Raw genomic sequence first — 71,953 nt, 5'->3', positions numbered from 1 at the left:
GATGATCAATGTGGAGATGTTCAAAATACAAATAATGTTAACTAGTGAACAGCTAGTCACTGTGTTATTTACTCCATGATTTGGAGGCCATTTTATATTTTTGTTTATCAAAGATAAATGAAAAGCTTGCTGAACTAAATACTTCAAGAATCTTCTCCTGTGCATCTTCAGGAGGTCACTGTCTTGGTTTTGATTGAAAGAGTTAAATTTCTTACTAGCATCTGGTATAGTGCTTACTCTTCTCTCCTGGTGAGGTGGGGGTGTGGAGGTTGAGGGGAAAAGGGGGCAAAAGAAGGCAGGGAATGCGGTAAATGCCACTTAGGATTTAGTTGTCATCTGGGGTTAAAGCACAACAGTTCTTTTTTGACTTCTCTTGTTTTTTATTACAAATCCCTTCCTTATTCAACTTTGTCATGCTCTGCCAGGCTCTGTTTTGAGAGTTGAGGAAAGAACACATTAGTAATTGAAACAAAATAATAATCATAGTAACAGTAATAATTGTAATTGAAAGAATAGAGAGGAATAAAGCCCAAGAGAAACAAATGGTGCGCTGCACAGTTGCTCATCCCTCACTGGCTTGGCCTGTTGAGTCAGCCATCCTGGCCATTCTCCCTCCTAGTGTCTTGTATATCTACTTGCTGGCAGAGCTTGGGAAACAAAAGTCCTTGATTTAAGGGTAAGTAACAACTAAAACATCATTCTCATACTGAACCCAAAACACAGCACCGTTTTGGTTACTAGAAGGAAAATTATTCTGGCCAAAATCAGGACAGTCACGAGTATCGATCTATATAGTGATACTGGCTATAATTTTTTGTTTCCTTTTGCTATTTATCTAGTAACTGTTGATTTCTTGTCTTTTCTGAACGTTGAAAATTTAAATATTCACAAATTGCAGAAGCTGTTATCCGTAAATGCACCTTTTAAACTTTTCTCTTTTTCTTCAGTGGTTCTTCCAATCTGCTTTTCCTGCTTTACAAAGAGTTGCTACAAAAAGAAAATCTTATTTTGACAGATGGGTTCTGCAGTTTTGTTAAATGGCTCAGTTTTTGCCTTACTATAACACATACGTCAGTATAAACAACAAGTTATTTCTTGTTTTGTTGTATTCAAGATCGTACTCCGTAATGGCAGCTTCTGGAAATTCTGTTGAACTACATAAAACAGCAGTTTTGTAAAACACTTCAAGGTCTTCTGTGTGTTACAGAATGATGATAGTCTGTTTGCTAAGCAAGGACCACTAGAAAAACAGTCTTATTTATTCAGACTTCGACAACAATTTGGGCTTCATTTTGCACTGTTTTCTTCCAAACCAACTAATTCTAGCTCATATATTTAGGAATTAAATTTCAGTCAGGTTAAACTGAAGTGGCAGTGATCTTCAGGTTGTAATGTTACATTTTGAAATTCATATTGCTCAAAAGTTATACCTTTTGTCTTAATATTGCTCTTCATTCAATTGAGTTATTTTCCTGACTGAAAAAAGTAAACTGATATAGTTTTACCAAATGCAGTGTGTTTTCATTGTTATCAAGCATATAAAAATTAAAAAGAAATTGAAAGGGCACTTTTTTTTCCTACTTTAGCCTTGCCTTTCCCACTAAACTGAAGCATAAATTTTTTTTTTTTGTTTGTACAGTTCATATTTGGTTGGTAATATAGACTGTCACATACAGTGAATCTGTTAGATCATTTTAAGACCGTTTTTTTTAATCTCCTTTGAGTTTATAATTTTTGAGTTTTAATGATACTGAATTTCTTGGTCCTGTAGAGAAAGGCGTAAAAGGAAGAGCAGAAGTCCCTCCAAATCTCCTAAAACATCAAAAACAGCAAAAAGAAAGTCTTCACGAACTCCTTCTCCAAGAAGGTCAGTTTGATGTAAACACAGAAGTTAATGATCAGTAGAGAAGGAAGAATTCATAGTAATTTCACTGTTTTACTGCCTTTGTGCTAATGATTTGTCGGTCGGTTTGATTCAGTTTTAATTTAAAACTAACTCAAGACTTCAATCCATTTGAGCTCTGGTATTCTCTGGTATTCTTTCAATGACATGTTTCAAATCAGTCAGCATTGCAAATTGCTTCAAATCAATAAAAGCCCTTCATCTGACAGGAATTTGCTGCTTTTTTTTTTTTTTTTTTTTTTTTTTTTTTTTTTTTTTTTTTTTTTTTTTTTTTTTTGCAAATACAGTGTCTGGTGGTCATATTGCACTGTTAAGCTCTCTTCAGCCAAAAAAATCCCATTGTCTTTGTGAAGGGTTTTTTTGTTTGGGAGGTTTTTTGTAAGTCCATGCTGGAGGTTTAGTTTGCAGTCAAATGGTTTGAAGTTTGTTGTAGTTGGATGAAATCCTAATTTGAATAAAAAATTTCTGAAACAGAAACAAGAAAGAAAAGAAAAGAGAAAGAGATACAAATAATGAAAGAAGAGAAAGAGAACGCTCCACTTCCAAGAAAAAAAGTAGTAAAGAAAAAGAGGGAAAGGAGAAATCTGACAAAAGCACCACTACTTTAAAGGTAAGTTTGTGTGACCAAGTGATCAGCCAAATTAAGCAATAGTGATGCCATTATTGAAATTCTCTCCTTTCTTTTACTGCTCCCTTCTTTTTTTCCTGTTCTTTACCAAATACTATTTCGCAGTTGGGGTTAGCAGGCCGGTTTAAGTCTACATATTTGAGTTTCAGTAGACCTGTAGGAATTTTTGGGCTTAGGTTACAGATACACCTTGTTTCTCTTTTGTGCTCTGTGCCCTGTATTAGGACTTGTCTGGCTTCCTACTTTTAGGAGATGGCTGGTCATTGACTAACAAGCAATAATGTTCAGAGATGGCTTGACTGTCAAACTGAGATTACTTTCTAAATAAAATCTGACCATGCAGTTCAAACTCTACCTCATTGAATTGGTCCTTGTCTGTACATTGGATTCTATAGGAATAAAGTTGTATAAGAGTGGTATAGGATTTTTACCCTGCAAAATAGAAGAAATGAAACATCTTCAAATTATTTAATCTTAGAATTTGAATAGCATCACATCATTTGAAGAGTAGTTTGTTGTGCTCAGAATTATTCAGCTGTTCTAAAAGTGCTAGTTTAGGTGACTGTTCAAATGTTTAAGTATCTTACCCAGAACTCTATTACAATGCATCGTATACGTGACAAAAAATAAGAAAGAAAAAATTTAGTCCTGTTCTATTTAAAAAATATTGGTGAAATCTTAGTTTCTGGAGCTGTTTCTCATATGTTACATGGTGCTGCTTGTTCTACAACTTATATATTACTTCATTATAGTTAATAGAACACTTTATGGCATGGTTTCTTGGGTGGCAGATTGTTATGACTGCTGAACTTCAGCTAACTAAAAAGAAAGTTTATTTTTAAAAAGGGCGAGGGGCAAAGAAGCTCATACCTCTATTCTAAAATTTATAAGATTTACATGTAAAAATTGAAACAATAAAATTATTGAGAGCTGGTTGGAAGTCACAGCCTATAATGCTAAGAATATTATTTTGTTGTCAAATATTTTTATCTTTGGTAGGACAAAGATAACAATAAAGAAGATCAGAGTTCAGAAACTGACAAGGAAGTAGACAATAGAGATACACAAAGGACAGATGAAGTCAAGCTACAACAGAACGGGAACTGTCAACCAAATGAAGAAAATCTCTCAATTAAAATGGAAGAGGTTTAAAGCAAAGAATGGACTTGTAATTCAACTAAGAAATTAAATCCAAAGTATTTTATTTCCCAAAATGAGGAAGAAAATGTCAAAGCAATCAACCTGAATGTGTTGATAGTACTAGTAGCTCCTCAAATTCTTGTGATAGCTTTGTTGTCTTCTTGCTGTAAAGCAAGAGAGCACAGACCAGTAGTTAATACCATGAAAAGGCAGATGCCATCAGAACTATTCATCTCTGAAAATCCATGCATTTCCATGATGGCTGTACTTGTAAAATGATTTGTGTTAAGTTTTGCTATAAGCTGTTACAAATAACTAGAAACTGAAAGATGTAAACCTGTACTTCCCAAAAAAAGCTGAAGATATGCATTGAAGGTTGTTTATCATAATGCTTGTTGATGACTTTTGTATTGTTTTGCCCTGTAGGTTAAAAGATCCGCAAAAACTTCAATGTGTGCTGTTTGATGTGCTTGAAAATGGTGCATAAATATACACACTTTCTTTCCTTGTAAATGACAACTGTAGGGAAAGGGGATTTAAACATAAACACGGTTGTACTGTTCTTATGTTAAATACTCACAGATTAGTATGTTTTTCATTTGCTCACTGCTTGAGATTCTTAGGGTTTATTATTTAAAATAATTTCCTACTAATATCCCTCAAATTAATATTTCTTTTAAAGTATTTGAATAATGCATGCGCTTTTTCTGTTCCTGAAAGGAACATTGCCATATTATAGATGTTAGGTTAGCTTACAGGGTTATTTTGGAGTTGTTTTGTTTTGTTTTCTTTGTCCTTAGAAAAGTGAGCACGTCTATATAATGATACCAGAACTTACAGCTTTGTTTTGCAATGTACTGCAGTGTGTCTGTTCAGCTGAAAATAGTACAGGTGCCATTAAGAAAATAAATTTTTCCTTTTTGTTAAAAAAAATGGGAGCACAAGCAGAAGCTTTAGTGCCTTCTTAAAATGCGGTATTTTCTAGAAGTGTATGTGTGCTGTTAACACATTTTCAGCTAAATCTTATATGATCTCTCTTGCTACTTTGCCACCACCATACTGTAGACAAAAATGCAAGTGACTTGCCAGAATGGTTGTTTGATTCACTTTTAAAATAGTGAAGCTCCATTTTGCTTTTATTTTTTATTCTTAGAAGAGATTTATAAATAAGAGAAAAGATGTAATTTGGGGACCACCACTGTACGAAGTAGTAGCTGAATACAGAGTGTGCTCTGATCACCTGCATCAAAGAAAGCCCTTAAGACATTTAATATACATTTGGATGGCCTTAATTGTTACCTCTCTGTTATTTTCTCTGATACCTGTTGGGCAATATAATAGGTATGGCATGCAAAGAAATGGGGGATAAATAATTTGAGGAAGAAGGTTCTAATTTACGTAGGGCTTACATAGTAGATATTCTTTTTTGATTTTTTTGAGGGGAAAGCATTCAAGAAGAGAACGACAGAAGTGTTTTTGTCATAGTAAAACATGGTTTTTATTCTCTGAAGTAGTTTAATTGGTTACATGAGATTTCTGATAAGTTACACTTTTAAGATATATCTCAAATCGCGTAGATTATTTTTACTACAGTTTAATGCAATCAAATTACTTTATTGCCTTACCTCACAGGAAGTGTTATTTCTTTCAGTTAAAATAAAAAACTAAGTGTATTGGCTATTTGCTTTCTACTTGTTTTACTTTTCCTCTGCATAGTTAATTTTTTCAGTGGAAGGGAAACATTACAGGGAATGAAAACTTTGCCCAACTCCTAAGGTAATGAAATTCAATTTGATTGTGAAGCTGCTTAATCACTCATTTTCTATAAGGTTTAATCTTCTTGCCACTGTGTACATTTAAGACAACAGAAAATGCTTTACCGTGTAAAGTATAGAACAGCCATTTTTGTGATGTTTAAGCCACATGCTGTTGGCTGGTAAACGGCTAATTCTGATAAAATAAAAAATCTATATGCTTACAGGAAGACTGTGAAAGATTGTGTCTTGCAACAACAGCTGTCTTATTTATGATGTGTAAGTAGCATAGAGCAAAGAGATTGTTTGTATACTTGTTATCTTTGGTACCATTTCACTAATAAAATAAGTATTTTAGAGGGATGTTTCTGCTGGTATATGCTTATTAAAGGAATATTTTTAGACCATCTGGTCTTATTTATAGAGCTTTCATTTGAAGTGTGGATGTTAGTGAAAACATACATGTATTATTTATGTTTTCATTGAAAAGCTAAATTTCTCTGTTGGGAAGAGCTAAAGTTCTTTCAGTGTATCATGTTTTAGCTGGTATTAGTTTGGTTTCTTGAGTTTTGTTATCCTGAAATAGCATAGCTCTATGATGTTATAAAGTATGTAAAGGATTGTGTACACTTAGAGACCCATGCCTTTGGAAGGTAATAATAGTTGTGGATGGCAGCCTTAAATTACTAGCTAGCGCATCACGTGTGAGCCTATATGCAGCACATTGTTATATTGTATGTTAATTACAGTTCCCTTACAAAAAGTCTTGGGGTTTTTAGGGGTTTTGTTTGGTTGATTTTGTTGATTGGTTTTTGTTAAGGAAAAAAAACAACCAAAGCAACCAGCCACCAAATACACACGTTTCTTCCCCTCCTCAAGTCATATTCTCTTGCAAATACTGTATTTCTGATTTTGTTTTGAAAATACTGTGCAGATCTGTGAGTAGTTAAGATCTATCTCTTCTTATCAGGTGTTCCTAAAAAGCTGCTCTGGGAGAGCTATTACTCTATAATATGCTTATTTCTGCACTTAGCATAGTACAGTAATGAAGTTCCAGCCTGCTCCTGCAGAATTGAGTGCATTGTCCACTGAATGTGTCCATCTTCCATGGGAAGTCCATTGCCTTCATCATTTACAAGCTTGTGTGCTGAGCTGATATGCCAGATCAGGTTTTGCAGTTTGCGAATGCGGTTAACTTGGGTAGAGATTTTGAGGATGGTGTTGTTCATGATAGCTGTATTCTACGTGTGATTTCATCTGAATCGGCATGTACTTGAAAATGTGAATTGCTCTGAAGAGTGATTATACATTGCCATTTTGCTAAGATAACATAAAGCATATAAGCATAAGCTTGCATTAGTGCTCATAGCTACTTTCCCAAGACAGTTCTGGACAGCAGACAGGATTTCTCTTTGCATTCTGAAAGAAGAAGGTAGCAGAATGGCTTGGTGGATCAAGCAGGATGTCAAACTCAAAATAGAGGTGACTGTGGCTTAGATGATTTCATCAAAATCAATGAATTTACACATTGTAAGGCATGGAATTTTGTTTGCAAATACCAATAATAGTAGGATATGTAAGGAATTCTTAGTTTTCCTATGTTGGAATTGGAATTAGGGGCTGTAAAAGCACTTGATTAGAAACTAGAAATACCTGGAGAATATGTGGTAAATGGGTCAGATGTGTGTTTTGCCTATTTACTAATCACCTGCTATTTTTTTTATGACTGTTTTGGATAGATACTAGGCTTTTATTAGTGGACTGATAGCAACCTATGCACAGCTTGGATTCTGAAATGGGTTGTGGATGCTCCAGTGCCATTTATGCTGCTGGTATTCCAAATGCTTGTCTCTTTCTGGCAAGTAACAGCAAAGTAGCATTCCTTTCATTTAGGATGTATCACTCACACAGTAATAATACTGTGCAGTATTACAGAATCATAGAATGTTCTGGGGTTAGTTGGGCCCTTAAAGATCTTCTGCTTCTACCCATCCCTGCCATGGGCAGGGACACCTCACACTAGACCAGGTCCCCATCCAACCTGGCTTTGAGCACTGCCAGGGTTGTGGCATCCACAAATTCAACAAAGTTTACGAAGTTAAATTTGTAATCTGTAGCATGCTTTGCATTGCTTGCTAGGACTGTCAGGCCCAGTTACATCCAGCGGCGATACCTGAAATTAAGTTGAAACTCATCATATCTGTTACATAGTACCTTCTCTCTTTTGTCCTTAGCTGGTACAATTACCTTGTAGTCGTTACTAGATTAGGGAAATACCTGTTTTGTTTTGTTTGTGCTTTTGTTTGTGCTTTATGTTTGTTTAGTCTAAGAAACAGATAAGTAAAGCCTCCTCTGTATGTTATAAATTATTGTATGCATATTGTGTTGCCAGTCCTTACTTAGTTATTTTTAGTAGATGAGTATGATCCTTGCAAACAGTAGTGCTGTAATGGTATAAATGTTGTCTACTTCTAGGTCTGAAGCATCTCTGCATCATTTTTATAGTGAAACAAGATCAGAGCTCATGTATTGTTAGAGAAAAAACATACAGACGAAATAATCTTGAATTTTGTAAATATTAGTGTGATAATAGCATTATAGTGGTAAAGCAATCTTAAAGATGTAAGCTCTGAATTATCTGGGGTGTATGCCACTTGGTACTTTCCATTTTATAGCAACCAGACACTACCTTTGAGGTTATCATAATTCTGAAAGTGACAAATTTGACTTAGCAGAATAAATGCTGAAATCTGTAAATGGCTAAAATCATGTCAATTAGTAAGATGCTCAGTTCAGAGAGATGTAGTTTTCTCACCAGTGTCTGGAGTGTGAAGAATTGAATATATGTAGATATCATTAAGTGTTAGTGCCTAAAGAGAATCTGAAATTTAATTTGTTTGCTAATACATAGACAGAAGTTTTCAGCTTGTAGTTTAGCTTTATTTTTGTATGCTGAAAAGTATAATTAAAATTTTATTGAAAACTAAAAGCACTGTACAAAAGGATTTTTTTTTTAATGTAAGAGAACCACACTTTAATCTGTTTCATTTCAGACTTAAAAAATGTCATGGCATGCTATGTTTATTTTGAGTTCAAGACTTCATCATTTGTAGACAAAGTTGTATTGCAAGATGTGAGCACGTTAGCACAAGGTTTCTTTTGTATTCTCATCAATGTAATACAGCTTAATAGACTTCTCAATAAGTGGAGGCAGCTACTTTCCCTCTAGTTTGAGGAAATGCAGCTGTTAACACTTCAGTTGTGTATTGTTTGAGTACGTACTTTAGTTGAGAAACTATCTACCAACTTCAGCTTTTGTATTTTCTGAACATGTGAACTCTTACTAGCCAAAAAAGCAAAATTTTTTTTATTGTCGTGACAAATCAGTTTTAAAGATTGTTGAACTTAATACAGGAGAACATGGACAGCAAAAATTAGTTTTTAGCTCTTTGTGCTATTATGGAAAGTTTTAGCTTACACTTTTAAAAAAATTTGTTACATTGGTTACATTCATCTATTTCCACATTTGATGTGAGATCAGAAATTTTTGGTGTACTAAGTGTATTCTGTATTAGTTTTTAATGAAATTATTCTTTTTCCATTGAAAAGGCTATATGTGTCTTTTTGGGATTGAAAGGCTTATCAGCAATGGTAAAAATCTCATCTCCCTTTCATGTGGTTCTTGATATCCTTAATGAGGCTGCCCGTTGACTGGCTTTCTTAGAAGTTGTTGCTCTGTTCTTTCCTTAGTGCAGATTTAGAACTTCAGCTGCACTGATGAGTGATGGGCCACTTAGAACTTGCTACTCTGAAAAGCAGTCATTTATATGATAAGGATCAAAGGAATGACTGATTTGGCCCAGAAAGATCGGGAGAGAAATTTAACATTCACAGATTATGTAGCCTATCAGTGGGTCCTTTCTGGTATTTTCCCACCTGATAGCTGTGTCTAATTTGTTACATACAAATTGCACACAGTCTGGTTTCGGGTATCTCTGAGGAACCTAAGCACCACAGCAGCAAAAATGCTAGTTTCCTAAGTATTCTAAGTTTAATTAGCAGGTAGCCAAACTTGTGCTATGTTGGTAGAGGATAGTTTTGCATTAATGAAGCAACTATGGAAATACACATGAAGAAATGCTAAATACTATTACATTATTGTTCTTTTCATAAATAAACCACGTTCCAAAGTTCTGATGGTGTCATAAACTCACTTCCACTAAATTTAGATGAGGTATAACACATGACTATACAATTCTCTCTTCTCTGTTTTTTTCTTTTTTCTTTTATTTTGTAGGCTTTATCTGCCCCAGATTCAAGTGCTTTGAAGCTAAGTCTCTTGTAGTGAGTGTTACAGGAAAGTTGATAAGGGGTTAGGTAACTGAATATATCACCACTGTTCAGTTACAGAAGGGTCTTCTGAATCTTGTCTCTGAGGAGGGGATTTTCTTCTGCACAGGAAACTACTACAGTTTCAGCAGAGATAGTGGCTCACTTTCAAACAGTAAATTAGTAAATGTGACTGTGTAGAAGACTGTCAAAATAGGAATCAGGAGTTCAAGCAGAGCTTCTGACACTTAACAGTACCTATCAGTTTATTGCCATGGATGTTCTCATACTAAAATTTACTTCTCAAAGCCTAAGCTTTCTCAATTGCTTTGTATACTTCGTGAGGGTCTGAATAGCAATAATTAGGGAGCAAAAGTTTGAGATGTACTGCTTCTCAACAGACTAACTTGCTCACTAATGATCTGATCCTGTGATTTTTGAGGTCGGTCATGTCTGTAATGAGACTCATGGCTGGCTTAGCTCCCACTGATTTAGTCACCACAGGTGGTTTAGTCCCCACATCTGTAGTCTCAAGAAGTGCGTTTCACCATGCTGTTCCTCTCTGTGAAAGCAGGGAAAAACAGATCTGGAAAACACATCGCAGTGGTTCAAAATCACATATTACAGAGGAGAGGGGCCAGTCTCTACATAAAATGGTGATGGGTATTCATAGTAATTGTAAATGCAAATATTTTAATTGATCTGTCCGAAATTCATTTGTATCAGTGAGATCATTTCATTCACTAAGATCCTCAGATTTGTGATATATTTGTTTTGTTATCTTTGGTTCCAAAGAGAATGGTTAGGTGACAGCTATATATTATGGTATGAGCCTGGGGGAACTGGAGGACACTTTTTAGGGGTATTTCTCAGCTAATGTGGGACACACGGTAAGGCACTGTAATACTCTGTTCTTCACTTTCCTAATTTTACATCAGAATTTGGTGTGCTCTGTTCAACCAAAGTGTGTCATTGCTGAATTAATTAACTGGAAGTATACTTCAGAATCTTGTGATGGAAGAAGCAGTTAGACCTGAGTCCTTGCATTGCACTGAATGCATTACAAATTGGTATTTGTGGTGCTTTTAGAGCTAGATGAAAAATGGTAGCCAAGTATTGCGTAAGTTAATTCATTCTAGTAAATCAGATTCCATTTGATCATTTTCACCTTGGGAAATCTCTAGTAGTAAGAACTGCAATATTTCATTAGGTGATAATAAAACACAAATCCTTCTACTTTTTAAAATAACTTTCTTCTGTCAGATCTGTAACTATTCCAACAGCAGCTTATAACTGCAGGTGGAGAGAGTAGTATATCCCTTTTGAAGTCGTGATGTTTCAAGGCTTTTGTCATCTTCTGCCTATAAGATTAGCAAGGTTTGCCTTTATGCTCTTTATCAAGAGAGACAACTAGAGACCATAAAGGTAAGAATTACTATTTTAGAAGCTGTGTAAGCTTTCCAGATCGTAGTTTTCAAGAGCTACATAAAAGCAGTCAAGCCTCATTTCCCATTTGTCTCCTGTTACAGAGGCAAGACGTAACTATCCAAGCCTGCTGGTACACTGTTGATTCATCTTCTGTCATGTGGACAGACCTTTGAGATACAAAATGCCTAATATTAGTGATCAAATATCTCTGGATATGATAATTATTTATACCATGTGAACTTGCTGCTGCTTGGTGCTTATCTACTTGGAAGCTGTGACAATGTTTGGGTGGAGGAGGAGTTTTGGGTTTGGGGGCAGGATGGGTACTGTTTATTGTTCAATTTCCACATTCCCTTTTGTATTATGAAGATGTGATCTTGTATACCATGCACTACGAATTGAGGCATCTGAGAGACAGATTGGAAGACCAGATCCGTAAATCACAAAGAAATAATGACTTTAGTGGCTGCAGTGTTAGAGGAATGAAAGTAATGTGCAATGAGGCCCTGCTGTTAGATAAGTGCTTAGGCAGGGTTCTGATTTAGTGCTTATACAGAAACTTAGCTTTACTACTTTGAATTTATAACCTTTAACACAAGCTTTTCCAGAAAGCTCATGGTATTTTCGCTTTTGGATCACTGTGCTGCTGTTAAAAAGACACCTTTTCCAGCACAATCAAGCTGGAAATCTTCCTTTTTAGATATGATTCTGTGTATCACTAAGAATTTCCAGATCACAGTCTTGGGTTCGTTGTAGTGGTACATTAGTTTGAAAGTGTTACCCTTATTGTTGAGAACACAGGCTAGTTGTGTGACCCAAGAGAGAAACCTCCAAGAAAGCTTCAAGCCCCTGAAGGATTGTTGGGGGCATTACAGTAGAGAAGCAAAAATATTTAAGCCAGAATCATTCCTGGAATTTCATTATGTATAAGTATGACATCTGATGAAGGAAAAGCATCTTCTGGAAGTTGGGCTCTGCTGCACTGCAGTATAAAACTCAGTGCTGGAGCACCCCCTCCTGAGCTATCACAGAAAGATTTCAGGTAGTGTTTGAAATACTACACATTTAGACACTAAGTGTGCTACAGGCTTTGTTACAAGCCTACTGCAAAGCATCACTATTTTTAGTACGCTGCTGCTGCTAATTTTGTACTCTAATGCAGTAGTAATCTGCCAAAATGCACTGGAACGTGATGTGATTACTTACACATCAACTTACAGATTAATAGTGCCATGTTCAGGTGGTTGTTGTAATAGGTTGTTTTTGGTTTTGATGTTCTGCCCAGTCCATTACCTGGTGCCTTAGACCAACACTCGGGGACTAAGGCTGATGTGTGTTGGAAGTTTGCCTTTAACATTTAAGTAATAGATTAAATGTATTTGTTCAAACTATTTCTTTTGGAGGGGGAAGGTAAATTGGAATGCCTAACATTAGGAAAGTGCTTTTATTTAACTAAGGAGAAAACGAAGTAAATTAGAGCTCTGTAGTCCTTGCTGCAGTGCAGTTTGTGACTGCGATGAGAGTTTTGCCAGCAAGGAAAAGGAATGGGAACTGTAAGTTTGAATTCTGTAACATGGCATTAGGCAGAGTATCATGATACCAGTGTGCAAAACTGGGCCACCTGGACAGCACAGCTGGTTGCATTTCCAAGGTATATTGAGCTGCTGGAAGGACAGAACGCACGTATAGGGGTGTAAGGAGAAATAACCAGTGTGTCTTTCACCACTTACTCTCTGCATCCATCCTTTCTGCTCCTTGAAGCTTTCAAATAATCAACCAGTTTTATAAAAAAATTACCAAACTAAAGAAGCCACTCAAAAGCCAAACAACAAACAAACAAACCTAAAACATAACTGTCCTTAGCAGTTGAAAAAATACATTCTTTTATGCTTGTGACTGGATCTCCATTGTTACTTCTCTGTGTCCTTGGATCAGCATACCTTTTCATCAGGTCTGGAGAGTAGAAAATTTGTCACATACACTATTAAAACAAAACAGACTGACTTTTTTCGGTGAAATATTTGGTGGATTGAGGAGATTAAAAAGTTCACTGCAACCCTGCAGCTGCAAATAGACAAATATGGAAACAGAGGAGAAAACCTGATGCTTAAAATATGTCAGAGTAGGAAACATTCTTAGAGAAAATGGCTTCAGAGCAATTGTATAATGGATTTATGACTACACAGACAACCCTTTTTGGAACTGCAGACTCCTCAAGCATTCCAATGAAGATACAGCCTATATACGGTGAATTCAAGTATACCACCTCTACCAAGTATATTACCTTTGCTTTTCGTACTTGTTTTTGTGAAATCCAGAGGATCTTCTGACAGTTGCATGAACATTGAAACAAAGTGAATAGAATCACATGCTATGGGACTGTTTTAACTGGTTTTGGAGCTAGGGATTTTCTCAACATCCACAAGATCTCTTAGCTACTAGTGGAAATATTTTTATTTCTAATTTCATTATTAGTGGAAATATTTCTTTTTCGTAGTGGGGGCTGTAATAGAAATGTTAATTTTCATTGAGCCCCAGTGCATTTAATGAAAATTTTATTTTAACTTTTTCATAAATGCTTTACAGCACTGGAAGATTATTCATGACCCAGCATAACTAGTTAGAATTTCAATGTGACTAAATACTATTTCTTTTTAAACTATGAGGTTCTGACCCATGTTGTGTTGAAAAAATACAATATAGTCTTTGCCTAGATACGTAGCTCATCTGTGTATGTTATGTGGATATGGGCAATTGCAGCTTCTTTATCACAGCTGTGATAATTAAAAGTTGCAGAAATACACGTAGGTTCCTTTCCAAAAGTGAGTAAGTAGCACTTAAAAGTAACACACAGAAGTCACAGTGGCCAAGTTCATTTCAAGACTGTGTAACCCCTTAAACCACCAGATAACTGAACATGCAACCACAGCTGTAGCAGAAGGGCATTATTGTGTCTTGTGGATCCTAATTCTGGTGATGCCCAGTAGCCACACACATTAAATGAATTCCAAAATGGTTGTTTAATTACAACTCAGAAGAAGCCAATGGTTGCTGATTGCTGAGTACATTAGCTTGAACCACTACCAGCAAAGTTTAACGACAGCAATTGCAGAATCACAGAATCAAGTTGGTTGAAAAAGACCTTGGAGATCAAATCCATCCTATGACCTCACACAACCTTATGCAATATACCATGGCACTGAATGCCACATCTAACCTTTCTTGAACACCTTGAGGGACAGTGGCTCCACCACCTCAGCAGCCCATTCCAGTGCCCAGACACTCATTCTGTGAAGAATTTTTTTCTAGTGTCTAGCCTAAACTTAAACAGCTTAAGGCTGTGTCCTCTTATTCTGTCAGTGGTTGTCTGGGAGAAGAGACCAACCCCCACCTGGCCACAGCCTCCTTCCAGGCAGGTGTAGGGAGTGATAAGGGTTCCCCTCAGCCTCCTTTTCTCCAGATAAACAATCCCAGCTCCCTCAGCTGCTCCTCACAGCACTGGTGCTCCAGACCCTTCAGCAGCCTTGCTGCCCTCCTCTGGATGCATTCCAGCACCTCAGCATTCTCCCTAAACTGAGGGGTGCAGCACTGGACACGGGATTCAAGGTGTGGCCTCAGCAGTGCCCAGGACAGGGGGACAATCCCTGCCCTGCTCCTGCTGCCCACACCATTGCTGATCCAGGCCAGGATGCCATTGGCCTTCTTGGCCCCCTGGGCACACCCTGGCTCATGTTCAGCCACTGTCACCAGCACCCCCAGGTCCCTTTCTGCCTGGCTGCTGCCCAGCCACTCTGCCCAGCCTGTAGCACTGCAGGGGATTGCTGTGGCCAAAGTGCAGGGCCTGGCACTTGGTCTTGTTAAACCTCACACTGTTGGACTTGGCCCATCTATCCAGCCTGTCCAGGCACCTCTGCAGGGTCCTCCTGCCCCAAACTACTGTTTGGGAAAGCCAGAGAATATCTGTAAGGGCTTTATTGTTCTGTTGCCCACTTCTGTGATAGCAACCTATGAAAAGCTGGCTACAGCCTGTAATTGTTCAGGTGAAATTGCTTGTCTACTACCCTCCAGCTTGCCTAGGCTCCAGTGTCTCCAGTAAGGACCTGATCCCATCTAATCTGTTTCCCTGTCAGTGCTGGCTGTAGCTTTGCCTGTCATTCTTCAGGACTTTTCTTTGTCCTTCCTGTGTCTACCACTTCAACAAATCCAGGTTACTTCCTTTGTGTGTTCATTCCTGTAAAGTAATAAGCCCATCAGTTTGCCTGGGGAAGCCTTTGTGGATAGAAGTTAGAGCGCAGGTCTTACAAGAGATGGCTGAGGGATCTGGGGATATTTAGCCTGGAGGGAAGGAGGCTCAGGGAAGGGATCTTACCACTCTAGACCTGGCTGAGAGAGTGTTGCAGTGAGATGAGGGTTGGTATAGTCTCACAGGTAACAAGTGTCAGGATGGGAGGATATGGCCCCGAGTTGCACCAGGGGAGGTTGAGATTGAATATTTGGCAACATTTCTACACAGGAAGAGTTGCCAAGCCTTGGAACACACTACCCAGGGAACTGGTTAAATGACCATCCCAGGAGGTGTTTAAGGACATGGTTTAGTGATGGGCTTGGCAGTATTAGCTTTGCAATTGGGCTCAATCCAAAAGGTCTTTCCCAACCTCAGTGATCCTGCGATTTTATGAGGCATTGAAGGGGTCTAATAGGAATGACCATTTCTAGCACAGCAGATTGTTTTCACTTTTATCATCAAACTGGTGCTTCTGCTGTAGATTGAACTAGTTATGAGGATAAGATTATTCCCATCCCAGCTCCACTGGCATGGAATGATTTGTCTTAGCAGTCTTCTATAAACAGTGCTCAAAAGTGAGTGATGTAAGCTGTCAAAAGTTTTATTATATAGGTCACAGCCTATTACCCAGGTTCATATAAATTCCATTGACATTGTACCAGAGCATATTTAACATCATCCAGGTAGCAGACATCCAGTGCCATTGAGAGAGAGAAACATGCAAACCAAGAGCCTGTGACACAGAATCAAGAGCATCTTCTGTAACTAGAGGTCTTTTATGAAGTGCTTCATTATCTGACAATTTTTGTGGCAATAATTGTGGTTCACTTGGGTTTACAGGATTCCTCTATGTTCTCTGCTTTCCAGACACCTCTGCACCTCTGGTCGAGTGCAGATACTGTGCTATAAAAGTGGCTTTTAAGGATTGTCACCTCAAAAGCTTAGATTCTGGGGGAATTTATAGATATTTCATAGATACTATTATTCATTTGTTAACTAATACAGAATAAACCTCTACAATATTGTGGTTGCTGCAATCTCCTGTTCCTGGGTGAGTACTTGTTTGTTTTGTCTCTGACACTGTGTTGAGAGCTAACAACTGCATTGTAATCTGACTTGAAGCACTAAACAAAAAATATAACAAAAATAATAAAAAAATTTAAAATCTTAATGTCTATGCAAGAAAAAACATATACTCTGGATACCAAAAAATACATGTGTACTAACCTAGCTTTGTGCTATATTAGAGACTGAGCATTAGTTTTTTTTCTCTGTAAATATAGAATGCTGAAGTACTGTAACCTTGCAGTGTAATATTCCATGCCATAAATCACTATGTTGATGTGCCTCCAGGTCTACAGTTGTCTAAGCTTTTACCATGTCTAAATTTTCACTAATGCTGACAGTGATCATCCAGAGCTATGCTGATTGTGAAAAAAGTGCAAAAATTTAATTATAAACTACTTTGTCTTTTGTGGTTCCAAGCCTTCACATCTGCAATTGCATTCAGCATAACATATATTGAAGCTAAGGACACTACACAAACCACTTGAACAGTACTATAGCAGATGGAATGAAATATTTTACATGTTTATTTGTATAGGAAGGCTTCTGCCTTCTGTCACTATACACCAGTATATGCTCACCTTTTTTTTAATTGTCTGAAGAGGTCAGGGAGTACAGCTAGATGATTGCTGTAGGATCCTTCTAACTGAACTAAAAATTTCCACTTAAAAGCCAACCAAATAAACAAACCACAGAAATCTATTTTTCCCTAACCTGAAGACCTGAGCATGGCATGTCTACTAATCCTGTGTCTACAAGTCAGTACATTATTCCAATTAAACCTCCTTTTTGGCTGGATGAAACTATTTAGCAAATGTACTCTTCTATTTCTTCCCACATAAAGGGTTCTTTACTTGCTCTCAAAGGATACATCATGATGGGATGAGTTCTTAATTTATATCTAATCTCCACACAGGATTTACTGTTTTCAGCCATTGTGCAAATATGGCTAAAATGAGATCAATTAAGAATTACATATATTGTGAGCTTTATAACTGAAAGCAGAATACATCTATACCTTCTATTTAGTATCCATAGATGCTTCTAGTACAATTCTCATGTTCTGCTATATGAATTTTCTTTAGCAAGATGTCAGAAAATGGCTAGTACAGCAGAGTTGATAATCACTAGGTTAAAAGCCCAAGCAGTCTGTTGAGTTTCATGTATCAAGGTTGTTTCATACACTGAAAATGCTTGCAAGACTTTGTTTTCATTATACTTACTTTATACATACTTTATCCATAACAGAGTAATACGTATTGGTTTGGTAGATGCAGAGTAAGAAAGGAAGAATTCAGTGTTTACAGGGATGAGAAAAGCTATTGAAGGTACAAACTGCAACAGGAAAATAAGTTTCTTTGACCAGAAAAGAAAGAAATACCGTAAGTAAGGAGCATGGATAATTCTTATATATTTTGCAAATGGACAAATTATGATTACTTGATAAAGATTATATATCAGGACTTCATTATCTGTAACAGCAATTCAACATCACTGCTAGATATTACAAGTAAAAATAGCTCCACTAATAGCAAGATCATTTGAATTATCTTAAATTCAAATCAGGTGAAGTCACCAGATTAAAGTTAAAAAAAAAAAAAAAAGATACTTAAAAGACTGTCCAAACTTGTGTGATCTCTAGGGATGTCTTACCCCTTGTTTCAATTACAAGACATAACAACTATGAGTGCACATTGCTTTGTGGAAGAACAATGAATTTCAGGAGCTAAGGTAAAAAAGCAGTGCATAACCCACAGTGAAATACAGGTTTGTTGTGGCAGTGTTAACAGATTTAGAGAGATATAGTTAAAGAGAGAGTGAATATAAATAAGCAAATAAATAAACTAGGTTTTATTATGGATTCTCATTAAATCAGTAAAGTGAGGATATGGAATTCCTCTGTGCTTTTGCAAGCATGGCTATTCTACAATTCATACTGCCTTGTATGAGTGGAAATATTTGTGTGGATGCCAATCATCCTCCACTTTTAATGAGGTAATTTTTTAAAGTGTCTCTCTATGGATTCTCTGGTGCTTATGATACAATTGATCAATTTATTTCTCTACAAAGCAATTTTAATAAAATGTTTCTTAAACTTGAGACAGCAGCAATAAACTGGGTCTTCTACAATAAGTGCAGACCATTAATGCCTGCAGAGTTCATGACTGAGAAACTCTTGTTAGGCAGAAAGTGGTTCAGACTCCTTGCATTGTGGAGATAGCTAGAGTCCCATAGAAAGCATATTGAGGAAGACCCTTTTATCCCCTGTGTTCCAGTGGCTCCTCTTCCATGCAATTATTGTCATTGCAGTGTGAAAACATATCTGCAGTTACACCTCACCACAAACTATGGATGGGTTTTTCTGAATGTGTAGGTAATTGTAGGAGGAAATAGCCTTAAATTAATATAAGTAACAACTCCAATACTGTTAATGAAACATAAACCACAATTACACAGCACTATTTATCTACAATGACTATTTGTAAAACACTAATGGTGTTTTACAAATTTCAATAAGCAAACTTTTGATTCCTAATTTGGAAGATTTGCACTAATTTCTTTGACCAGCTTTGACTGGAGAGTTTCTTAAGAGTGGTAGATACTTTTGCTGGATTTTTTTTTTTATGAAGAACTTATGAGATCTGAAAATGAGATCTGAAGCTGTTCATAGTGAGTAGAGAATTTTTCTGATATCTACAATGACATTGTGCTTAGAGTGGAAGCTTTGAATGGCTCCTGAGTGCCCGGGAACAAAATACCAAGCAAGAGGTACTTTACACAAAGATTTTTCTTATAAGTCCCTGAAAGTTTTTCCTGTGTGAAGATGGTGGGACTTTCCACTGAACGATGGTGATGAAATAGCTAATCTAATCATATAATCAATCTATTTCACCAAGGAAACTTAGTGTAGTGGAGATAACTATTGTCAACAACTTGCTGTTCTGTATGGTCCTAGAGGCCCCACTGATGTATAAAAATATTTGGAGCTTGATTTTATGATAAGGAAAATAATGAAGATGCTTCAGGTTTAATTGGCTTGTCCCATGAAATTTGGTCCAGATGGCAAAAGTACCACCTGGCTTTGTTTGAGGTAGTCCTGGGAAGCAAACAAAACCTTGTGCACAGTTTGTTCTGGCTTACTGCTTAGCTCCATTTCCAGATGAGAATGAGCAGTTCTTTCAGGCGTGCTCACTGCCAGGCTCATCAGGGCTTTCTGACTAAACTCCAAGCTGGCATAGTCACTTGAGAGTGGTACTTCAGTGGAAATGCTGTCTTCTTCACTTGTAACTGCTTCTACAGGGATTTCTTCATGCCTTGGGCTCATGTCTGTGTTATTACTAGGTTTTTCTGTCTGGCAAGTGTCATGCTTGCTGTCTTCTCCACCATCTGTGAAGAGGTCTAGCGTCAGAGGAGCTTTTGACTCACACTCTATGACGAAAAGGCTGGTGGTGTCATTGTCTGACAGGGTCTGAAGCAGTGACCTTGAAACAGGCTTCCAATTATTCTGTAACACAAAGCAAAGAAAAAGAATAATATGCTAATTAATCAATTTAATCTCATCTTTGATTTTAGAAATATGAATGAAAATATTTCCCTAATCTGAAGGACCATCTTCTCCAGTCCCATAGCATTTAATCAAAGTTTTTCTTGCTTTTATGTTTACTTGGGATCAAAAGTAGTGATGATAAAATGTAAGCCTCAAGATGTGCTGTTCTGAGAACACAGCTTTCAAAAAGTTTAGCAAATATATTACTATAAAAAGACAGCAACTTGAACAGCAGCCAGACAAGATTAAGCTGTCAGCTGCTACGAACAGTTTGTTATTAAACTTCATGCCATGTTGTGATCTGAGTATACTTGGGGTAAAATTTTTTGCAAATTCTGGATGGTTGAATGGAGAACAGCTGGTAACACCAAACTTCCTTATTTTCCACCTATTCTATGTTTGCTATTATGTTTTTTAAATTATGGGCAGGCTGGTATAGCTTCCTTCCTTCCTTCCTTCCTTCCTTCCTTCCTTCCTTCCTTCCTTCCTTCCTTCCTTCCTTCCTTCCTTCCTTCCTTCCTTCCTTCCTTCCTTCCTTCCTTCCTTCCTTCCTTCCTTCCTTCCTTCCTTCCTTCCTTCCTTCCTTCCTTCCTTCCTTCCTTCCTTCCTTCCTTCCTTCCTTCCTTCCTTCCTTCCTTCCTTCCTTCCTTCCTTCCTTCCTTCCTTCCTTCCTTCCTTCCTCCCTCCCTCCCTCCCTCCCTCCCTCCCTCCCTCCCTCCCTCCCCCCCTGCCCCCTCATCCCCACTTGCTCTAAATTTGTTTGCACTGGGTTTTTTGCAAGAAATAAATGTGTGCATTGTTTTTTATTTTCTTTCTTCTTACAATTTGTGATCTGACTGGAAATGTTGTTCTTTGAAGTCTCAGCAATACCAAATAAAATATCTCTATTTTTCTCTTGTAATGGGATAAGTAGACATCACTGCATGGTTAACTTCTGCTTTGATTTGAATAAAGATTTGTATGATATTCACCTTCATTATCATATTTTTTTATGAAGAGCCCAAATTCCAAAGCTACCAAATCTAAAATAGGTTTTATGTCTACTTGGGCTTTAGTTAAGCCTGTGTCACCATTTCCTACAGAATTCTCCTGGATACACCAGCTTCTCCTGGCTTGGACAGGTGCACTGTTCACTGGGCAAAATCTGCCAGGATGGCTGGGCCCCAGAGAGTGGTGGTGAGTGGAGCTACATCCAGCTGAGGCCACAGGTGCTGTTCCCCAGGGCTCAGAACTGGGGCCAGGTCTGTTTAGTATCTCATGGAGTGCAGCGTCAGTCAGTTCACAGGTGACACCAGGCTGTGTGGGTTATTGATGTGCTGGAGGGCAGGAAGGCTCTGCAGAGGGATCTGCACAGGCTGGATCATGGCTGAGGCCAGTGGTGTGAGGTTCAACATGGCCCAGTGCTGGGTCCTGCCCTTGGGTCACAACAACCCCAGGCAGTGCCACAGGCTGGGACAGAGTGGCTGAAAGGACCTGGGGGTGCTGGTGCCAGCAGCTGAACATGAGCCAGGGTGTGCCCAGGGGGCCAAGAAGGCCAATGGCATCCTGGCCTGGATCAGCAATGGTGTGGGCAGCAGGAGCAGGGCAGGGATTGTCCCCCTGTCCTGGGCACTGCTGAGGCCACACCTCGAGTGCTGTGTCCAGCTCTGGGCCCTGAGTGCAAGAAAGGCACTGAGGGGCTGGAGTGAGTGCAGAGAAGGGCAGTGGAGCTGGGGCAGGGTCTGGAGCACCAGGGCTGTGAGGAGCAGCTGAGGGGCTGGGGGTGTTTATCCTGCAGAAAAGGAGGCTCAGGGGTGACCTTATAGCTCTCTACACCTGCCTGAAGGAAGGGTGTGGCCAGGTGGGAGTTTGTCTCTTTGCCCAGGTAACAAGTGACAGGATGAGAGGAAGTGGCCTCAAGTTGTATCAGGAAAGGTTTAGATTGGATATTAGAAAAGATTTCTTCTGTAAAAGGGTGGTCAGGCTGTACAGGGATGTGGTGGATTCACCACTCCTGGAAGTGTTGGGAAAAAGTCTACACATCACCTGGACATATGGATTAGTGGTGAATACAGTGATGCTGGTTAATTGTTAGAATTGATCATAGAGGTCTTTTCTAAACATAGCAGTGCTATGATTCTGTCTGAAAGATGCAATAGGTGAAGAAGAAGCATTTTCGAAGAATCTTGCCTATATGTGAGGAACAGGAGACTGATTTGGGTGACTGACTGACATTTTAGTTCTCCATAGTTAATTTTCCAGGTCTCTGTAATGAGAGTGTCTCCAGTTCCTCCTGCTGCTCTGTACCATGTGTTATTGACTTCTAGTTTGTTAAGTAATTCCCTGTCTGCACAATAAGTCATCTTGCCACCTTTTTGGATTATTTCTGTGTTTTTATCAAGAGTTGCTAAGTTGGTCAACTAAACCAGTGCAATTCAGGCTCGGAACAACTAGAAATTGAATGAATGTACTGAATATAGCAATAGAGCAAGATTTGCTCCCTGCCCTGTTTTGCTGTGCCTATTTGGGGAATACCTTTCTCCACAGTTCATTAATTGTTCAGAATACCAAATTGCTTCTAGGCAATATGTCTGGTAAACTGTTATTGTACTGTGTCCTGACATAGTGCATTTTCTGCTTTCTCCCAAGCCATTATCTGGTATCTGGTATTTCTATGTCTGACATGTTACCAGCATTACAGTATTCTCTACTAGGCATGGTTAATACAGACTTCATTCTCTTTGACAGTTGTTTTGCTTCTTCAGGAAAAGTTAAAGGCATTTTAAATTCATATATTTTGCTTTTAAGCATTTTATGTCAAAACCTACTTGTCTTTTCTCTAGCATGCAGTCTCAGTGGATTTCACTTGCAATTCTTCATTGCAAATGAAGAACCTGATGACTAGCTCTGAATTCATCACTTCTTTATCTACATTTAGTTGGAAGAAATTAAGAAAACAAGTGAGGAAGTCCTGGAATTTGAAAATCCATACTTCCTCTGTTGCAGGAAGCAATGCTGATGGTCTTCTGAAATGTTGTTTCTGATTACTTCACTCTGTATCCTAGTTCTGGACAGTGTCTGGCTTGTAGATACCTATTAACCTATGCCCAAAATTTGATGAGATAGAAGCCTGCTTGTTAAAGCTCATGAGATAAACTACTGTATTGTCAAGTGCCAAATTAAGTCCAAGTCTTCCAGAAAAAAGGGATTTATAAAGGAAAGCAGTACTAATTCCTGGTACAAAAACACAATCACAATCATAGGTGATCTGAAACTTAAGAGAAAAACTTAGATGTTCTAAAAGAAGGACTTTTAGTATCAGATGTCACCAAAATTGCAGCACTGAAAGGGGGAAGGCAAGAAGGCAAAGATACAATTAAGTCCACTAATAGACAAAAGTGGATAATGTGGTCTCCAACAGCTGCTTCTAAAAGCTGTATTTTTTCCTACCAGCTAATTTCCCTCCTTCTTTAGTGCTGAAATTCAGGTATTCTTACCAAACATCTGGGAAAGCTGTGGGTAAGAAGTGAGCACGCTGCTGAACCGTGGTGCCTTTTGAGTAGTAGGGGATCCTCAGACAGCTACCAGCTGCCAGTCAGAGCCCCTGGATTGCTTTGGAGGCAAGCAGGGACCAAGGAGTGAGGGGCAGGCTTCAGAAAATACCATGTTACATGGCCTAAGTCATAATACTTCTCTGGAGGCCACAACTCACTGCTTTGTATTTTTAACAACTTGTACTTTATAATCAGTTTGAATTGGTGAAAACTGACTGGACGTAAAACCTGAATTTCCGTATTTAGACTCCATCTACCCCCATTCAGCTTTGATTTGTTCTTTTAAGAGCCTGCCTTTAAAAATGCTCTACAATGTACTCAAAAAAAGTCCGAGACTTATTACATTTAAAAGAGTAAACAACCTATGGCTAAATAACAAACACCCCACCCCCCATCCTATATTTTGAATATTACTCTGGCTTCCAAGCAGTTGATATTAGACATTTTCTAGAGTGAAGTGTGAAAGGACAGATAACTAGTATTATAGATTAATCAAAGATCTCCCAGATCTGTATTTTTCATGCTGTCAGAAGAGTACTTGCCATATCTTGGAGTGCGCTGCTGTTTTTTGGGCTTGGTACACTGGACCAGTAGGATATTTTCAGCCTGTAAAGAAGTATTTTATATTTAATGTCAGGTTAAATGACTCATATTTCCTATGCATTTAAATTAATTACTGTTCATATATAGTATATTAACATTTTTGTAACCATCAAAAAAAGTGTTCTACAGAGCCATTTAAGCATAATATTAATTAAAAGCTGAAGACCAAACTTGGTAGTCTACACTAAAATGCTGAGTTAATGATGATTAGCATCTTTGTTTAGTGACAAAGGAGCTGTGAAAATGCTGGCAATATTGTCTCTTTCCATAAATTTAATCTATATATCTAATTTGCTATCATTTGAACAAAACCTCCATCTTCCTTGAGGGCTTTGGGACATATAGGGTGAAGTTGGTTTCAGTTCATATTTGGTCCTGGGCTTGTGTTTAAAAGTTTCCTTTTCCCTGAAAACTAAGAGCAATATTGTGTTGCATTCAGCCCATGTGGAATGGCTTTGGTACTCTGGAAGGAGCTCTAAGGAGACAACACAACTCCTACTCTTTCCTGATTGAGTTTGGCTCATTCTGGGAGCTATTACATACAGTGTCTCACCTTCATTAAAAAAAAGCCTCAACAAAGCTGTAAGAGAGGCTGAGAGTTTAAGTAGGCCATACCTCTGCCTTAGTGTTGGCTTCAGTATTTTTCAGTGTTGAAACTAAATCTAGACTTCATTAGCTTTAGGGTACTTGGCCTCTGCTTAGGCTGTGGTTGGAGGTAGACTGTGGTTGTAAAGTTAGCAGATCTCTTGCTGATTCTCTGAAGATGGGTGTTTGGCTGGCTGCTGAGTCCTTTCTTAAAAATCAAGAAGATGATTGAGATGAGGGCATCACTGGGACTCTCTATCTCAGTTCAAAGTGCTCAATATTACTACAAATGTACAAATTTAAGCACTGTTTTGTAGTACTACAATGGGTTCTTGTGTACTGCCTGGCTGTTTTGTGTTTTGGTTTTTTGGGTGTTTTTTCCTGTTCTTTCCTATTGGGCCCAGACAATGAAGTGTGGCCCTATGTTGAACAAAATGAAGTTTGCTCTAGATCAAAACTTCTGTAGGTCTCAGAAGTTCCCAGCAAAACTGCTGTGTCAAACACAGTGCAACCTAAAATACAATCTGAAAAGGTAAGAGCACGGGAGGCTTCATGTGGAGTCTGTTTCCCAGTGGCAGGGGCAGGAGTTCAGGCTAAAGCAGGCTATGCCATGCTGTGTGGCTTTCAAGCCACAGGTTGTGCCATCTGTCCTTTAGCAGCTGTGCTTCCAGCTTCTGAGGCTGGTACTTTGTATAAAGGAGAAAAGGGGAGGATAGCATTCTAGGGCACCAAACTGTAACATGAGTGGTCCAATGCAATTAAGTTTTTCAGAAAATTAATATTAGAACCCATTGCTATGCAAACCTTTTAGTTATAGTGTATGCCCCTAGTACTGGACCTCATTTTATTATGTGGGGGTGAATACTTTATTAGTGCAGAAAACAATTTCTCTTAAAATAAGAGGACCTCTGCCAGATCTTATAGGCACCCTTGTTATTCTCTCTTGTTCCTGCTCATTCATATATTTCTCTTTCTCATTATCTGCATTATGTGCATATATGCAAAGTATGATTATATGCATACTTTATACATTTAATATCCAAATGTGTTTGCAAGAAATATCTTGGATAAACATAATCAAATGCATGCTTTAGCTATATATGTATAGCATATTTCCACATGAGGTAAATGGTCCCAGCTCTTTCTAAGCGTGTTTGTGACAGGAGGTAGTCAGATAAAGGAATAAAAAGCTAAAGAGTATAGATTTTTTACAAATTTGTTTTACCATTTTAATCAGCTTATAGTGGCTCGAAATTGCTCTCACTATGAGATTAGTGTGGTAGCTTCTGTCTCGTGTGTTTTTTGAGCTGTATTGCCTTTAATGACAAAAAAGGCTCAGTGCTATGAAACTCAGAGCTAAGCAAAACAAGAGTGCTGCTAACAACTCCAGCCAATATTCTGTTCTTACCTTTTAATCACCAAAGAACAAATGAGGGGTGCAAAAATCAGAATGAATATTGTGCTGAAACAAAGACCAGTCACAAATCCTTCAAGTTCTCCTTTATCTGATGGAAAACAGAAAGCTTGAATCAGATTTATAGTGTTAAGTACAGAAAGACCTTACTAACTTCATGAGAGAAATATTTCAAACAAAAGTCAAAGCCAACTTTACACACATTCTGGAATTTAAATAAAATCTAGTTAAAACGAAACCTGGTATTCTCAGGAGAGTATGAGCTTTTCAGACATATTTTTAAGATATCTAAGTATCATAGAGTCACAGAATGGTTGGGATTGGAAGATATCTCTGGAGATCATCTATTCTAATCCCCTGCTAAAGCAGATTCATCTAAAGTGGGTGACACAGGATTGCATCCTGACAGGTTTTGAGTACCTCTAGGGAAGAAGAATCCCCAGCCTCTCTGGGCAATCAGTTCCTGTACTCTGTCACCCTCACAGTAAATAAGTTCTTCATCATGTTCAGGTGGAAATTCCTGTGTTTCAGTTTATGCTCATTGAGCTGTATCACTGGGCACCACAGAAGAGTCTGGCCCCATCCTCCTGACCTTTGCCTTTAGGGTATTTGTATACATTGACAAGATCTCCTTTCTGTTGCCTCTTCTCCATAATAAAAGGGCCCAGCTCTCTCAGCCTTCCCTCATCAGTAAGATGCTCCAGTTCCCTAAACACCTTTGCCATCCTCCACTGGACCCACCCCAGGAGCTCCATGTCCCTCCTGTCCTGAGGAGCCCAGAACTGGACACAGCACTCCAGGTGAGGCCTCACAGAGCTGAGTGCAGGGGCAGGATCACCTCCCTTCACCTGCTGGCAATGCTCCTCCCAATGTCTCCCAGGATCCCATTGGATTTCTTGGCCACCAGGACACGCTGCTGGCTCATGGGCAGCTTGTTGTCCAGCAGGACCCCCAGGTCCTTCTCTGCAGAGCTGCTCCCCAGCAGGTCAGCCCCAGGCTGTGCAGGTGCCTGGGCTTGTTCCTCCCCAGGTGCAGGACCCTGCTCTTGCCTTTGCTGAATATCACAGGGTTCTTCTCTGCCCATCTCTCCAACCTGTCCAGTGGTTTTTTCAACCTATGCTGTTACTTGAACTCCAGCTTGTTTAACAGTTCAGGACCCTAATGCACGTCTGACTTACTAGAAACTATCTAAGTGAAAGTGGATTTTAATCTATTTCAGGATTTACTAGTAGTGTTTGGGGGTTCTTTTTGGTTGGTTGGTTGGTTTTGGTTTTTATTATCTGGGGCTTTTGGGCATTTGGGGTGGTTTTTTGTTTTTTGTTTGTTTGATTGCTTTTTTGGTTTTCGAGGGATTTTGTTTGTTTTGCGTTTTTGTTTGGTTGGATTTTGTTTAGTTTTAGGGATTTTTTGGGAGGTCATGCCTGGTCCTGATAGAAATAACACTATTTGTATATTTAATTGGTGTCCATGGTTTACCTTTTATGATCATTAAGACCATTACATCTGAAATCAGCCATTTTTCAATCCTTGATGCAAACCTCTATGTCCTATTGCCTCTTAATACTTGTTCAAGATAATTTCTATCAATATCCCACCTACCTAAAGAGCAGGAAGTTTTTGAGAGGTTAATGAAGATTGATAAAATGCTCAGGCTCATGCCTTAAGTTTCAGCTTTCATATTTTTTAGATTCTGTACTGTCTTAGTGTGTGACTCTGAACATAAGGTGTTAGCAAGTTCTCTTCACAGGTTACTTAGACAAAACAATCCTTTTCCAGCCTGAGAACCAAGGATGCCATTGCAGCTTCTGACCCAAAAAAGTGTAAACAACAGCCAATTGAGGAGAGCAAACTGAGAGGATGGGACTTCATAACCTGAAGCTGTAATTGGACAATTGACCCAATATGAAAATGGACCAAAACTTATAAAAGTGTGAAAACTTGTGACTTGGAGTCCATCTTGTGTCCATCTTGTGTCCATCTTTGCTGTAGCCACAGCCAGGTTCTTGTACTGCCCAAAGTGTGTCCTTTGAAGGCCTTTTAGGAAATACTTGCTTTATTCCTTTAACATTGTCTAGCCTCTGTTCCAGGCAGCCTTTTTAGGCATCAAGCTTAACACAGGAACCAAAACTGACTGTGATGTTGAGTGAGTCAGTGTAGAGGTCTTCTTTATAGATGGAGACATCAGAAGCTCAAAAATAGTGCCAGTAGAATGTGGTCAGTTCTTGATTGTGTCACTGATATTGACCAACCATATTTGCTAAAAAAGCCACTTGCTTTTTCTTCTCCTACTCATCCCTCAACATTTTTTTCCTCTTTTTTTTTTTCCTCTTTTTAACTAAACAGCTACCTAATATTAAAAACTAATTTGGAAAGCTGCAAGTTGCTTTCTTGTTGAAATTTATTTTTTATAGCAAAGAAACCTCAGATTCTTCAAATGGATTAAATAACCTGTGAAATATTTGGGGAGAGCAAAACCAGTGAATGTAATGTTTAAATTCAATGAAATTACTTGAATTTTTTTAAATGTTGTATTAATCTCACTCTGCATTTTTGTTACTTTACTGAAAAATTGAATGCTGTCCAAATATGTATTTGGTAGGATGAATGAAATAGAGCTTTTGAAGAAAAGCTCCAGGGAAACACTTTAATATTTTGTGTTGACAGGAGAAAGTTTTCAGTGGGGGGAGGAGGGGTGCAAATGCTGTTGATTACAGAAAGATTTTGTGTTTCTTTTTTTTTTAACTCTGCTTTACACTTTGAATATTTAGTGTATGATTTTATACCGCCCTCACTTAATACAAAAAAGCTGGGAGAAACCATTTGCACACTTCTGTCTCTGAACATAACAGGTTACTGATACCATCTTAGCAGGTTCTGTTCTTTTTCTATTTAGAAATCTTCATTAAGGGAAGCTGTGGTCAAACAAAAAAAAGTCTGTTGCAGTGTTAGTTTTAGTTTGACTGAAGGAGTGTTAAAAGTGTTTGAAAGACTAAGTTTAGCCAACCCTATATGATTTTAACATTTTTAGACTTTTTAAAATGTAACTGTATTGGTCATAGCCTAACCAGGAACTTCTGAGAAAACCAAACTTTTGCCAGTGACCTAAAGGACCTGGTACTTAAAAAATGCTTAAATTATCAGAAGGCCAAAGATACTTTGATTAGTACTCCCCTACAATAGGAGCAATTGAAAATTTTTAATCTTTATTTTTGCAGTTAGTGGCTCAGGAAGGCAATTTTACATGATTGCTCAGGATTTTGCCAACAGCAGATGATTGAACATTACTAGTCACAGTCAGAAATTCCAGCTGCTGAAATCTAGACAGTAATTGTCAATAAATAAAGATATGTGTACATAGTTAGTACAAAAAGGTCAGAAAAGGTTTCAGAGATGAAGAATCCTAGCTAAGTCTTCCCTATATCCTAGGTAATGAAGTACAAGCAGAGTTGTTCTGTGACACAAAGTTTACCTCTTGCAGAGGAACAATTTTTTGTGTTTGCTCTCAATAACTGAGGATTGAATAATAAATCTTGTGAGTGAGCATAGAGAGAGTGTAAAGCAAGGGTTCATGCTGGGTAATGCAGATGTATAGAGGTTCCACAGTACCATATTTTGGAGTTCTGAAAGGTTGTGAAGGAGTCAGAGGTCCTTCCCCAGCATTAGTGAATCCTGAAATCTGCACACGATAGGTGGTCTTCTCCTTCAGTCCGGTGAGATGGTAACTTGTGGTAGAAGAGTTGAGAGTAACAGCTGAAACACAAGAGGTTTTAGCAGGAGATGATTAGATGAACTCTAATGGCTGAGCATGTATCAGCATAACTGACTGGGGAAAAGACAAAATTTCAGTGCCCCGATCCTCATCTGGAGGAAACCAAACTGTGCAGATGTTCTTTGGATGGGTACAAGATTTCTCCAAAATATTTCTGCACATTTTAAACCCAGAGGTTAAAAGCATGACTTTTAACACAGCAAGGCTGTACTGGGTTTGTATGGCTAAGTTTTGGTAGCAGGGGTGCTACAGGGGTGACTTCTATGAGAAGCTGCTGGAAGCTTCCAGTGCCCAACAGATCCAATCCCAGCTGACCCCAGTATGGATGTTCTGCTGGCCAAGGTTGAGCCAATTAGAAATTGTGCTAATGCCTCTGTGATAACAGATTTAAGAAGGAAAAAAACATGTAATTGCAGCCAGAGGAGAGCAGAGTGAGAATATGTGAGAAGAGCAGCTGTGCAGACACAAAGGTCAACGCGAAGGAGGGACAGGAGGTGCTCCAGACATCAGAGCTGAGGTTCCCATGGTGAGGCAGCTGTGCCTCTGCAGCCCCTGGAGGAACGTGGGGATGCAGAGATCCACCTGCAGCTCCTGGAGGAGACCCAGGCCAGAGCAGGGGGATGGGTGAGGGGAGGCTGTGAATTCATGGGAGGCCCATGCTGGAGCAGGGTCCTGGTAGGACTTATGATCATGTGGGGGATCTCAGCTGGAACAGGCTGTGCCTGAAGGACTTAATCCTGTAGGATGTGAACACTGTGGATGCTGGAGCATTTAGTGAAGAGCTGTAGCCCATGGGATGGACTCATGCTGGAGAAGCTCATGGATAACTGTCTCCCATGGGAGGCAACCCACACTGGAGTGGGAGAGGGATTCCTCTAGCTGAGCAATGGCAGAAACAATCAGTGAGGAGCTGCTGCAGCTCCCAGTCTGTGTCTCCCTGTGCTGCTGCTGGGGAAGAGCTGGAGCCCGGGAAGGAGGGAGTGCTGGAGAAAGATGTTTTAAAGGTTTATTTTACTTATCATAATCCTACTCTGAATTTCATCAGCAATTAATTCCATTAATTTCCCCAAATCGAGTCTTTTTTGCCCATATGGTAATCTGTGATCTCTGCTAGTCCTTATCTCAACCCCTGAATGTTTTGTTATATTTTCCCTCCCCTCTCCACTTGCAGAGGAGGGAATAGGGTAGCTCTGGCATCCAGCCGGGGTCAGACCATCACAAGTGGTGAATACAGAAGGCTGTGTATACTTCATGAGATGAAAATATGTCCAACATGCTGAACAGTTGTTTCTATATTGACTGTTACCCCCAGTTAACATTAGGACTAGCCCTTATCACATACTTGACTCTTACTCCAGTTGTCAGTAGTTTTTAGCTTTACTTATGCCAGTGCTATTACTCATCATTCAGTACAGAAACAGGGCTGTGCTTTCTGCTTCACCTGCTTTGTGGGGCTTTCAGCACAGCCTTTCTTTTCTGATGGTGCAGTGACTTTTCCCTTGGCCAGAATAATGTACAAACAGTGATATTGTAAGGATGCCTTTAATGGGGCAGAAATTACTTTTTAAGTTTGTCATGGTGGATTTAAGATCTTCACAGAGGTGGATGTGATGCTGTAGCCTTCCTTCCCCCAAATTCTCCAATAAAATTATACCTCCTGCCTGGAGAAAACTGGCAATTGGCTGCCATGCCACCGCTGTATTGACTGGTTAAGGCAGTACAAAAAATAAAGAAATTAGTTTCAGCCCTGTTGTTCCCATTCTGCCTCCTTTTGTGATGTCAGATGGTATTTGAAGTGGAATAGAATCTCCAGGAGACTTTTTATGGTTCTCTAAAGGCATAGGTCAACCTATATTATAGAACTCATGGCTTTGTCAGCTCTTAGGTGATATTTTCTTCCCAAGCATGTGTTCAATTTTATTTGAAAGTCAGTACATACAAAGTTATTGTATTATAACTTATGGCAAAGAGACTTTCCACTCTAGACCAGAAATAAAACGTTTATCCAAAGAATATGGGGATTTTTTAAAATAGAAAATTCAAGTGGTTTGAATTCAAAACCATTAATTTATTCCAATGTGTAGAAGTTTCATCATTTATAGTTTGCTAAGGCTGGAAAAAACCTTTAAGGTTATCCAAGCTTAGACATAAAAACTACCGATTTAAGAAAATGCTTCCAAACTTTTAATTTATAATGTCTTTGGAAACAGGTAAGAAATACAAACTGCTAATTTTGTATTGAGTTGAAAAATGAAATATAGAATGTCTTACATCTTATAGAAAGGCTCAGACTCAAGCTTGGATGAGATGCAATGAAACATAAAATTTGTTGTTGTGACTGAAATTGTAATATTGAAAATGTATGTCTTCCTTTAAGTGTTCCTAGAGAATTCTGATGTAGTTTTAGAAATGTAATTTTTAAGGAAATAGCAATATTTAATTTGAGATAATATCTAGAAAATTCTAAGTGCTCGTGGGAGCATCTAGAGCATTAAAAGTCTAACCAGAAGCTGACCTTTGAGAGGAAGCACTCAATTTGCACAGAAATCATACATAACTCAGTAGCCTTGATGGTCTGAATACAGCTTTTCTTTTGTGACTCAGAGCTGCTTTATTCTGGCAATGGTGACTTACCTGGAGACTTTTTCATTGATGAATCTGTGTAACTGATCCTGTATCCCTGGAGAAAGCCCAAACGGTCTTCTGCAGCTATTTCAGTCCACATCACAAGTGCAGAATGCTTTGTGATATTCAGAACTGTCACATTAGCAGGACCAGTCCTAGGAACTTAAAAAACCAGATATTTGAGCTCTGCATCAGTATCTGTACAATATACATACAAGACTGAAACCCAGCTCATGTGAGAGTTCATGTGAGATTCTAAATGCTATAAATACAAGGTAAAAGGTGCAAGAGAAAGGAAAAATCCCATAAAGATCCTTCACCTTAAAAAATAAAACGTTACCAAAGGAGGCATAAATTGTGATTGTCTCATTATGAATATTTTACTCCAATGACAACAGCCATACTCACTTCAACTTGCAATATAAGACTCTATGCAATGGGGATTGGAAAACCTGATTTAATTTAAATTTGAGCCACATGAGCCTGAGAACATCTTTCTGTTATTTTTGGTAATGTCACAGCTAATAAAAATATTTTTGTGGACTTGTCAGTAAGGAATAGCACTCAGGTCATTCACTGCTGGGACATAGCTGCTAAGAATAAAGGCAATGCTAACTGGAGAAAGCTGTTCAGTCACCTGGAAAATAAATTTTGTGTAGTCTTCCTTTTATTGCTGCAAATAGGAAACAAGAAGAAATGTAGAGGGTGAGGTTATACAAAGGGAAGGAATACCTCCTTCAACGGAGTAAAAGTGGGTCACTCCAAAAGTCTTTTCATGTCTTACAAAACTTTCACATTGACACACATCAGATGCATGTACCATTATTTTATACAACTTATATGGCTGAAAATTGCCTGGAAAACAAATAAAGGTATGTCAAGGTTTACTGAAAAGTTATAAATTATAAAGAAGAGGAAAGACAACAGCTTTATAGATATTCTGTATAGTTCTTGCTTTCTGAGACTCATAACACAACGTAAGTGTATAGTGTTTTACACTGAGTACAAAATATGTACCTCCTTCTTCAATGTCTCTAGATGTTTGATGCAAACTATTTCAAAGCCAGAATGAGACATAACATGGATTTTCTTGTAAAAGATAAAATATATGGTTATAATCTCCCAATGGGAGGCTTTAGCTGCTGAAGAAGAAATTGGGAACTAACATGGCTGTGGTTATCTTATTTCAGGGATAGGTTTTTCCCGCTCAGCTAAAATATATAAACCCAAGAAAAAACCTAGATATAATGTGGTCCTAGAGATGTTGCAGAAGGACCAAGGTAAACAGTGCACTCTCCAGAAGACTTTGTTGAACTCTGAAGCTAAGTGGTCTCTATTGTAAAAACCAGTGATGAATGGCCTTTGCAAGAGTCAGCTGCATGATTTTAATCAACATTTTCAATGTCTGTTCAATTAAGAAATCCCTGACTGAAGCCCATCATGTCTAGCATGGTAGGCAGAATACTGGAGTTAAGAACTTAGGCTTTGACAAGTATAGACATTGGTATAAAATATAAATTAATCTAATGGGGGTTGTAACAGAGCAGTTTATATTGAAAGATAAGCTTACCTAGGTAGGAGATGAAAGGTTTTTTAAAGCCAGTAATGTGTAGGTCTCCCTGGAATGTGGGCAAGGGGAAACATTGTACCAATAATTTAGCTGCGTTTCTTGCCCAACAGTATCCAGAAGAACCCTAATGAAAACTCTACTTTTTATTTGCCTTTTGTGTTGCTAAGAATTAGATGATGACTCAGTATTGAACAAATATTAAGAGCTGTACTTATCTGGATGGATCTTCAGTTCGCCCTTAAAAATAGAACAAAAATCCTACTCTGCCCAACCAAAAATAACCAAGGCTGCCTCCATAGGAGGTGTGGTGGTCTCTGTTACCTAATGTGAAATTTCCAGTAGTCGTAGTTATGATTTTCATGTGCATATCCTCTTTACCAGTTCCCCAGTCAACCACAAAACATTTTGGATTGTATTCTGGAGTCCATGTGACAACTGCATTCGTTCCCTGGCTTTTGACATGGATTTGACCAGGCAAGTCTGTGAACAAATATACAATCAGAGGTCAATAAACAGGAAAGCAGTTTTCTCCCCTGTTGTTCTTTCTTTCACTCTTTTCCTCTGTTTTTTTAAAGATTACTCATTATAATAGCAAATAGCTTACTCATCATAGTAAGGTTTACACTAGTATTTCAATAGAGAAAACTTAGCATTTACTACTTTGCAGTGGAGCCTGGGGGCTACAGTGTTGAAGACTGTAGAGACTGTTCAAGACTTCTCCTGATTTCTGATTGTTTGAAATTAAGTGGCTGTTCCAAGCCTCAGGAAGAAGAAGTCTGGTGTTGCTAAATAACCTCCTGTGAGGTTATAGTAGCTGCTATACACACAGTAACTCTGAGATAGTTCTTGCCAGAGAAGGGGCTAATGATAGATCATATCTAGATGATTTCATATTTCATGTATTTTGAATTTTCTGAAAGGATCTTGAAGATTTTGACATTTTGAAAGACAGACTATCAAACTAGGAAAGACCTTCTGGCTGACACTACAGAGGGAAAAGGGCAACCTGCCATTTTGAGGTAAGAAGTGGACCTTGTGAGAGACATCAACACTCTTCATTTTATCCCTGTCTTGAATACAACAAGAAAGGCACATTAATTCTGAAGGAGCTCTGGTTTTCTGAGGGGGCTGGGGCTGTCTGTTTAGCCTGGAGAAGAGGAGGCTCAAGGGAGACCTCATCACTCTCCACAGCTACCAGAAAGGAGGATGTAACTGGGTGGGAGTCAGTCTCTTCTCCCAAGCAATGAGCCATAGGACAAGAGACACAGTCTTAAGCTGAGCCAGGGAACGTTTAGGCTCAACATTAGAAGGAATTTCTTCACAGAAAGAGAGATTGGGCCTTGGAATGGGCTGTACAGGGAGGTGGTGGAGTCACTGTCCCTGGAGATGTTTAAGAAATAGTGGATGTGTCACTTTAGTGCCATGGCCTCGTTGACAGAGGACTCTTAGGTCATAAGTTGGACTCGATGATTTCAGAGATCTTTTCCAAACTAGTTGATTCTGTGATTCTGTAAAGAAAATTACTGTACTAGCTGAGAAAAAGCTGTGTATGCTGAGAAAGGATTTAACTTAAGAATGCACCTAATGCAAGTATCTTCTCAGTCGTTCATGATAGATGCAGAGAAGCAGAAGTACAATCAAATGGAAACAGGAATCTGGAGGGAGCCAGGAAATACAGGCTCAGAGGCTCAGGAGACAACTAATTGTCAGTCAAAAGATGGTTTGAAGTGGTAGGATATACTACATCAGAAGAGAGTTAAGGGACTGAAATGTAAGGGCAAAATCAAGTTGTTACCTCTTTGCAAGGAAAAGGACAACACCATGAGGGAAGTGTTAGAAAATTCTTGATAAGCAATCATTTGCAGCTATCTGTAGATCAACCAGAGTACTCGCACACTTCTTTATTGTAAATGCTATGGCTTAATTTAAAAAATATTACTTTGTAAGAGAGGTTCTTATTATATTGCAATAAATACACCTCAAGACTATAAGACTTGAAAGTATCTTATAAGGAAGACATTATACAATAAGCTTTAATCTTTAAATTAAAAGACTGCCTATTTGGGTCTCAGAAAAGCTTACATCTTTATTAGAATGTGACATGTACATCCTATCTATTCCTTTTCTAGTGCCAGTTAGAGCAATATGCAATAAAGGACAGTAGCAGATCTCTTAATAGTTGTTTAGCTCAAGAACTTAGACTTGCACATAGTTCTGTGAACTTTTTTTAAACCACTGGTGTCAATTGATATTGAGGACAGTCCTTAAAGCATTCTCCTAAGTAGGTCCGGCATGTGGTACTTTCTCTAGCTTGGCAAAGAAAGAAATGCTAAAACGAATACTAAATTGCTAGCCTGTTAACTTCTACTGAAGTATCTTCTTAAGAAACAATTCTGACTCCTAGTATGAAAAGAAATTAGCCTAATGAAAATTCAAAAGAATGCTTTCACCTATCACAAAGTCTGTCAAAAAGTAGCCTTAGAGATTAGTCATAAAACTTCCCCTCCATTATGGTAAATAGATGATAAGGCAAGTACCTGTTGCAGAGAATTCTGGGACAAGGTAGATGGCTCGTGGAGATTCTCCTGCTTCGTTATAGGCAGAAATATTAAGTCTGTAGTAAGCCATGGAGAGATTAACAAGAATTTTTCTGTCCTTGAGAGAGATGTGATTTGGTGGGTGGCTGCAGCTATTGGGTATTCGTTCCACATTAACAAAATATCCAAGAATGTTCTCACTTTGTGCTACCTAGCAGGAGGAAAATCATTATTATTCTATAAAAGCTGCTATGTCCCATGCAGAAAATCAAGAGGAATTTAACTGTATAAACAAAATGTAGCCCCTAATGATGGGGATAAAATCATACTGTTTTGACTAGGTCATTAGAAATCAATGAAGCAAAGCACTTCCTTAAGATTAAGAGCATGATGAATTGAGAGGCTTTAAGTACAGGATTAAGAATTTTGCTTAATTGAGATCTTAGTTATGTGTATGCAATTAGTAATAGCAATGAAGCAGCTGTCACGTTCTGTACATTTCAGTAGAACATATCCCTCATTATCAGGAACTTGAAAGTTAATGAGAGGCATTTAATTGAAATTTATGCCTCTGGGTATCCTCATCTACTAGGGCTTGGTTAGGTATGTAGTCTCTTTAAAGAGAAATGCTAGTAATTACGCTACAAATTTGAAACATATTAAATATCCATTGGTAGAAATTTTTCATGGGGGTTCACTCATTATTTTACTGTACTAATCTTAATAAGAGATTGGAAAATTAGTGCACAGAAATGGAAATTACTGCAATATAGACAGAAACTTAATACATGGAGGCCTGTGAATTCTTCAAGGATTATTTCTGATATTAAGATTTTCTGTTATTTCTGGCACAAAATTAATACTCTGTAGATACCATGGAGCTGTGATGCTGGGTTATCTTAATTAAATAATTGGATACATTTGGAGTAAAGGAAGGCATTTCATATAGACAGGAAGACATTTAATAATTTAAAAGGCAGAGACATATATCTTGAGAGGAATTTCAGGTGAAGCTAGAAGCTCTTAAAATGAAAACATGCTTTTCCCTGGAAAAGAAAGGAAGTTTTAGTAATTTTTCAAGATTATAAATTGACGTAATTTTTCCTTGTTAGTTTCTAGCACCTAGATCATTAGCATATACTTACAATTAATTCTGCAGCAAGTATACAATATCCAATGCCTTTCACAAATCAGGTATAGACTCAATAAAATGAGAAAGTCTGTTTTTCCCTGCAATGCAGTAAATAAATAGCATATATATGACAGACTCAAGGTGAACCTTACCTCCCACTTCAGAAGAACACTTCTTCTTCCTGGAGAGACTTGTGTAGTTACATTATATGATATTCTTGGCTTGTTCATGAGTTCTGGAAAACATGGAAAAAGGTGGAGACATGCACACGAATAATTCTGATGTTCATATTTTCAAGGGTATCTGAAAATGCTATTCCATATGACACAGAATTTGGAAAAGCCTTTACCTTCATACTTACCACCAGCAGGATAAAACTACATTTCACTTACTGTGAGGCACCAAAATCTCCTTGCTCCAAATGCAAACACAGTTGAGACCATCCTTGGTTATGCATCTGAGCTGAACAATGTATGAAGATGTAGCATTTAAATTTGAAATGGTGACATTGGCAGCATTGCTTCCTACAGGCACCTAAAAAAATTCATTGATGTAACAGCAATAAACCATTATCTTATATTAATTATTTCCTCAGCCTAAGACCAGTCTTTTGGCTCAGCTGAAAATAGACGTTCCTCATCAGATAGGAATTATTGCACACTTTAGTCAAGGTATTTTCATTCTTTCAAAGCAACACCATCTTTTTCCTGACCTTGTTCTGCTTACTCAGGACAGTAAGTAACCTGGTCTAAATAAAATTTTGAAAATTTGAAAATCAATTAAACATTACATATACTGAAAAATAAAAATGTACTTAATTCTGAGCCTTGATAACATTCTCAAGAACAAGAAGTCAAGGGAAAATGAAATATTTAAAAATCCCTTATTTTTAAAAGTGTTATTATGTCTAAATAGATCCACATGGCTGATGTCTTAAGCAGCATGACTGGATTGAATGTGTGGCTGCCTATATGCCTTGGCAGTGCTGAAGAAATTTGCATCTGCAGCTGATGATGGCACTGGAGCCCCAGTAACTGTACAGGGAATGGAGTTTTTTCTTGAAACAATGACACCACCCATGTCTAAGGAAAACCCTGAGCTGACAAACACAGAGAAAATAAGTGAAAATACTATAGACTACTGTTGTTATCACTTAAAGTTCCCTAAACTCCCCCCCAAAACCAACAAAGCCGAATTGTAGGGTGACCAGGTTTTCTCCTTCAGTTTCTGCAATACTAAATTTTTTAGTTAAAGTGTGGCAGTGTGCTCACCTCCCTCCCCTCCACTTCCCCTCCATCCTGACCTTTATTCCTGTAATCCTGGTCAACTGATAACCATTATTAGCAGTCATAACAGATATGTCTGGACCAGCACCTGGCTCAAAGTTAATTGGGGGCAGACTGATAACATGAAAGACAAGGGCTAATTTTAAGAGTTCATCCACCTAATCATAGTGCTAGTTAAGATTCAACTCAAGTCAGCTTTGGAAGAAATTAATATTTGAAGTGAGCATGCATATATGTCTTTAAGTGTCTTATTCTACTCTTTAAGTAGTGGACATTCCACAGGCTCTTGAGCTGTCCTGCACAGGAGTGGGCTATTGTGCTGGTTTTGCATGGAAGGAGGTCGCCTGAGAGGAAGAGCACAAAAGCACAGAGACACAGAGAGGCTGTTTCCTCTATGAGAACTTCCTTTGTGAGCTGCAGGGGCTAATCAGAGGGTTGATTTGGTGGTTGACAGCCCGGGTGGCCAATTGAAGGGTTATTTCGCTTTCGTTAATTACACTGGTAGAGTTAATCTGCTTCTTTTCACTTCAGTCTGTGGTGCAGGTAAGAACCAGCTGAGCTGGCCTCCCTCCCCATGCGGCCTGGCTGGGCAGGGCTGGGGGAGCCCATGGAGGCCTCCCTCCTCCTTTTTTGGCTGGGGGCCCTGGTGGCCGGGTGGAGGCCTTTGCTGGGGTCTTGGTTCCACCAGGGTGGCCACGGCTCAGCTGGGGCTCTGCTGCTGTTTTAGAAGCAGCCAAGAGGGACAGAGGCCCCAGCTGAGCTTTGCAGCTTTGTCCGGCCTCCTCCACACGGCCCATGCGGCCTGAGAAGCCCTAGTATGCTTTTGCAGCACGGCCTGGCCCAGCTCCTTCACCTTCTGGGTGCAGTCTTAACCCTTCTAATGCCCAGATAAGACTGCAGATCTCTGAGCTCCCCTGAATGAGAAGAATAAAGCAAAGAGTTTACTGAATACGATGAAATGAAAGCTAAGTTTTCAGATTGGAAGAGACTGAAGAGATGCCACTGATAAGTGGGCTGAAAAACCATTTTTTTGTGGGCTATAGGGGGACTGGACTACACTGAAATTCCTCTAAACTGTGAAAAACTACTTGTGGGGGGTTAAAGTGCTTCAAGAAAAAGATCTTTTGCCCAGAGGGAACGGGGCTGTCTGTTTTAGAGACTGGAAAGATGGACAGAGACATTTAATGGAAAAAGAGATGAAGAGAATTTTTGTCTTTGAACAGGTTGCCCTTAAAAGTAATACCCCATGTGTGCAACGTAACACATAACACATCTCTAGAAAGACTGTGATTTGAGAGGAAGTTCACAATTCGCGGATTTTTCCCCAGGCGGATACGAATTGTGAAAGTGAAGACACCCCCTATGCCTAAACCAAAAAAAAAGGAACTTTTCTCTCTAGAGTGAACTGAAATGATTATTTAAGTGGAAAACTGACTGAAATGTTCTCTGTATGTTGTTGTTGAGAAATGTGGAAGGTGAGGAAGAGGGGAAGAGGGAATGATCTGGAAATCTTATTCTGAATTTCTTTTTTTTTCTGTATTATTAATAAATTTCCTCTTATACCCTTTTAAGTTTTAAGCCTGCCTTGCCTTTGCTCCTAAATCCTATCTCTAAAAGAAATTGAATACATTAAAATTGGAAAACCCAAATCAAACCAAGACAGCTATACAACAGGATCTCTTGAGCAAAGACACTTCTTCCTAAAGTTACTTCTCAAGGATGAGAGAGTATTCATCTTATCAGATACTTGATAAGTGAATTGGAAATTAATACACTGAAAATTTTAAATCTCAAGTAAGTGATACAAAGGATTGATTGTGCAGATATAAACTGTTGACCAAGGACTAAGTCGGATCCAGAAGCAGCTAGATTTGCAGGGGCTCTGAGAAGAATTTTATAACACAAGGGGAGCCTCTTTAAAGTAACATGACCCAATTAAAAGGTCTCTCTCACAGTTCTGTCTCACTCTATTCTCTATGAAGTATTCAAGTGCTCCTTGCCATCTACTCTTGTTAAACCCCAGTCACATTTACTATCAAACTTTGCTAGATTTCTGTTTTTTTACCAATAAATATACAGCTACTTCTTTCCTATGAGTGAAGGGTACTCTGTCCATGACAACCTAATATAATTTTGCTAATAGAAAACGCTTGGTTGCAAAAAAATCCCACTACCCACAGTATTACAGAAAGACTCCAAATCTCTACAGAACAAGTGGGAAATGGAATGGATTTAAAACCCAAATGTTACATTACATTTCAGGTACATTTATCCTACACTTGACCAACACTAGCTTTATACATCCTCTGTGCATGTATGGTCATACTTACTTACTCATCTGCAAGTGTGGCCTATGTTACGTTATTAGAAAGAGATTACAGCCTAAATCCGTAGCATCAGTTGGGACCTGGGAGGTGGTGAATATTTATAGTAGTCTTTACTCCTTTGCATCACCCAGTGTGACTGTCTCTACTAGTCCTTCACAGTACTCACGTGAATCTTCCATCCCCCTGTACCCAAAACCTGCAGGGCATGCATTTGTACTGCTCTTAACCCTCTGTTCTTCCACATGCCACATACCAGACTGTCTGCACATAGCCATCTATTGCCATAGCCTAGTCCATTGCAACCATCTAGTCTATCCATTGCGCCACAGGATGGGCTACGCATGGGTAACTGGCTGCCCTAGGATGGTCTAGGACTTGTATCAAGAGAATGAGGGGACCTTTCCAAGACCTAAATGTTCTTTGTACTGAGACAAAACATTTCTTACATGGGCCTCTCAAAGTACCTCTTCTGAGATACAAAGAGAACTGGGAAATAGCTACAAGAGAAATGGGGACGGTCATCTGAGACAAAACAAAGAGCAAGGGAGATTTTTGTAGTGAAAAGGAGGCAAAGAGGCTCTTGGATGAGTAGTGTTTCCCAGGAAGTGGGAACTTTGCTATTTTAACAGTTTTCTTCTTGGGATTATGTTCTACTTAATAAATGCTATTTAAAATCTGATTAGCACATATAAAATAACAAAGCTTGAAAACAGACAATTTTTCTACTGGGGACTTAGTGATACAAATCAAACATACGTGCCTGCCTGCTGGAGAAGCCTTTGCTTGATATGCTGGATGGGAAGGGGTAGGGTAAGTAGTCATTGCTGCTACATCCAGACATTATTGAAATTAAGACTCATTTTCCATCCCTTACATATTCCCTTTGATTTTGTACTGCCCTGTTGCTGTGCTGTATTGCATGTCCTAAAATGCATCTAGAACTGATCTTGTATCCTACAACATCCTTCTGTCCAAACTGGATTGTGATAAATTTTATGGGTAAACTGTTATGTGGATTATGAAGTGGTTGGATGGTCACATCCATGATCAGTTCCCAGTGGACATCAGTGACAAGATATGTCCATTGGGGTCCATAGTTGATGTGACCAATGTTATTTAATATTTGGTCAAGTGCACCCTCAGTGAATTTGCAAATGGCCCCAAGCTGAGCGGTTGACACAGCTGAAGGATGGGATCCCATCCAGAGGGATGTGAAAAAGCTCTAGAAGAGAGCCCATGGGAATGTCATGAGGTTTAACAAGACCAAGTGCAAGGTGCTGCACCAGGGTCAGAGCACCATGGTACCACCACAGGCTGGGATGGACAGATCAGAGCAGCCCTGCCCAGAAGGACTTGGGGGTGCTGGTGGGTGAGAGGCTGGACATGACCCAGCCATGGGCACTGCCAACCCAGAGAGCCAAACGTGTGCTGGGTGCATCCAGAGCAGAGTGGGCAGCAGGGCCAGGGAGGGGATTCTGCCCCTCTGCTCTGCTCTGCTCTGCTCTGCTCTGCTCTGCTCTGCTCTGCTCTGGTGAGACCCACCTGCAGTGCTGCACACAGCTCTGGAGTTGTTTCTGAAGTTCTTTCTGTTCTTCTGTAAGAAGACGTCTACGCAGCAGTGGAGGAAGGTGCTGGAAATTCTTTTAACTTTAGCACAATAGAGCATGACCCCTGTATTTGTTGTTAGTGCTTAATATTGTACATACAGTGCTTAGTACAAATACCAGCAATTATGGCCTTGTGCTAACTCCCTACATCTGTGACTAATAAACTTGTTTCAGTTAATGCTTTCTTGTTTACTTCAATCAGTGATTTAATGTGTACTAACTAACATCTCAGTTTTGAGAGCAATGATTGTGTGTCAGAGCAAAGAATGATAAGAGAAGTACATTGTGACCTGATGACATATTTGAGATACTCCCAAGGAGAAAAGATTTGTCAGAAGATCTGGAACCATATCCAAACAAGTGGAAATAATTAGCATATATGCAAGTGTTCAGGAAACACGAAAATACAATAGCTTCAGCAATATAACCTGGTTTCTTCGGTTACTGGGCATGCATGCTTTGAAGAGAATCACCCATGCATTCAGCACTGCTGATGAAATAATGTTGACCTCCTAATCTGACAAATTTGATGGAGAGTTTTTCCAATTTTCAGAGACAGGGTCTCCAGTACAGGCAGGACATGGATCTGTTGGAATGAATCCAAAGGAAGGCAACCAGATAGATCAGTGAGATGGAGTACCTCTCCTGTGAGAAAAGACTGAGAGAATTGGGATTGTTCAGTCTGGAGAGAGGAAGGCTTTGGGGAGAGCTTGCTGTTGCTTTCCAGTACTTCAAGAGAATTTATAGGAAAGATGGGGCAACATTATTCACAAGAGTCTATAGTGACAAGTCAAGGGACAATGGCTGTAGACTGAAAGACACTAGGTTTAGATTAGATATTAGGAATAAATTCTTCACTTTGAGGGTGGTGAGGCACTGGAGCAGGGAATTGGGAATCCTCCATCTCTGGAAGTGTTCAAGGCCAGTTTGGATGGAGCATCCTGGTCTACCTAGAGTGTGGCCCTGCACATGGCAGGGCTGGTTGGAACTAGATTATCTTTAAGGTCCCTTTGAACCCAAATCATTCTATGATTCTCTGAGTGTATTAGAGGGAAATTAGTTCTCTTCTTTCCAAATAAGGAAATCTGGAATACTTAGACAAACCAAAAGTGTGTAAAGTATGAATTACTGCCTTCAAGAACAAAGCAACCTGATCTCTAATCTGTTTGAAAATGCAGTGACGCCAAATGCAAAGAACAATATTGTAAATCACTGAAAGTATGATTTGGATCTGAGTTTACATGGCATTTCTAGCATTCAACTTTTGCATCACTGGTATTTATAGTGTTTCACTGGTAGGTTAATGAACCAGATAACATGCTATTCTATTTTACTTTGTTTAAAGCTACTATTCCCTCTTTCCCAAACATTTCATGATTTGTTAGAACCAAACTAAAGTGTCTTACTGGGATCTAACCACAAAGTGACACAAAGGCTGTGCTGCAATCCGTGTGCTGCATGTAATATGTGCAGCTGAGCTGATATTGAGCTACCTTATATTCTCATGGAATTGTCATGTGGAGGTACTTACCAGTGTCCATGGAGCAGATTCTGTGAGTGCCTCTCTGTATCTCAACTCATATGATGTATTAGCTGTGGGCAGGTCCCACTTTATTATCAATTGGTTTGTAACCTGATAAGCATTTATGTTAGATGGTGACAAGCACTTCCCTAAAATGGGAGAGATACAGCTGTTAAAAATGCAAGAGAAGCAGAAAGGCTTTAGTAATTATGTTTGTTGAGTGTGGTCTGTAAAAATGGAAAGGCTTGGCACAGAATACTGAACACTGTGACACTTCAAAAAACTCTGGAAATGAGTAATTACTAAATCTTTATGGTATCAACAAAACACCATTGCTCCTCTTGCCTTTCTTTTGTGAATGCTTCTACTGATTTCAGGAACAATCTTTCTCTGAGTGAGGCTGAAGGGCAAAATCAAAATATCAAGAGTACCTGTAATAATAAATTGTATTTTAAAATATTCAGAATATCTTTAAATTTCAATAAGTGAAAGAATACTTTCATATCCCTCTTCAATAAACACAATGTGGCTTAAGGTCTTCAGTAAAGGTGATATTGATAATTTGGGTAGTACTGGTAGCAGTCTCCAGCAGTGAGAAACATTGTTTTTTCTTGGACCATGAATAATCCAAGCAGGTGAAGTGTTGCAGAGCTCTCAACACTAGTTCAGTGACCAGATAGGTAGGGAACCTTTAAATAAAAGGGCATAATAAATAGGACTGCTTTTTTCATCTTTCTTGTAGCACTGTGTAATGGGTAAGTGGCCTTAGAAAATAGTTGAATTTTGAAAAGCTGTCTCAGAATTCTAATGCCCTATATCAAGGATTCCTTAGGTGCACAGTGCTGAGTCAATCTGCTCTTTGTAAAACAATATAAAGAAATTCAGAAAACCATCGAAGAGAGAATAGAAAGCTGGTTAAGTATTTAAAGAAAAACCCTCCTCCCATAAAAGATGATAGACTTCTGTTATTAACTTAATTTAAGGAAGTCAAACTGCATCTTAGCTCTTGGAATCTGTAAAAACAACAGGAGTATTTTGGGAGCTGAAATTTGGAAATAATCTTTACAGACTACAGCTTTAACTGGGCACTACAGTAACACATCTTGTGAAGACGCTGTACCTGCTTTGCTTGGTAAAACTGAGATGTTCTTTCCTTTTGCACAGGTATCATGAGCATAATTCACTGCTATCCAAATGGATGCAAATCTCTCAAGGTAGAGATTCTTTCGTTCTATTGTGATGGAAGGTGATGATGTGTTTCGTCGAAAAAGTTTTCGTATTTTGTTCCTTCAGAGAAAAGGAAGCAGAATGAAAAAGCATTTTATTGGATTATAGTTATTCTTTCCTCCCCTGCCCAAGAAAGCAGAATTATAGCAACTGATAGCTTTACAGATATTTCTACACATAATTCCATTTCTGGAAATCTTGAAGGTTCACCTTGAGCAGCTTGAAACAGCAAGATTAATTCCAGCACCCAGTAAGCCTAGCAAATTTAAATATGCAAATCCTTGTATTGTGTGGTGGAGAGCTGTTGCGTTCCTTAAACTTTTAAGACATAGCATGATACAACAAGATCTGTATGACCTTCTTTTGTACTTACAGTGTGATATATAGAGCATTTTGAAGGTATAAAATTAGGTTAGACATTACTTCATAAAGTAGTGCCTATTGCAGAGACACTCAGGTTCCTTTTGAACAGGAAAATTTCCCAGTTACGTGAATCTAAATTACCATAAAGTTATGAAAAACCTCTTATGAGTTATATGCCTATCTTCTGACTTCTGTCCCTGCAAATCATCAGTTTGACAGAGATATTTAAATGTCACCTGAGTTTTCAGCACTGTAGATTTCTCCTGGTATGCCTAATACACACAGCACAGGAAGCCCAAGAGTTTAAATGCCTTACATACAACTTTGCTGCCTATTTTATTCCCTGTCTCTGTCATTTAGTCTCTGACACACACAGGACAGGTTTTTCCAAGGTTAAAATTGTGCAACTTCAGTGTTCTTAAAGACTAGCATACTAATTGCCTAGCTATGCATTTCAAGTATTAAATTACACACATAATGATTCAATATTTAATACCTGAAAAAAACCACTTGAAGGTTTTCCTGTCTTCTGCTTCAGGGTAGTTGTGAATCAGACATTAAAATTTCAAAGCATGATTTTGAATTCTTGGTTGGAACTTTTCTGTGGGAGTATTTATCTTTAATCTTTTTCTTCCTGACAACTAAATCATAAGAAGCAAGGACAAGGAACTATTAAAACGTCAAACTAATGTTACATGCAGGAAGGGGTGATACCCTCTCCTAGGCAAGTTAAAAGCCCTTTCACATGTGGGGTTTTTTCTTTCATTTTAACCCAATAGATGAGGAGATAGGAAGTTTGTCTTCAGTACCACTGCATGGAAACTTAGGAGATTAAAGGTAAAGTCTTGACTCTGACTTGGAAACATCAACACCTCTTCCAGGGAATTGTCTTCCTCTGCCCCCACTGATGTTCTCTTTCATTCTTTTTCTGCCTTGTCTGTTCATAACATCAATCCTGCAGCCTGGGAACAGCACACTGTGTTTTTGGCTTAGGACTTGAAGAGCAACTAGCTTACAAATATTTCAACTGATAGCATCTCTTCAGAAACAGAGCTGTTTCATAGATGTTTCTGCCAAAAGAATTGGGATTTTTTTAAGTCCCAAGAGGCAAGACAGCAAATGCAGTGGAATTTGGTGCTTATTGCCTGCTGCTACATCCAGTGAGAAAATATTGATGGTGATGGGGAGAGTAACCTCAGCCTTGAGGTGGCTGCTTTGCTCCTCTGCAATATAAAGATGATCACCCTAGGGAATTTCACAGTGTTGTGACATTTTCTTAGCTTTGAGATACTCCTAACTACAGCTCATTTTGAATGACAAGGAGTCATGTGGCAAAATAATCAGCAAAGAATATCAGATTTTACCAACGGCATACATTGTTGTACGCTATGCACCACATGATACAGTCTCATACAGGCAAAGATCATGTCTTCTGATCTCACATCTCTGTTTCTGAACATGCCCTAATCTCATGGGAGATTCCACATATCTAGATATAAAATGAGGAAATTCAATTTTGTAATGCAGCTGCAGCAGAAGATATTATATTAGAGGTAATCAGTTCAAAATCAATTCTACAAGTTCATTCCATCTGTTAAACCCCTACTTGATAATTCAGAATTACCAGAAAGTATGCCACATCTGACATCTCCTTGGGTACATGGTATATCAAAATACGTACTTTGTAAAATAAAAGCTTAGTGTGTGTTTATGTTTGTGTTTTTTATTTTTTTTTCTTTGAATGCATCTGTGTTGAATAGTCAATAAAAGTCAATAGCTACAAATTAAAGTAACTGAGTAAGCTGATCTTTGGCAATAATGCTTTAAACAGTGTGCTGGAGGCATGGTAAGACGTATAGTGACCTTGCATTGGGTTTGCATGGCAAGGTTTTGGGAGCAGGGGACAGTTTGTACAGAGGTGGCTTCTGTGAGAAGCTGCAATAAGCTCTCCTCATGTACAACAAAGTCAGATCTAGCTGACTTCAGGACAGACCCACTGCTGGCCAAAGCTGAGTCCACCAGCCATGGTGGTCGTGCCTCTGGGATAATGTATTTAAAGTTGGGAAAAAACTGCTGCACAACAGCAGCTGGCAGAGAGCAATGAGAACGTGGAGCAGCAGACAGCAGCCCACACTGCAGCAGGTTTGCAGGGCCTGTGAATCCCTGTGAACCCCTGAGCAACCTCCTCTGGAGGAGGCTGCTCTCCAAAGGCTGGCATTCCATGGAACAGACCTACACTGGGGAAATTAATGAAGAAATGCAGCCCTGTGGGAAGAATTCATGTTGGAGGAGTTTATGATGGACTGTCTCCTGTGGGAGGATTCCCATGCTGGACCAGAGAAGGAGTCAGATGAGAAAATAAGTGACAGACACAACATGTCATGGACTGACCACAATTCCTTTTCCTGTCCCCCCACAATGCTGAGGTGGAGGAGGGAAAGAATTCAGGAGAAAAGTTAAGCCCAGTAAGACAAAAAGCATGGGGGTGGTGGGGGGGGGGGTGGGCAGAGAAGGGGTAGATGTTTCAAGTTTTCAGCTGTATTTCTCATTACTCTACTCTGATTTGAATGTTAATAAATTAAAATCATTTTTCCAGGTCAGGTGTGTTTTGCCCATGACAGTAATTGCTGAGAAATTTCTTCCTGTCCTTATCTCTACCCATGACCCTTTGTCATACATTGTCTGCCCTGTTGAGGGCAGGAGGAGGGGAGGGATAGGACAGCTTTTGTGATGCCTAGCCAAAATCAGCATGCCACTCTCTTACCAAGCTCTTACAAATCAATAGGTATTGATGAGAACTGACAAAAGGTATTGACCAGCATTGAGTAACAACCTATAACATGATGAAGTACACTGGAGCAAAATTCTGGCAGATGGGAATCACATCTAACAGCATAAGAGCTTTTTGTTTTCTGAGATTATTTGTCAGACTTACCATTTTAAGTATACAGTATAATTAACTGTATTTGCAGCACTAGGTACTGGCAGCCAGGTACAGGTTAGATCCTCACTTAATTCTTTGTAACACACCAATTCATTGTCCCAATCTGGAAGATGAAAACATGTGCTCTGGAAAAGACCTATCACAGGCAACATTAACTGACTCAAAGGGACTATGGATAATGAAATCAAATACAAGCCAGGCTAGAACTGGTTGACTAGACCCCAGAATTCAAAATCAATCTCTAGCTGAAGCTCACACTATTGCTGGATAAAAATAATATTACTTTTAAACTGCCAGCTTTACAAAGAACACATTATAACACAGTAGGACCATAAGTTTATGTATCCAATTACTTATTAATTTTTAAAGAGAAATACAGGGTTTTTTGGGGGTTTTTTTTGCACCTGAACATACCCTTTTTTCAGTTGATGTGAAAGTAAATACTGATGACATTGTTAAAGGAACTTGTTTTTTATCTTTAGTGGTTAAGTTTATGTCAGCATTTCAAAAATCTCTTATCAGAAATGCTAATGATAAAATATGATTGTTGTTCCGTTTCTTTGTTTTTTACTCTCTGAACCATTAGTTCAGAAGAATCAGTCATGGTGTCTCAAAGTACCACCTAAAGGACTTTCAAAATACACTCAGGTGTTTTTTTTTTTTTTGTTCAGAAATATGGACAAGGATCTCAACAGGCGTAGGAATGCTTAAGGTGAATTTTTCCTGATGAGTAGAGTCACACACCCTTCATATCTGTTGGGTTTAACAAGCTGCCAATAGGCCTATCAGTCTTGAATAAGAAATGTTTTGCCATGTCATAAGTAAATATGAATATGTTTGGAGCTGGTGTTGTAGCATAGTTATGGTATCTCACAACTTAGGTTATGAGTTAAAAGATCAGTTATTTTTCCCTCATTTCTTCCTACAACCTGAATTACAAGGAATCCTTGGCATTCTTTTCATCATTGAGATGGCAAATACATATTTAAGTTAAAAGGTCTTTTGGGGAAATAAATTGTGTCAAATGAGTATAGCACTGGCTTTAATACCCTCACCTTATGACAATTCTCTCATACTAAATGAATAATGCTTTTCTAATGAAGTTATGCTGTATCAGTTCAGGAGTGTCCAGTGTATCAGTTCAGGTTCCTTTCAGGAAGGTGAAGATCATGTCTTCCTTATTTCCACAGCAATGTGAAACATTACAGAATTCTTTGTTTTTCTAGTCTGGCCACCCAACCACATGTTGGCCTCCTTACCCATGAACATGATGTCTGTCAACAACAGAGAAAACAGCAACAGCTTTTACATTCTTCTCCTGTTTTACTCTCAGTTAAACCACACACTTAGTGTTTCTTTATTGTTGTTTTGAAGAAACACCTAAAAACAAAACCTTTTTGGAACTGCTTCAATACTTCATGTCAATACATTGGTAATACACTGCTCCTGAAACTATTTGAACTAAGAGTTCTATTAACTCAGATCCACATGCTGCCCACCATGTTGCAGACCTGTCTCTGCTTACAGATGAACAGGGGTTGTGCTGTCCCTCAACTTAAAGTTTTAAAAAAATCCCCCTGTCTTTCTCTATGAGACTATGGTGTTAGAGTAGACAAAGGAAAAATAGTAGATTTCCTGTGTGGAAATAGAGTATTAGCTCAACTAACACCCCAATGCATCCTCTCACTCCCAATATACTTATGTTCTACATTACTTTCTCCAGATGAATATAGTTAATCTTGCACACTTTTATTTTCACTTGTCCTGTTTGTGGACATTAGTGTCCACATGCACAATCATTTTTATCTTAGTGCTTCCTTTGTTTTACTGTACTGCTCCAACTTAACATGTATCTTACTAATACTTCTCAGACCTAGCTGGGAAGTAGTACTAGAGTTCTATCATGCCTGTGCTCCAAGAGCTATGCAAAGAAAGAAAAATATTTATTTGTTCTAAAGAAAACACAATTCAGCTTCTCCAAGAAAAAAAACCAAAAAAAACCAACAAAACAACCAACAAACCAAACCCCAAACCACCCACCTTTAATTGTTTTTCACTCTAGAACTGTTTGTTTTTCTTCCTGAACATCTGGTTTTCTCACTAATGATTTATTGGAGCTTAGTCTGGTAGGTTAACTGCAAGGACTAGAAAATTATCTGTGGCTAATTTCAAAAGAACATAGTCCTCCTGCAGATGTCTTGCCCAGTGTCACTGTGTGCTCAAAGACCTGTCACCTCTGCTGCGCCTGTTAGCAATCAGGATGCTCCTGCCTACAATAAATCCGGCACAAAGTACAGCAGGTGACCACCCACCGCTCTGTACTAGTCTCTGTCAAAATGTGTTGCACTGTTCCTTCTCGCCACCACCAGTGATTTCCCAGCTAAATGGAAAGCAGAGATCCCGTCCCACACAAACACCAGCGGCTCTCCAGGACGGGCGGCTCTGTGCCGTGCGGGTTATCCCGGGAGCGCTGCCGTCCCCGGGCACACCTGCCCGTGCTGTCCTGCCTTTGGGAAAGGCGGGCGGGCTTTTAGGGGCGATGCTTCCCTTCCGAGCGCCGGCAGTGCCGCGCTCAGCGGGGACCCGAGCGTTCCACCCACCTGGCAGCTGCCGGCAGAACGGAGACTCCAAGTCTGAGCAGCGGCAGGGATCTGGGGAGCGCAGAAAGGAAGGGAAAAATCAAATACACACAAGAAACAGGGAAAGACAGGAACTGCTGGTTAAGACAACCGCGAAAAATCTAGGAAAAGTGTTAAAATGTTGCTGGTGGCTGCTTCTCCCCCTCACAGAATTCAATTTGGTCATGATTTTGTTCCTCATCCTTGAGTAGCATTAAGGATTTTTACCGTTCAAAAGCAGCAGTAAGCTGTGCAGTATATGAAAACTCACCTCTAACAAGTAAAAAGATAGCTGCCAGCAGAGAGTTCTTCATCTTCTCTGTAAAGAAGCATAATGATTACCATCAACATTACGCTGTCTTCAGTCTATTTTTCACACTTCCTCTTCAAACTTCCTATTCATTCTAAACCTATACTGCTACTGGCTGAACATAAGTTAGAAGTTTATTAATGACAATGGGAAGGACACTTGAGTTCTGTGTTATTTATTATACTGACAAAATCCTAGAAATCTTTCTGGAAAATAGGAACTCCCTACCCTGGCTTTTTTAAGCACTCACAGTGAGATTCTTGGCGGTGTCTGCAGTATCAGCAGTGCAAACTGAATTAAGCTCACAGGTACTTCGAACTCCTTTGAAAACCCTGTCACTGCAAATTAGAGATATTCATATCAGTAAAAAGGAAGTCAAGGTGTTTGACTGAGTCTTTCATCTTGCAGTGTAATTTCCCTACTGCAAAGATGCTTTTTCTACACTGTTGGTACCTACACTGGGCCTTAATACAGACAAAAATCACCATAGCTGTAAATCAGAAGTTTGCTCCACACCATTAATTCAGAGAACATTCTGAACACTGAAGCCAGCAGAGACACAACAGCTGTTACTGTTACAGCAGTAAAGGGAAATTTTCAGAAAATTTTGCTACTGTGAGAAATTTCCCTTCCGGGCTTAGACAGCTGCTATCAGAGATCAGATCCAGACCTACCTGGAGATAGGCAAATTATTAACTTAGCTTGGCAACCATGGTATATTTCAGGTTGAGTATTGAATAGAAAAAAAAAAAATCTGTTTAAAATTAATCACTTCCCTAAAGAGGAAGGCATGCTTCTCAGCAGGGTCTACAGTAGGAGTGAGTGACTATTGCAGCAACCACATCTTATCAGATTTTCTGAAGGGCACAATCATGAAAGACAAGTGATCAGGGAATTTTGAGTGCTGCAGGGGGTTTCCTAGTGACAAATTCATTGGCCTTGGGAGTAAGCTCCAAAATGCTGAGGGGTAGCAGATACCATGTATGCATGCAGGATCACAACCCCTGTTACCTGAGAAATCCAAAAATTGGCCTTGACAGCGCTTCCAACAAGGAATAGCCAAGAGGATAGGGTCAATTGATGATCATAAGGAGAAACTGATAAAGTGAAAATGCAAGTCATATGTGACAAATTTTGATAGTGGAGTTGAAGAGCTAGAGACTCAGAACACTGTAGAAGTCAAAAAATGGAGAAAACTCTAACAGCTAAATGTATTGATTTGATGTGCTTAGAATAATCACATTCAAAACAATCTGTCCTAAATGAAAACCATATAAGTAACTCAATGCAAGAGCAGGACTGGATTTAGTGTGCACGGAATTAGGACAGAGTATAATGGAGAGAAATGAACCCAATGAAGCAAGTCTATATCATCTTTGCTGGATCTCACTATAAATGCCACTGTCATTTGAAGAAAAAAATGTTAATTCTGACAAGCACAGAAAATACATTACCAGTCAAAATAGCAGAGGAGATACAATCTTGAAAAACTGGAATTTCACATTTGAGTGAGGCTAAATTTTTTACCAGAGCTTAGCTATCAAGTTATTATAGTAACCTTCTAATGTATAACAAAAGATAACTATTATATTTGAGGTAAATTTTGCACAGAACCACTTTTCCAAATGTTTAATATTTCAACTTTTTCACTACTATAAACTTCTGTCAGAGTGGTAAAAGCCTGAGATTTTCCTGTTAATTCAGATGAAGATAAATTATGCCATCTTCTGTGATATGTTTAAAAGTGCAGAATGACCGTAGGATACTTCCAGATTTACTTCATTTTTGGCTTAGATGTTTTTTCTGACCTAGATGAGGTTTTCCATAAGCTTTCCTCTGTCATTTCCTTATATAAGTTCTGCAGTAAAAGCCATGGCAGGCTCCTGGCTCCCCCAGAAAGTAGTCTTGAAATCACTGAACCTTTCCATTTAGACTGGATTAGATAATGTAAATTAATAATAATCCCACATCCTTCTCTGTTCCTTTCCCCAGCATTATCTGCTAACTCTTGCTGTTCAAAGGGAAAACAATCTCTGAAGACAGGCAGGGAAATCCAACTGGCCCCTTTGTCCTGCTCTGCTCCTGTGGAGCTACAGCTCTTGTAGCACATCACTGGATGACTGGTGGAGCCATGAACTTTGGAGTTCTGCATTTTTTGCAGGTCAGCCATATGCCCATGAATGTAAAGGAACCAGAAAGGTCCTGAAATCTTTGTTTTTGGGAGTTTTAAACATGTCCCAAGACAGTTTGGGTTATGTGAACCAGCTTGTTAAAGTGCACTCAGGTGTGGTGGGCAGCAGACTGCAGACATCAGGAAAGGCTTATTGTATTTCTATTTGAAGTCTTACCTTGCATGAAGTACAAACTGGTGAGGTGTTCATTGTCTTCTGGTTGAATCAGCAAGTGCTTTAGCTTCCTGTTTCTTTGATAAATTGATAAACAATTCCCATTGATTAGAGGTGACCTCTTTCAGGCATGTTGTAGCAAATTCAATATTGTAGCAATCTCAAATTCAGTTTTTGCTGCTTATTAGTACATGCTAAAATCATGTATCTTTCCTTTATGGATCTAAAGTAGGGTCACACAATTTTTACAAGTTATATCTCATATAACTCTGCTTCCAATAAGCAGATCTCCAGGTCTGTAAATATCTGACAGATTTTTACAGATTTGCTTTGTTTTCCAGACAAATATATGAATAGCTGAATTAAATGAGCAAATCTCATATGATCTTTGGGGAAAGAAAACTTTCCACTTAGCCCCCAGCTACAGCCCCTGCTGAAATTCATTGAGTTCAGGAAAGTGTCCACCACGAACACTTCCATCCTTTCTGAGTTCAAGTTACATTATGAAACAGACAGTTTTATATTATCTTAATGAAAATCACATTTTTTACCCTAACACATCAGCTAGGCAGAGGCCATCAGAAAATATCTTTGAGAGATCTGATTCGGAGATTTAAAAACTCACAATTAGAGAGGAAGCATAAATGTGCCTGAATAGACACCCAACATAGAATGCAAAAAGACCCCAGAGATTTATATATTGGGGTGAAGATTCCTTTGAAGAAACAAACAAAAAAAATGAAGACAAATGTGGACTAAATTACTAAATTCTGCTTATGCTAGCCTAGATCTGTGGTCTCACCAGTACCATGTCATTGACAGTGATGTGGTGCAGGATTTTGCCTAGTGAGCCTAGAATATTTATGAGAGTTAAGGTGGTATGATCAGATGAGACTGGTAACTTCACTTTACTACAGCATCATAGACAGTGCAACAGGCTTGTTTGTGGGATAATGGGAGAAAATTATCACTGTGGTAGCTCAGACTAGTGGTTTGAAAACAGAGTTCATTTACATGGTGGCTGAGCTGTGTGCAGAATCAGAGTCTTAAGTATTGTGATTTAGAACCAGAGTCTTAAGTACTGGGATTTGACTTGCAAAGAAGATCTTTATTTCTGCTAGTATACCCTGGAGCACATCTTATTTATCAGTTTTAGTAATCTCTGACTACTTTGAAAACAAGTGTAAGGATCTGCTTCCATTTATGTTTATTATATCTTCCTGTGCAGCCAAGAGGAGAAACAAGGATCATCATTAACTTTCTCCATCATATTTAAGACTTTATTAAATGCTTATAAGTGCTTTTAATGCACAAGAGGATAACAAAGTATATAGGTCTTCTTCCCTACCATCCTGTTTGGTTTACCTAGGGCTTGCAACTGCTACAGGGAGTTATTTTGGGACATGTGATGTGGAACTAAAGAGAATTTGACAGAAAATTGTCTGTGCTCCTCCTATACACAGTTTTGAGAGTAATATTTATCTTTTTGAAGTCTACAGGAAGGCTGGGTTGTTTGTTTTTATGTGGTTTTGTCTGGCCTTTTTTTTTTTTAATGCCTGTGCTTTAATCTCTGAGGCAAGGAGATATACATATCTTAGTTACTTTTCTTTTTCTTTTTCTTTTTCCCCCTGGGATTCCTCCTGAACAAAGAAATGCTCACCAGTGAAACACAACTATTGTATAAAGCATGTTTGAAGGAAGTCCAGGACAGCATTATGAAAAGGCTCACCTAGCACAAGGAAAAAGGTGAACATTTTCAGGGTAGTATTCTGTGTTCATGGTATTTTATCCTACCATTTCCACATTAGTGAGAGTGAATGTAATTTCACTGCTAGTTTCAGATTATAATTTTTGTCTCAGAATTTTACCCAGCATAACTGCCCTGCCAAGCCACTAGCTTTTCTTGATTCAAATGTTTTCAAACATATTTCCTGGCTTAGAACAAAGTGATTTAAAAATAGTAATTATGGTTAACTGAGTTCTGAGAGTCTACATGTATAGCCACTTGTGGCTCTACTGCTCTTGGCCATTTTATTTTTCCTTCAGCTATTATTATGCAGTAGATAACCTGGGGAAATTTTTTTTTGAGGGATCATTTAATTATCTATCAATATCTATCAATTGTTTCAGTCATCTTAAAATAATTCATAAATAGTTATTTACTGTTCATATGTAGAATAGAAGGCTAGGGAGGGGCTAGATTTGCCAAACTGCAATAACAGTGTTGTGATTCTCATTAGCACCTGTATCTTCAGAGTTCAGTGATTCCAACGATTGCTCAGAAGGTCGGATCCCCTTAAACTTAGTTTGACTATAGGAGAGCCTTGCTCATGAGACTAATCACCGTTATTTAGGACATCCTGGCATGGCCTGTTTTGAAACCCCAGTAAGATTATTCTTGCTTTATATCAATAACAATCAATATACAAAAATCTCTTGAATGAGGATTTATATCTGGTGAGCCACATCTCATTTAAACTCTTTAACTATTGAGCTGAAGCATCGTGTAACAGCAAGAGTCTCCAAAGGGTGCTCCTAAGCAAAACAGGCAACTATCCTAGTAGTTAGGGTATACTTTTGACAGCTGAGAAATTCTGGTTTATGGTTTGCCTGCATAAGACCTGAGCTAAATATCTTTGCAGCTTATAATTTTTATTTGCTTGCCTATGGACTTCTTGCACGACTGCAGTTATGGCTTCTTTTAATTATGGCTGGTCTGTCCATAAACTCTGTTAACTTGTAGATTTCCTGGCTTTTTTGCAATACAATGTGGATGTTCTCACTCACTCTTAGCGTCCATCCAAGGTTTGCTGCTAGGAAATACCAGAAGTGTCATGGCTGTTTGGAAATTTCTTCTCTGTTAGCATTCTTCTCTCAATTTCTTTTGTGAACTGAACTTGTTCTACCTTAAGGGTAGATTTTTTTAACCTCCTATCTCATACAAGAGACTGCTCCTGAATCTAGCAATCCCTTTTGAGAGTTCCTTCTTTACTCTAAAATATTTTCTTTCATCTCCCATAGTGATTATCAGTCTGTGTTTTCTTAGATTTAAACAAGTTATTATTTACCAGACTATTATTACGCAAAAAGGTTAAATTTTCCCTGTTATCTCATTAGTCTTTCTCTGTACAGTTTGATTCTCTGAGATTTTGCTGCTAATGGAAAGAGAAACACCTGCTTAGGCTTTTGCTTCTGTTGCCCCTCTTTTAAGCCTCTTTGGCAGAAGGTGCTGTCAAAATGAAGCCTTCCTGCTGACCACAAATAGTCATGTTTTATTTCTGAGTTGCTGAGGTGTGTTTCAGTGGTTAGCCATGGAGTGTGGCAGCCTAGGTCCAAACTGGCAGCTGGTTTTAATTTTAACAATTTTAGGACTTCCTGTCACAGCGGATGAATTGCATGTTGAGGAGTGGAATGGCACTGAGAGGTCTGAATTTGCAACTGTTACACAAAGACTCAGAGAGGAAGGAGGGCTGGCTTGGGACATTCTGCAGCATGAGCCTCTGCAGCCTGACAGCATGCAGCAGCACGATGCATCTCTGTGGTGCAGATGCAGAACTCTAGAAAAATGGTACAGGCATGGCACTGCTGTTTAAACGATATGAACAAAATGAGCTGTGATTTAAAAAATGAAACATAAAGATCCTAAGGGATGGCTTTGAAAAAAAAAGAGAAACATTTCAAGCTAAACTACTGATGATTCCTTATGATGCAGTAATGCCAAAATGACCTCTGAAAATTTCCCACTCTTGTTTTGAAGAATGCAAGTATTTCTTAGGTCTCTCCAGTTAGGAATGTTTAACTAAAACATTTTCTTCTGTTTTCTGAGATAAAAAGTGAACTCATATCTGTCAAATGGTGACAGATTTACTTAATGAGTTCTCATCATGAGCTTAAATAGGCTCATGTGTGATAGGGGGCATGGTGAAAGGAGCTGCATGAAAGTGAAAGTCTTCATAATTACCATGATGTAAGTTCCTTCCTTTCATGAAGACAGGGAAAGATTGTGGAGGGAGCATGACAGGAAAATAGGAATCATGCTTAGAGTGAAATGACATGCCAAAGAGTACAACTAAATTGATGAGAGTACAAGCAACTCTGAAAATTAAGAAGTTTGTGTCCAATCTTTGTGACCTTTTCCTCATTTACATAATGAATAGAGACCAATGATTTAGAGCTCAGTTTCCTCCTCAGGCACTGGTCCTTGGCAATGAAACAGCAGCTGATCAATATGTAGATTTCAGCACTCAGCTGAGGAGGATCTGAGAAACACATAAAGGACAGGCCTTCCAGATTACAGAAAGGATTGCTGCAAGATGGTGTGGAACTGCAGTCAAGAGAAAATGCTTAATCGTTGTTTTGAACTCCCAGACTATTGGCAAAGCAAGAGCAAGAGCAAGCAGTGAGCTGGGCTGCCCATGGGTGTCTTGCTTGATCTTTCCATTCTTTCTGAATGAGAGGCAGATTGACATAAAACATAAAGTGTTAGCACAGAAAACAGATGTTTTTTCCCAGTAAAACAGTGCAAGTACTAAAGGATGCTATTGTCTGTCACCCATGGCTGTATACACAGGCATGTGTATATACAGGAAAAGCAAATGCTGCCTCTTGGGGTCATATCCTTTACAGTGATTCAGAACAAGAGCCATTCATACTCAAGATACATTCACTTGAGAGGTTTGCTTCAGCTTTGGGATAATAAGAGGAATGTGAATGCAATTTGGTCTCTATACCACCCTGTCCTTCACCAAAGCAGGGCCTTGATGAACAGGGGAATGCTCCAGACATTTGGGAAAAGCAGTTGCTGGCAGTCTGCAAGTGTTGTGTCGTGTAAACAGCCTTGTGGTGTCATGCCCCACCTACCACAGGAGTTTGCTCTGCCGTGGGAAGGAGACACATAGACTCTGAATAGAGGAAAGATAGAGATGGCTTGTTTTGACAAGGCCTTGTTTTGCTGAAGCTATGCAGAAGAGAAAAGCTGCTTTATTTGACCCAATTTACTGTGAGCATCACTTTTGTAGCAAAAGAAATAGGAGAACTAATTCCATTCTTAGCTGTAAATTCAGTTTTCTGAAAGTGAAACAAAGTGGAAGAACTCTTTCATGCACAGGAAGAAACAATATTGCAATAAACAGAGAACAATATTATTTCATTTACCCCTTCTGCCTCAGGCTCTTAAATGAAGGAAGGGAGCTTCTAAGTTGCCAGTTCCAGTATTGTTGAAGGCATTTGCAATCAGCATGTTTGTAAACTGCTCAGACTTCCACTTGAAATTTATTAGATTTGATTGGTGCTGCTCCTTCGGGAAAGCTTTTTTATTTTTCATAACTGTGTACCTCTGACAGCTATTTGTGAGAAAGTATTTGAGCTTCTAGTTTGTTTTGTATTTTGGAATAATTTGAGGCAGAATTTTAAAGGGATACGTACAAACGACTTTTTGCTCTTCCTTTTTAGAAGAAAAGGAAGTTCCTTTTGTTACAGTGGCATACAATTTTGCAAGATACCTTCATCTCTTGTCTTTGGAGTCATTGTAGCAATGACCCTCATTCCATGTTTAATGACAGTTCTGAAGTTAGCAATATTCTCTTTAGACACAACAGACTCTCTAGATGATATTCTAGAAGAATTTGAAGCATCCTTTCATGCAATCATTTGACCACAAAGATCAATAAAGAAAGTTTGGATGTCCTTAATTTTATTATACTGCATTACAAGTGACAGCACAAATGCATAGCATAAGAGGCATTCAAAACTCAGTAATTTTGTCTTTAATGCCATCTCTTAGTAAGCATAGATAGATACTGAAATGCAAAATCCAATGTATGTCAAATAATTTGTAACAGCTCTTGATGGCTCTCTGCCACTGTTTTCCTCAGTTCCATCAATTCTGTGGTTATTGAAGTTCTAGAATTTTTCACTGACTAGGAAATCACCAGCATTAACACTAAACATGCCTTAAGCAGTGTCTATGGCCATAAAATCAGATTCATATGGTCATAGAATCATAGAATGGTTGGGTTGAAATAGACCTTAAAGATCACCTGGTTCCTACCCCTCTACTGTGGGCAGGGACACCTTCCGCTAGTCCAGGCTGCTCAAAGCCCCATCCAACCTGGCCTTGAGTGCTTCCAGGGGTGGGGCATCCACAACTTCCCTGGGCAGCCTGTTCCAGCCTCTCACCACCCTCTCAGTGAAGAGTTTCTTCCTAATAGCCAATGTAAACCCACTCTGTTTCTGTTTAAGACCCAAGTAAGACACAGTGAATGGGAGAGAGTATTGTCAGCTTGACCTGAAAAGCCGTGGTCTAGGCACTGCATACCAGTTTGTAGTGGAGCTGGGGCTGCTGTTGCCAAAGTTCTTATCATTGCACAGTTATCCCCTGCTCTGGTGGTGCTGCTTTGGGTGGAAAGTAGATCTTGTCCCTCTATCCTCCCCTCAACTATTTTATTTCATTCAAACCTGAGTTCTGTGAAGGCTGCTTAAACTTGGCTGTGCCTCATGGTGACACAAATCCAGTAATGCCTTTTTGCTTTTCTGAGTTTCTGAATCATGAAGAGTAAGAAAAAAATAACACACACATCACAGATCTGAAACTTTGATAAGCTTCTGAGTAGTGTTGAGTAGGCTTTATACATCTTTGTGCATCAAGTCCTTACTTATGGTACTGGATAAGGTTATCACAAAAAAAGAAGCAGTTAATAGAGGGAAAAATCCAAGAAAGGTCACATTCTTACATTACTTTCTTACAACTTATTTAAAGAAAAGGGTTTTTTTTTTTCAATTTAAATAATTAAAAAAGTGACAATTATAGCACACACCAGAACCAATTAATGTGCATCCTGTACTAGTTAGTCTGTTCACCTCAAGGAAGTTTATCTTCAGAGATCAAAAGACTCAGAAATATTTTCTCTCACATCAGCTTCAAGGTTTTAAAGAGCAGATCTCAAAGTTGAAGGAGAGTCTGATCCTCTTGTTGAAATACTTCTTTTGAGGCTCTAAGGAGTTTGATGGAGCCGTTGCTTTCTTTGTGAAAGTAGAGGTATAAGGTGGAAGATTTGATATTTGCTGTAGGTTCAAATATGCAAATCAAACCAACAACGTTTTCCTGATTGCTTTAATATTAACTAATTTCAATTCTTTTGATATTAACTAATTTCAAAAGGGAAAAATATAGTGAGACATTTCTAAGTTACTTAAAAGTGCCAGATATTTTTTGTTTGAGAATGGTTTTTCAGAGACCCCTGCACAATGAAACTGTCAGATTCCACTTGCTGCTGGTAAATAAAGGCACTTGACTGCCTTTGCATGTAGCAAGCTATAATTCACTGTGCCAATTATAGGAAACAGCAGTGTTTTGAATTTAAGCACTTTGTAGTCATCTGAAAACCTGCAGCAGGCTATTTTATGTAATCATGTGTCCACATACTACAGGTTGAAGAGCTTCTTGATGGTAGTTCCTTTTTTGATGGAAAAATATTTCATTTGGCTTCTCCCATATCATCTACTAGAAAATAATTTTTTGAAATAGAATAAAACGAACTCAAACACCTTTCTACTACATATTTCCTTAAATAAAACCATATTTATTCTCTAAGTAGTCATGAATAGGATATTTTTTATACTCACAGGAATGTTCTCTGTTTTTTAATAACCAATACAAAAAAAAAAAAAAAAAAAAAAAAAAAAAAAAAAAAAAAAAAAAAAAAAAAAGATATTTGAAAGTTTTAATGAAAAACTTAAAATGAAAGAACTCCCACTCAGAGGAACTTTACAGTCCTGGCACTCTGAAAAGTGACAGCCAAGAGTTGAAGTAGAGGGCAGGTCACAGAGAGCCAGCAGGGTGCCTTTCTCTTCAGCTTTTGAATACTTAGTTTTTGTGCTCCTGTCCTCCTTCACTTGCCATTCAAGGAAGGTTAGGCAAAGCTGGTACACTTCCACAAAATGTTTCTATGTATTAACATTTTTCAGAGGAAGAGTGGTCAAAAATTCCTCATCCACCTCTATATCTAAGTCTACTTGTTGTTTATATTGTATAACAATAAAGTAGCAATTTACATTATTGAATTGCTCATAAAGGCTATTATGACTGAATTTCTCAGACACATAGATACTGAATTGCTTCAACAATAAAAACATTAAACCCTTATGGAGATTAATAAAGGTATCAGACCTAGCTGGAGTTCTGCAGCCAATGGAATTTTTCAATTTAGCTACAACAAAACATAAAATTATGCTGACATTTTCAAATCTGGCTTCCTGACTCCAGGCACACAGTCCTTAGTCAGATAGCTAAACAGTCACAGCCCCAAGTGTCTTATTGCTCTGGAAAATCAGTCCCACAGCTGTCAAACTAAGGATTTAATGACATAGCAGAAGCTCAAGATTGAAAAATAGGCTTTGCTACTGAAGCCTGCAAGGATTCATCCCATGTACAGCTCTAGGTATGTCACAGCCAAAAGCAATGATATATTTTGAGCAGCCCCTTGCACCCATGGAAGCTCATGGAGCTGCTGGAGGCCAAGGGCAGGGCCTAGATGTGGCAAACCCAGCCAGCTTCCCCTTTCCCACCTGGAAAAGGCCTATGGCTGCACCTCCAAACACAGGTTTTGTCAGGCTGTGGAGTGTGTGCCAAAATTCCTTGCTCTGAGGGCACTGAGCCGTGGGTTCTTCACTCAGCCTGGGTAGGGGTGTCCAGTGTCCCACCCAGCTCCCCACACCTCAGTGAGGGTTTGGATTTTGTGTTTTTTACCTCACAGTGACACCTGCTGGAAAGGATGCTTCATTCAGACAAGGAAGAGTTATTTTTGCTACGCATTAAACATTCACTAGATGCCAGGAACAGGACATTATGTGAGGCAAAGATCATAGAAAAGGCTAGCACAAGTGTAAAAACACCATCAGAGTATTTAAAAACTTCCTGAGAGCAGCACTGCAATCTGGCAAAGAAGCCTGTTGTGATTTCCTGAAGGCAGTGCTGACTGACCAGAGCTCTGCACCCAAAGCCCAGCGCAGACTTCGGGGGAATGCGCTGTTTCTCTGCACAGCGATTTCTGAGGATGCTGAAGTCCTCTTCCAGGCATCTAGTGGAGTTTAATCTATGTATGGAACACTTTTTTCTCCCATTCCCGTATTTTAGGAAATTGTTCATTTGTTTCAAAGGCGTAGCTCTCTCTTGGGAGTCCTTGTGTCCTCTCTCATCGTTCCGAGAGATTCAGAAAGCAAAAGGAAGGTAGGGAGGAAATCTGCCACTGGGCATTCAGAGAAGCTATTCTAACACTGCTGTGTCACATCCAACAAACCAAGACTGAATGTGTTTTTCCCAGCCAAGGAAACACCACTAGGTGTCACTAAATGCCAGGGATTGTCAGTACTGGTCCCAGGACGTGCATCAGAGGGAGAACACTGTGCATATTTCATATGTAAACCGCTTTACTGCTATGCCTTTTTGCAATGACCAAAGTGTGAGGTCATTTTAGCTTTTAGCAAGATTTGCATTTGTTTTGGGAAATGCCTCTAACTCCTAAATGGAGCACATACACCTTCAGCTTTCCAATTTTAAGTGGATATACTTTATTTTAGGTACAGCATGGGAGAAATAATCTTGGTCTGTATTAGCTGTTAAATTCTACATGTTTATGTTTAAGATAAGTTACTGTAATCTCAGAATTAAAATAATGACGATTTTATCTGGTTTTCCTGCCATCTGTACTCAGAGAGGTTGTACGCAGTGGAATTCTCATCAATATCTCTTTTAGTCAAAGGAAAAACTGACCCAATTGTATTTGCTTATGGAATACTTCTGTATGTGCACATACAACACATACAGAAGTGTTAAAATTAAGGCTGGCAATGAAGCTGCAAACACAGCTTTCTCCTACCATCCTGTGAATTTCAGAGCAAACATGAGGGGGACCAACATTTTTGAAAGTGTGGTTCCAGACTGAGTTGTGATTTCCTTAAGCAGTGTGGGAGGACACAAAGACAAAGCAGATTTTGAGTACAGTGGTCCAACTGATTTTAAGAGGTGTATCAGAGGTGTCCCAGTAATGTTCTAACGCTAGCTCTGCTTAGTTGTCTGGTCTTTCTTCAGAAAGGAAGGATGTGGAGTCAGGGCATAATTGTGAGCAGCCAGAAGGAGGATTAATCAGCACACAGTATGTAACCTCCTCTGCCTTTAGCATCTGTGAGGTCTCTCAGCAACAGGGATCTCCGCTGGAGCTGCTGGTGCTGGGTTCTGAGACATGGCCCTGGGTGGAGCTTTGTAAGGCAGAGCTTCCTTAAACTGGCATTGCTGAGGATCTCCTGGGAAAAGCTCTGAAGATATTTCTATTTCTTCAATCAAATATTTGGTGCCAAAGGCAGGATGGAAGTGTGTGCTGGAAAAGGAAATAACAAAGTGAATAGCCATTCCTCCTACTGAAGGAACAAAAGCTCTGCAGAAGAAAACGTAGCATTTGTGTCTGTTGGTAATGCCTGCTTCTTAATGCATGCAAGGAAAATGTGCTGACATTACCTGTTCATCTGTTGTTCTTTGTCACATGATAGGAATATTTGCTGAGTTTTTCTTTTGCCAAAAGTAATTAAAGAAATATATTCCAATATATATTTAGTTCAGCTTCTCTTCCTCCTAGCAAGAAAATCTCCGTCTAGAATCCCATATTTTATAATTACAGTTTTCTCTGACAGGGAGTAATAAGAGTAAGCCTCTCATTGCTCTGATCATTTAGTTTGACTGTGCTTCTTATCCCCACACAGACATATTGATTTTGAACTTCAATGTAGTCTTCTTATACACAGAGCAGTAAAATTCTTTCTGGCACAGTTTTTTCACATAGAAAATAAAGATGACTTTATCTCATGTACCTCATGTTTTCAGAAGTTTGCAGAGTGTATTGAAGATAAAAAGCAGTATATTATAAGCAGGATCTTCTATTTTGATCATAAAAGGTACATTTTCCTCATCCCTCAAATAAACAGCAGTGTTATTCCTTCCTAGACACACATAAAAATATATCTATAAAACAGGAAGAAAAATAATTAGAACAAGGCTTCATAAATAAACAAATACAGAAATAAATTATTTTAGGATGACAATTGAAATCTCTCTCACTGGCTTCTTTTGATCTTCTTGAGGCTCATTAAATTGTGGGTGGCAGACCCTGCTTCCATATTTGAGAAGGAAGGCAAAGTGCTGCTTATATGCAAGCAGAAGTTTCAAAGGTAATGAGGCTTGGGACCTATAGACCAGAAAGTATAGTTTGATTTTCATGCATTTTCCACCTCTCCTGCTGCTTATTTGCATTGTTCGTCATTTTCCAGCCAGCTCAGAAATCCTCAGCTGATTTGTTAATATTTGCACAGTGCTCACAAGAATTACCAGTTGTCTTCAGGTAGACAGGGAAAAAAAGCACTGGCCCAGTGAACTTCCAATCATATTACTTGAGTTGTGACATTCTCATTTTCATCTGGTCCTTACCCTGGATAAGCATCAAAGATTTTCCATAGCAACTGTGAATGATAAATTCACAGAAATGTGTTTTAAATTGAAAGTCTATAATAGAGAGGAAGTTCTGAAATTCTGCTTCTTTGGGTTCTATATGTAAGGGATATACACATCCTCTATTTCTCTGTGGATAACCTTGTTTATTATCCTTTCCCTTGTTTCTGTTGGCTTTTTTTTTTCATATTCCTTTTCTGATTAGGGTTGAGGTATGCTACAAATCAAATATCTGTGTAAGGATTGATGTGGAATTGTCTCTGCAGATATGCTAAAAGCAAAATAGCTCTTTGGATGCTGATTGACTGCCTTTGCCTAACTTTTGTTACGTGCTGTGTTAGTTTGCTTTGTGGGCCAGTGCTGCACATAAGCACTGATAGTGTGAGATCCCCTGCACGTGGAATGAACTTCTACAGCAAGCAACAGATTTGAGCCCTATATTATGGACTAGAAGTAGGATCTTAATGCATATTCAAAATGCATCCTAACATCTTACATAAGGTAAAAGAGACCAGCGAATTCTAATCCCATAAACAGCTTACATTACAACCAAGTTCATTACCAAGTGCTCTGTTATAGGTTCTTCTCTTTGTTCTGATGCCTAACAATCCTTCCTCTTCAGGAAGGTTGACTTAAACAAGGATACCCCAAACAACATGCTGGGGTGTCATAAATTACTGCCACAGACTGACTGCTGCTACCTGTCCATGATGTCTTCCAGCACAGAGTGTGGTGAGCAGTGTGCCCATGCCAGCCCATCCTGCTGTGTGGCATCGCTGCTCACAGCCACACTGCAAGCATCTGTGCAACCTAAAACGAGTTCTCACCATGATGCTCCTTTGGCAAAGGAAAGTAATCAAGAAATGTACAAGCAGATTAATTTAGTTCTTGTTTTTATTGTGAGTGACTTTTCACATGCTGTTGAAAGTCTGCAAAGGTAGTTTTGCTGAAAGTCTCGTTAATGGTAGAGGGAATTACAATGAGACAGGAGAGGGTGAAGAGAGCTGTTCATCCCTGCACAGCAATACTAGTATGGGAGATTTTTGTGTAAATTGCAGCATCTCTTTGTATATAAGCTCCTGCTGAGACTGAATCCTAACTGGGACAAAAGCACAGCACAAGGAAGCTGATACTGCTTAAATCTGTGCTATGTTACTTTCTACCTCTTTCCTTTCTATGGTTTAAGGAGTCAACAGTAAGCATATCATGTTCCCAGTATGCAGCACTTCTATAAAGAGAACAAAATTTCCTTAAAAAACTACAAAGAAGCTCCTGAGAATAGGTTGTTATCAACAAAGATTTTGACAATAGGAAAGAAGCAAAATAGAAAATACATTTTTGAGCAGCATTCGACAGGTTTATTGAAAGTCCATTGTGAAACTACAGTACCTCCTATTAAGCCAAATCACAAAGAATCCATGAAATCAAAGACACAGCTATGAAACATATAATCAGCTGTTTAAAATAGAAAAAAATAATCATTCTTAGAGAAGAACATTTTGCATTTTAAAGACAGCAACCAGCAGCTACAAATAGGGAAGCACAAAGGCATTATCTTCTGTTTCCAAACAGTATTTGTGCACAGGGGCCTGAGATTTGAAAAGATCCACAGCTTTCATTTCTAAAAAACTATATTTTGACACAAAGTACAGATAATGGCTAGAAGGTGTTGGCAATGAGGTGTTATGACCACTTCCTCTCAGTAGTAGCTGCTGCTGCTAGAGAGAAGCATGTGGTTTGCTGCATGACATTGTGGGTGATCATCTGGTTTTCTCTTCAGTCCCCTCAGTGTTGAGCTGGGGCAATCAAAAGCCAGTTTGAATAGTGGAAAAGAAGAATCAAAGGGCGGATTGGAAAGAATACTGTAAAATCTCAAATTGAGATCACCAGGGTAAAGATACACAGTTATCTCAAAAAGAAGGCTGCTATTTTAAGAAATATAATTTCACTAAAAAAAGAAAATAAAGACATCAGCCCTACCAACATGGTGACTTCCAGATAGAAGGTAAATCTTTAATATGTAGGACTTCTTTACCTACTGTTGTGAAATTGGCAAATATGTTTGAGAAGATTTTTATCCTTATCCAAATAAATATTCTAATTTTTATCTATATTTTAAAAAAAATCTAAAATAAACAGATTCACAATATTATATTTTCCCCGGAACCTAAGATAAAGACACCAAAGATAATTTTTCCTAAATTAATGTTGCTTGAAATAATTTTAGATTTATACTTGTGAATGAAAAAATACAAGAAACATGCAATGTAAAGCAAGGTGATTGATTTTTTATCTTTGTTACATGGTCACAAAAAGATTTGACTATTTGCTTATATTTATTTTGAGTAAAATGCTATCTATTCTTCTGTGTTTGCAACAGAGTCTAGGTGGTCTGAGGGAGAGTGAGAGAACAAATGTGAGTGTAATGTAATGTGTCTGCAGCTTCTCAGTGCTGCAAAAGCCACCAGACAGGAGGACCTGTATGGGACTAATCTGTAATGTTCCTTTCCTATCATGTTGGTACCAAGCTGTGGTACAGTCAAAAGTGCAAGCCCTCAGGATTGTTACATTACTGTACAGGTCTCTTGAAATGTCACCTTTCTTTCGGGCAAGGTAAATGAGCTTTTAGTTATCTTAATTTTTTTTTTTTCTTGGTAGATTATTAACTTTGAAAATACCTTTGTCCATCAATTCTAATTTTTGGTGGAAAATTGGAGACTGCTTTTGAATATTTAGTGGTAAGTGAACCCCAATGAATTCCTCAGATTCTGGGAGAGAGCTGAGCATTGATTATAATTGCAGTAGGCATGGCCACATACCTGCTGCATGGAAATATGTGTATGTCATCTTAGTCTTTTGCTCTTCATTTAAAAAAAAGGAAAATTTTGTGATGCTTTGTGGGCTATGCCAGTCCATGTGTTAGAGCTTGATTAATCCTTAGAGGTTGCTAGGGGTCAGAATAATGTGATACTGAAAAAAATAATTGTCTGTTTTACTTAAATGATGCATACATCTGCTGGATGATATTAAAAAAAAATGTTTTTACACTTTGAGGCTAAATCTAAAATCAATCACAGAAAGCTTGGAGTTTATTTCAGAAAGAGTAACTCCCCTCTGTCTAGCAGTACCAGTACCTTCCCTACTTAGTTGGAACAGACCAGTCTTTGGTCCTGCTTTCAGAGCCACATACAGAGTGGTATTTTGTAAACCCAGAGAAACACAGGTGTCCAAGAGAATTCTTTGTATTTCTAAGCTTCACTTGACTGTCATTGTTATTTTTCCAGTGGAAAACTCATCTTTTTTTCTGTTTAAACCCATTTCTTTTACTGAAAGAACAAAAAAAGACCAGCATTTTTGTTCCTTTTGAAGTTGCCCTCAGAGCAAAATACGACCTTCTGCTTCACATCTAGAACATCTGAGAAACTTCTCCCATTGATGTTAGCACATCCCAATGACCAGACGAGTTGTCTCAGACTGACACATCTTTTTGCCTCTGAGTGTGATTTATCCCATCTTTATCCAGAGGAATAGTCCCCATCAGCATTGGTGCCTTTTGGGAGTCACACAGTACCTTCCTGCTCTACAACAAAGACGCCTCTGCTATGGCACTCCATTCCTGACAGGTGACACACCTGCACAAAGAACCAGACCCATCAAACTGCTGTATGCCTGAACTGTGCAAATTCCAAGGCTAGATAATATATGTGTAAGATCTTAATTTATTCTAAGAAATGCAAATTCTCGTGCTCCTTCTGCTTCAAGTCCCTCTACCTCTTTATGCCCCAGATGCTGTTTGTCCTCTTTCTCCTGCATACATGCTACCCACATCCTACCTTCCTGAACAACACAACATATTGCAGGACTGACAGGGTGATTTCTGTTTACTAGTGAAAGAGTGGAATGTCTGCCTTTGATTTATTCTGCTAAAAGGAAACATTTTCTGGGTAAATCCCCCAGCCCTCACAGACTATCTTGTGTTGCATTTGATAGAAGAAAAAGAAGCAAGAATTAAGTAACTGCAAAAAAAAAGTGAAACTAAAGGATGTTATTTGCAAGAACATAATGATTTTGTTATTTTAATTGCAAACATAATGATTTCATTATTTTAATTGCAAGCATCTTGGTGAGGTATTGACAGAATTTGAGGATCAGTTCTTCAAAATGTTTACCAGAAGACAGTTGAAAACAACTAACTGTATAGGAATGTGTATGTTTTGGGCTTTGTTTCTAAACAAAATTTGCAGCTGTGCATCCTGACCTACTTCAGGAAGGTAGTAGTTCACAGGCCATTGGCAGAGCAGCACAGAGAATGACACAGCTCAGAGTGATGTGATTTCAGGAAAGTGTAAGCCTGTGCACATTTCTGTGCTCAATGACTCTTTCACTTGTAGAAAATAGATGGAATATTTTACATGTGTAGTCATATTGCTGCCTGTGGATTATTGCTGTAGATATGAGCAGTGTCTTCTGTAATTTTCCATATTTGTGTGCCAGCAGGCACCTGAACCTCGACAAACACAGCTGAAAACAAGGTGTTGCAAACAAGTAAAGAAGCCTTCATGTATTATTGCTATTGACAGTTTTATTCAGTGTACTAAGTTATTGTGCAAAATCCACATTCAGAAAAATTGTCAAGGAAGCACCCTGGCACAATTATTCAGATGGATCAGTTCTGCTTGTCCCTGCAACCTTACCTAGCTGACACATACAAATGGACTGAAAACCTAGCTTTGTTATGCAGCCAGGTTATTGACAATTGCTTGAATAAAACAAAAGAGATCCTGCAATCTTTAGACTTTCAGAAAGATTCAGCTAATTTACATCACAGTTACTGATTATTAGTCTTGCCTTCTTCATGTAGTATTAAATCAACAGCTTGCTCAGAAATAATAGCTGAGACAAGGAATGAGTAAGTCCCTTGTGTGCACGCAGTGATGGTTACCTGAGTGATCCTTAGGCTAATGCACATCTCATGGTACAGAACAATTTGACTTCTTTTGTGGAAGATGAACAAGTGTCATCTTAATTTTCTGAGATCATAGCTTTTTGCCTGACTTTCATCCAGTCAGAGAAGTGTGTTTAATAGTCAGATCTATTACTTTGAATCAGATTAATTGGATGAATCCAATTAATAACTTGGTCTGCATTCTGTGAAGATCATGATTATTTTTGTAGGGCAAACATCCATGGAGGGTCCCTTTTCCGTCTGTAAATTTTGATGTAACTTGAACAAAACTTGCAGTGCCATCTAAATAGATAAAAAATATTAGGGTATTTGCCTTTAAAAAAAAAAACAACGTATCTACTATACAATACATTACTCTATTAAACTTCTACACTAGCTCTGGAAATTCAAAAATATATTTTTGATCTGCTGTAGCTGATTCATGTACTTTTCATAGGATACTTGGCAACATAGCAAATCAATTTGTAATAAGAAACCACTGCAATATTAGTTCAGAGACACAACCAGAAAAACATCATAAAGCATATAACAGGTAGGCTCCAGTCAGTAATTCTTAATTGCTACCTAGGGGGAAAAAAAAATCAATTTTCTGTAAAATTTTTGTAAACCTGCAGTCTAGTTTAAAACATGAATTTTAATTAAATGTATTGCATGACCAAACAAGTGCTCCAGAAATGCTGATGATTTAAAATCCTTCTTCTGTACTGCCTATACAGTGAGTGAAGCATACACACTCACCATCTTAGAAAATATTTATCTCTGCTGAACCACTCCTCCAGGGACACACAGTCTGGTGGCTCAGATCTCATTGCAGTATCTCACAACTAAGAGTTCCTCAGACAAACTAGTGACACCAGCTGGACTTGCTGTCATTGTTTTGCCATAGTCTGCCTTTGGAGGTTTCACACTGCTAACCACCCTGAGTCACATTCTCTGGACTTCATGTGATCAAAGGTGAGCAAAGAGGGCTGGACACAGCTCAGGAGACACAAAAATGTGCTCAGGTCCTTCCGAAATTAGTAGAGTATCAATGTGTGTTAAAGTGCTTTGTAGAAAAGGCATGGAATTAGTTCAGAACTTAAAAGTTCATTACTGAT

At 38.7% G+C, this 71,953-nt stretch overlaps 1 protein-coding gene and 1 long non-coding RNA gene across 2 annotated transcripts; one reads left to right on the top strand and one right to left on the bottom strand.

The window, feature by feature from the left end:
* The first annotated feature begins 383 nt into the window (after window positions 1-383).
* Window positions 384-5,788, top strand: LOC130265394 (uncharacterized). Its single transcript, XR_008842601.1, has 3 exons — window positions 384-1,867; window positions 2,378-2,513; window positions 3,531-5,788. It is a non-coding gene; the product is annotated as an uncharacterized LOC130265394 (long non-coding RNA).
* An 8,794-nt stretch (window positions 5,789-14,582) lies between these two features.
* Window positions 14,583-52,072, bottom strand: LOC130265393 (oncostatin-M-specific receptor subunit beta-like). Its single transcript, XM_056514460.1, has 15 exons — window positions 52,013-52,072; window positions 51,724-51,774; window positions 49,115-49,226; window positions 45,710-45,876; window positions 44,599-44,738; window positions 38,240-38,381; window positions 38,000-38,082; window positions 36,716-36,926; window positions 34,500-34,658; window positions 33,341-33,463; window positions 32,618-32,770; window positions 29,821-29,964; window positions 26,209-26,305; window positions 24,155-24,218; window positions 14,583-20,037 (listed from the first exon to the last, which is right to left on the bottom strand). Exons 1-15 carry the CDS (start codon window positions 52,053-52,055, stop codon window positions 19,561-19,563), a joined length of 2,166 nt encoding a protein of 721 aa, XP_056370435.1. The 5' UTR covers window positions 52,056-52,072; the 3' UTR covers window positions 14,583-19,560.
* Between the last annotated feature and the right edge of the window lie 19,881 nt (window positions 52,073-71,953).

This window comes from Oenanthe melanoleuca, chromosome Z (genome assembly GCF_029582105.1).
Source record: "Oenanthe melanoleuca isolate GR-GAL-2019-014 chromosome Z, OMel1.0, whole genome shotgun sequence".
NCBI lineage: Eukaryota > Metazoa > Chordata > Aves > Passeriformes > Muscicapidae > Oenanthe > Oenanthe melanoleuca.
This window is presented reverse-complemented; position numbering and strand designations above follow the sequence as displayed.

What these genes read in the sequence shown, in the direction of transcription:
- LOC130265393 (XM_056514460.1), bottom strand. Translation starts at nt 52,055, where the DNA reads ATGAAGAACTCTCTGCTGGCAGCTATCTTTTTACTTGTTAGAG. An exon ending in TATCTTTTTACTTGTTAGAG is followed by an intron (nt 51,775 to 52,012) that starts GTGAGTTTTCAT and finishes TGCGCTCCCCAG; the next exon opens with ATCCCTGCCGCTGCTCAGAC. An exon ending in TGTTCTTTGGTGATTAAAAG is followed by an intron (nt 24,219 to 26,208) that starts GTAAGAACAGAA and finishes ACTTCTTTACAG; the next exon opens with GCTGAAAATATCCTACTGGT.